This window comes from Spermophilus citellus, assembly GCF_964194105.1.
Source record: "Spermophilus citellus genome assembly, chromosome: 4".
Classification (NCBI taxonomy): Eukaryota; Metazoa; Chordata; class Mammalia; order Rodentia; family Sciuridae; genus Spermophilus; species Spermophilus citellus.
Window position 1 is genome coordinate 60896384 of NC_138185.1, and position 72089 is coordinate 60968472.

The following is a 72089-nucleotide window of genomic DNA, read 5'->3' on the forward strand; positions in this document are numbered from 1 at the left end:
AATGCAAATCAAAACCACCCTAAGATACCATCTCACTCCAGTAAGATTGGCAGCCATTATGAAGTCCAACAACAACAAGTGCTGGCGAGGATGTGGGGAAAAGGGTACACTTGTTCATTGTTGGTGGGACTGCAAATTGGTGCAGCCAATTTGGAAAGCAGTATGGAGATTTCTTGGAAAGCTGGGAATGGAACCACCATTTGACCCAGCTATTCCCCTTCTCGGTCTATTCCCTAAAGACCTAATAAGAGCATGCTACAGGGACACTGCTACATCGAAGTTCATAGCAGCACAATTCACGATAGCAAGATTGTGGAACCAACCTAGATGCCCTTCAATAGATGAATGGATAAAAAAAATGTGGCATTTATACACAATGGAGTATTACTCTGCTTTAAAAAATGACAAAATCATAGAATTTGGAGGGAAATGGATGGCATTAGAGCAGATTATGCTAAGTGAAGCTAGCCAATCCTTAAAAAACAAATGCCAAATTACTGCTTTGATATAAGGGGAGTAACCAAGGACAGGGTAGGGACGAAGAGCTTGAGAAGAAGATTAACATTATACAGGGATGAGAGGTGGGAGGGAAAGGGAGTGAGAAGGGAAATCGCATGGAAATGGAAGGTGATCCTCAGGGTTATACAAAATTACATATAAGAGGAAAGGAGGGGTAAGAGAAAAATAATACAAGTGGAAGAAATGATTTACAGTAGAGGGGGTAGAGAGAGAAAAGGGGAGGGGAGGGGAGGGGAAGGGGGATAGTAGAGAATAGGATAGACAGCAGAATACATCAGTCACTAGAATGGCAATATGTAAATCAATGGAAGTGTAACTGATGTGATACAGCAATCGGTATACGGGGTAATAATGGGAGTTCATAACTCACTTGAATCAAACTGTGAAATATGGTATATTAAGAACTATGTAATGTTTTGAACAACCAACAATAAAAAAAATTAAAAAAAATGTAATTATAGTGCTTGGCGTTTGATACAGACATAAGCATCATCGTTCTAATTAAGCAACTGTCTTAATTATCAGGTTCCCCAGGGAGGCTGCTCTGCCAAGTCCAGTATTTAATGCATATATCTAAAAGGAGGCATTATTTCTTCTCTCAGTGTGGAGAGAGTGATGAAAGCCCAAGACAAAAGGAAGCTGTGGGATGAAGCCACCAGGGACCACTCCGGAGGGCTTTCAGCAAAGAGCAGCCACGCCTGCTTCCATGGCCCTGGGAAGGATGGAAGAAGTTACCTGGAACTTTGGTGCAATGAAATCCATTGTGTTGAAGCTTGGCTGGCACTCCTCCCCAAACAGAGAAGCAACAGTGAGGTTTTGCTTTGTTTTGTTTGGTCCCCCTCATTTCATCAATGAGCCTATTTAAAAAGAAGAATTTACCACCTTTTCCAAAGGAGGTGGTCTTGGCTTTAATCCAAGTGTGTTTTCTCCTTCCTAAGGGATGAACATCCTTCAAACACAGGCACTCAAACTACCTGATAGGAAAAACAATAATTCAAGTATCTGCTGGCTCAACTGACTTCCAGCAGTGTTTTAAATTTTCAGTGTTCACATTTCTAAAGCAACCACAAATTATGTCTTTTACACCCTTCTCACCACCGTGATGGCCACTGCCCACTGCAACCATGCTAAGCAGCATGTAAGGAATCCTACTGTGATACTGAAGGCTATTCTGGCTTTTCTTTCTCTTAAACTGACCTGATGTGGGTCCTAGTGGTTGATACTGAAAATAGTTCAGTGATAAATAGGTTGCCAACTAGCCACAAAGTTGGGAATCTTTTGGTTAGATATTAACCAATACTACATAGCTTATGAAAACAACAAGCAAGATGAGCACTAAATATCTGCCAGGCACAGTTCCACTTTCCTAACTTCTCCTTTGATCATTACTGTGGTTCAGGATCAGCAAGCCAATCTCTCATAGCCTAGGAAGGCGAAAATGCAAGTTAGTCTGACTTCAAATGTTACAGTGTCAACCACTTTCCTACACCGCCTTCTCCAACTTATTAAAAACCAAATTCCTGGGTTTTTGTTTGTTTTGGTGCTGGAGACTTGAACCCAGGGCTTTGCACATGCTATGAATGCACTCTTCATGCTGAGCTATATCCCCAGTCCCTAAAAGAATTCCTTTGATTTATAACTTTTATTATTAATAAAAATTCAAAAGTATAGATCCCTTCAATCATACCTGTATGTAGAATATTTGGGACTTTGCTCTTTATTTTCCTGGATGAGTACACTTTTGGAACCTGTGTGTGTTGAAGCTGCTAATCATTCTGTCTCATACCACAAGGGAGTTTCCATCCTCCTACGTGCTGGGCTATCCTTTCGGGTATATTTTAAGAAAATTTTAAATCCATCGTCACCACTAATTGCTATTTACTAAAAATCACACAGTGCCGTGCACATCAGAGACACACTCGAAAGAGCTTAGCCTTCACTTGGAGGCAGGAGACAGAACATGAATTAGCTTCTTTTCATCCATGTAAAGATTCTTGTCTGTCCTTCCCTACCCCTTAGGAATACTGCCAAAGCAAGAAAGCCTCCAGAATCCTAATCTATTAACACTAAATAACACGATAAAGCTGACATGAATGCAAATGAAAGGGTGCAGTCGGCATCTCCTGGTATTAGTATCAAGAGTCTGAGTGGCACATGAGAGCAAAGGATTAGCTGCTGCTTCTTTGGGAATCTTGTTCCAGCACTCTCCTTGCTAACACTTGCCTATAGAAAAATGGGCAGACTTGGAACTAGGCTTTAGGAGTCACTGGAGGGTGATCAGTACAGAACAAAATGCCATCCCTTAAGAAAGCCTTAGGTGCTCACAGCTCAGCCACTGTTCCCGCAGGCACTTGTCACATTTGTTGTTTGGTTTCTTCCTCTGTGTGTGTGTGTCTGTGTGTGTGTAGGTTTGTGTGTATGCACATGCATACACAAATGGGACTGGGGATGGAACCCAAGGCATTATGCACGCTAGGCAAATGCTCTACCAGTAAGCAATCATACCCCTAATAATTTTGAGGAATCTCAGACTTTTTCAGATTCCACAGGTTTTTCCTGAAAAAAAAAAGCATATATATATGAATATGTATGTATATATAATATATATGTATATATAATAATTTATTTATTCATATGCATATATATGTGTGTGTATATATAGGCACATGTACACACACATATATATGCACACACATGCATATATGAATATACATATATTTATTTCTGAGTTTATAAAACACATTTGTTGAGAATTTGTCATCTATGTAGTAGAATAATTCTTTTTTTTTTTAAAGAGAGAGTGAGAGAGGAGAGAGAGAGAGAGAATTTTTAATATTTATTTTTTAGTTCTCGGTGGACACAACATCTTTGTTGGTATGTGGTGCTGAGGATCGAACCCGGGCCGCACGCATGCCAGGCGAGCGCGCTACCGCTTGAGCCACATCCCCAGCCCTAGAATAATTCTTAAATTTTCCAAACACCCAGACTGAATTCCTGTGAAGAGTAAAGGAAGAACATCAGTCTCAATATATGGGGAAAAAGACCCTTGGCCCAATGTTAAAGACATCTTTCTGCCTGCTCCTTAGGAATACTGTGGGTACTTTTCATGAGTTCATCATTCCACTCGTGATGAACAGAAGTGGGTGCATCTCCAGCAGCCAACCGTCATTCTGCTTTACCCTTCTATGACAATCATGAAGCAACCAAAACTTACTGAAGACTTGTTATGACCCTGCAGGTGTTAAGGTCTTAGCATGAATAACCATCAATGGGAAGATGGGTGGCCTCTGAGATACCTCAGTAACAAAACCAGCCTCCCATATGCAGTGATATCATAACTCATTTCTGTATGGTTATGCTGTATGTAACACAAGAAAAGTTGAAAATATATTTAGTTTATTTCAGTAATACAAAATGAAATAAAAAAGTAAAATTATGGTGTCCAGAGAAAGATTACTCAGATTAAATTTCAGCTGCAGCAATTAGCTGTGTGGCTTTGATTGAGTGACTTAAACACTCAGTGACTTCCTTTCCACACCTATAAAATAGGGAAATTAATGATCTTATGGACAAAATAAGAAACTATATGTAAGATTCTTAGAACCATATTTGACTTACTGTCATTACAGAATAAAATGTAGCTAATAACCACATGCCAAAAGATTTTGTAAGTTACATTCTGTTTACATTCCTAAAATAACCTCCACTTGATCAATATTATTTTTAAATGCACTACTAAAATCTGTTAATATTTATGTTAATAAAAATGATAATTTCACATACTTTATGATATTCCACGAAATAATATTTTGTAGATATAAGAAAGATTGAGTCTATAATTTATGTGCAACTTTTTCAGGCTTGGGTAAAAATAAAGTTAGCATTTCATAAATTTTTGGAAAATTTCTGTTCATCTGTGCTATATAATACTTTAAACAATTTCACAATTATCTTGTCTTAGGTTCCATTTCATCAAAATTTTCAAATGTACCTGCATGAAATTGAATAGTGCAATAGTTTATTCTTTTATTTCTCATTCTTTCATTGTTATTTCCTGTACGTTGGTTTTTTGTTGTTGTTGTTTTCCCTTTGGGTACTTTCTTTTTATCTTGATTGGTCAGTGGGTAATCTTGTTAAATCGGCTTGTAGATGACTAATTTCACTTCTTCTTAAGACTGATTTCAAATATTTTAATTTCTTTACTTATCTTTGTTGTTCTCTTTGGCTTTAAGTCCATTTTGTTGCTTTTTTCTAACTTATTGCATCAAACATTGTCTTAGTATTTATTAAAAAAAATAAAAGTGTGTGAATTTTCTATGAGTACCACTTGTATCCCACAAGTCATGATTTTTTATAATTTTCTAGATAAGCTGAGGTTATACAATGCATACTTTCTTAGTATCAAGAATATATGAAGAAATAATTTATAAATATCCAAGTTGGTGAAACATTTGTCTCCTGATTGTACTTACGACTACATTATTGAATTGCTATGACATAATGCTGTCAGCATATTTACTGCATAGAATTTATAGTAGTTTACTTGTTTACTTAAAATACAGCTAATTTTTGTGTCTGGTTTGTCAAGCAAGCTGTATTCTCTATTATTGTACTATATATTGTACTATATTGATCATATACATCAGGTCTACTTTTGCAATTAGGAAGTTTAGATATCATGAATTTTTGCTTAATTTTTATCTACTTTAAGATAGAATTCAGGCAACATCAATAATCTTACTAATATTTGGGGGGTTTTAGGCAATAATTATTAGTTCCTCTTTCTGAGCAATAATACATTTTTATCTGTACCATCACCAGTTTATAATCAACAATTTTCTCTTTCTTTGTGTTTCATATATATATATTTACTTTTTTCATATACATGCTACTAGTTTTAAATAAATGATTTCTGGCCCTGCCATAATTAGGGACGCAATTTGCAAACTTACTGTACATCTCACCCTCCTCTTCTCAATCTTTTTGCTGGATCATTTCCACAAATGGGACATGTCAGGGCACACCTCTCTTCTTTCATTCTTGATATGTGTTTTTTTTTTGTAGTCTTACTTTTCCAATAAAATATATTCAACATATAGGTGCTTTCAATTCTTTGCTCTCATCTCCCAAGTCACTTCTTGGTACCTTCAACTTTGTTTTCTATTAATTTCATCAAGAATAAATATTTTCTAAAATTTTTCCACATTCAAAATTCTCTGTGAGCTGGCACAGTGGTGCATACTTGTAATCCAAGTGATTGTAATCCATGAGATTGATGGAGAAGAATCACAGGTTCAACGCCAGCCTTAGCAGCTTAGTGATTCCCTAAGCAACTTAGTAAGAACTTGTCCCAAAATAAAACACAAAGAGCTGAAGATGTGGCTCAGTGGTAAAAGGCCCCAGTACCAAAAGAACAAAAAGTGAAATTAATTCTGTATGAACTTCCTGCATGGAAAACCTTAGCTGGTTTTGGGGATTGGCTTATTTCACTTAGCAGGATAATCTCTAGATCCATCTATTTACCTGCAAATATCATAATTTTATTCTTCTTTAAGACTGAGTAATATTCAATTGTGTTTATATACCATATTTTCTTTATCCATTCATCTGTTAAAGGTCAACTGGGGGGGAGGGGTTCCGTAGCTTAGATATTGTGAGTTGAGCTGTTATAAACATTGATATGGCTGTGTTACTGTAGTATGCTGACTGTAACTTCTTTGGATACATATCAAGAAGTGGTATAACCAGGTCAAATGGTAGTTCCCCTCTTTTAGGGTACTTGTATTGCCATTGTCAGAGACCAGCAAATGCCAAGGTCTCTTCCCACTGAGATTTTCCCTATTTCACTCCATATCTCTGCAATGGCCTCTGTCCCGCTCAACATCAGCTGCTCTCCACAGCCCTTAGAAATGTTTTGAAGTCCAGGAATTATCCTTATTTAATTCCACTGAACACACTTTGTAAGGATTTTTTCACTTTTCTTTCTTTATGGAGTCTTTCAGATGATTTCCAGGGGAAGAAGAGAAAGTTCTGGTTAAGCAGCCAAGTTCATGCTGAAATTCCTCACTTTCAGCTTCTTGCCTTTCAAGAATCTAAATGTTGACCAGCTAGCAGTAGGTATTCTATAAATATTGAGTACACAAATGTGACTGAACAGGTTAGCATCATAAACTAAAGAATCAATAATTAGTCCACATCTTTTGTTTATGTCTACAATTTACAACATTTCTCAATTATTCCAAATGTAAACATTTCATGAGTAAATTTGAATGCAAGTATTATTTAATTGTTGATTCTGCATTTTAAAAACTTCTGAATTTCTGAGAAGTATATATAAATAAGGTATTTTCAAGGTAGTGCCATGTTTATTTTTTTTCTTTCACATTCCAATTTTGCAGAGACAAAATGAAAGCTCTTAATTTCAACCAAAATAATTATAAATTTTATTAGTTTTGGGGATTGAAACATGAAGTTAGCAAAGCTAGGCTACTTTACAAGGTCCAATGATATCTAGTATTTTAATATTTATTTATTTGGTATCAGATTATTTTAAGAGAAAGTATTGGAAGAATAAGTACAAATATGTTATTGCTATACATGCTATACCTCGTCATGCTGCTAATTTCAACAAATATTCCAAGAAATTAGATCATTATTTTCTCTTGGTAGTGAGAGGTTCTTTGTGCTAGAGAAAAAGCCCAGGTGTTTGGTTTCAAATAGGAATTACCACCCAGGTGTCTATCCTAATCACAGAAAAATGCTTAGGCTAGAAATCCAAGAGGAAGGCAACGGCTTCATTACTCATACTTTGAATGACACACACACAAAAAAATTATTAGTAACAAATTAGTTATCTCTTGCAACATAAAAGTTGCCCTGAAAACATAGCTACTTAAAACAACAAACATTGTCTCTCATGGTTTGTGAGGGTCAGGAGTCTGGGAGCAGCTCAGTTGGGTGGATCTGGCTGTAGACCTCCTGTGAGGTTTCACCCAAGCTGTTGCCTGGGTAACAGAACCCAAAGGCATACCTGGGGCTGGAGGTTCTGGCTGCAAGGTTATTCCTATGGCTGTTGGCAGGGGTCTCAGACCCACACCATGTGGGCCTCACCAGAGAGCTGCTCACCATATGGCAGCTGGTTTGTATCATTCTGAATTATGAGAGAGGGAAAAAATATTGCAGTGTTTCTTATAATCTGTTATCAGAAATTTAATAGTGTCATTTTTATCATTTTCTATTGGTCACATAACCAAATGCTGTACAATGTGGGAAGAGGCTACTTAGGAGTGTGAGTAACCGGTGATGAAGATCATTGGGGTCCATCTTGGAATCAGCTAACCAGGAAATACTAAACTTGTTCAAGGAACAGAAGGCATTAATTACACAAGCATACACACACACATACACACACACACAACCAATTTAGCCATTTACTCAGTTAATCATTCCTTCAGTTAGTTTCATAGTCAATAAAACACACATTTAACATCTACTAGGTACCAGGCTCTGTGTTGTACATAAGGGATTTTAAAATAAATAATACATGACTTCAGCCTTATATTCTGGCAGGAGAGAGAAATTTGTCAGTAAATAGAAAATGAGGTTCCACTCTAGGATAAAAGAAGCTTGAACTATGTACCATAAGAGTATTGTAGGGAGATTGGTGGTTTTTCCTTAGAGAATCCAAAGTTGAGCAATTGTTCCTAAAGTTTGCCTCCGAAACCAAGTTGAATGGGACAGAGTGATTGGCATTTCAGAAAGAGGAAATAGCAAGAACATGAATTTGATTTTCTAAAGATGGACACAACAACATTTTCAATTCTATGAGCTTTTCTTCAGTGTGAGCTAGAAGTTTCCCCCTGAGGACGAAGAGCTTATTTCCTTATGTTTTTAAATCTGAGGGGGCTGAGCACAGTGGCACACACCTGTAAACCCAGTGGCTTGGGAGACTGAGGCAGGAGTATTGTAAGTTCAAAGCCAGCCTCAGCAACTTAGTGAGACCCTGTTTCTAAATAAGAAATAAAAAGGACTGGGGATGTAGCTTTGTAGTTAAGAACCCCTGGGTACCAAAAATACAAAATAAAAAAGTCTGAGGAGCCTCTGGGAGCACTTTACTATGGACTAGGGTAGAAGTGTGCCATTCCTTTTTCTGCCATAAGCCTTATGTAGCTGGATGGTTTCTACTGCCAGTCTCTAAGAACCCAGCCCTTTTGTAAAAAGATACCTATGCTACAAAAAGCTAAGCCAAGTGGAAAAAACACTGGGAATGAGATGAAGAGAGAGAAGTCAAGGAGCGAATGAGCCATTTGGAAGTAGGTTCTTCCACTCTAGCTGGTGAGATGTCAATCAGAAATGACCACCCACTCACACCATTCCTATAATCCCTGACCCACAAAATCATGGGCAAAATTAAAATTGTTGCTTCTAGCTACTGAATTTGGAAGTAGTCAATTGTGCTGCCAATGATAACTGAAATAATAAGCATATTGTCTTATATATTCAGTAAGCCATTAAATAGAGCAAGCTACTTCATTGCAGGCTCTGTGGGGCAAGATAGCATGCAACTGACCCAGAACCCAAAGAATAAAATGTCTAATGTGCTTATATTGAGAAGATAATTGTCTCTATTGAGGAAGAGATAAACATTCTCAACTCGTCTGGATGGTGGAGTAGCAGGATTACATTTGTGACTGGTAATGATAATACTATGGATGCTCCTGCATGGGAAAATTACAGGAGTTGAGCAACAGAGAGGAGTGGATAGAGGAAGGCAGAGCCATTCGCCTGTTCTCACGAAACTGACCATCCAGTAATGATGAAGGCAGAACTACAGAAGTGCCACAGCAAGAAGAGCAGCAACACACTCAGAAACAATAATTAGAATTATAACTCAGATTGGAGGGAAGGAGTTAGGTAACAGTGGTTCTTGGTGACTCTAGGATAACTCTCCATTATCTAAGACAGAAAATGCAAGACAAGGAGCAGTAGAATGGAACAGGAAGTGGCTAATGAGTTGGGTTTCAGAAGTTTTAAATTTGAGGTGCTTCTAGGATTTTTAATTATTTCCATCAGATCTTGGAAAAGCAACTGTACTGTATGTACTTTCATTGTACCACAATGTTCACCTCTCACACTTCCTGATTATTTTTAATACAGAACAACAATCCAAGAGATGTTGGTGGCTGCTGACTCCCCACTAACAGCACCATAAGATTTCATAATTTAATGGACTTAACATCTCACCAACCCACTGTTCCATTTTAGTATTTTTTTATTATTATTTCTAAATTGCAGGCATACGATCCAGGTAATGACTGGGTTACAATTTCTGCAAGACAAATTATGTACATAATTATAGGCACATGTTCACAGTGATATTGGAGCATCTGATGCTTCTATAGAGAAGATAATTGTCAACCTTTGCACTGTAATTAAGTCTAAATGGGAATCCTCATCATTTTCCAAATGAGCAAACAGTAAGCCAACCTTGATTGGCTGTGTCGTGGCGCAAATGAAATGGATTTGCTGCTCAGGTTAATTACTCTTCTATGAATGTCACAACCCTCTGAAAACCCCACATTAGATCCAGGTATTAGAGCTAATTAGCAGTATATTGTCGAAATTGTATGATTTTTACCTGGCTTATCTTTGGAATTCGAGCTTCTTACAATTATTTTTCTCCAAAATGTTTCTTCCCATCGTGATTTATAGCAAGTCATTTGAATTGTGTACACATTCATTCCCATACACACGAGGGAAGTGAAAGAGCAAGGACTTAGTGTGAGATAGAACTGGGTTCAAATCCCCCTATTTCAAATTTTAAGGGTGAAAATTTGAACAATTTAATGTAAACCTCTCAAAATTTCAGTATTTTGTCTGTAAATGTATATGTGACTCATCTTAATTTCTGTGCATCTCCAAGGAAACTTTAGACATTAATAAGACTTCCTTCTAAGTTATTTAGTATACATATTGTTATGGTTTGAATACGAGGTGTCCCCCAAAGCTCCTGCATTCATGGGGGATATTCAAAGGTGAAATGATTGAATGGGGGGAGCTGTAACCTAATCAGTTCATCCTGGTTTGAATGGACTGATTGGGTGGTTTCTATAGGCAGCTGGGGTATGGCTGGAGGAAATGGGTGCCCTGGAAGGGTCCCTGCGTCCCCTTTCCCTTCTTCTCACTCTTACTTCCTGACCCTGCCATGAGCTGAGCAGCTTTTCTCCTTTGGGCCCTTTGGCCATTATGCTCTGCTTTACTTTAGGCACAGAGAAATGAACTCAGTTCACCATAAACCAAACCTCTGAATTATGAGCCCAAATAAACGTTTCCTCCTGTAAGTTATTTTCAGCTGGGCATTTTGGTCACAGGGATGCTAAGCTGTCTAAAATGCATATGTATCATTAACCACAATTTAATATTGGTTTACAGTTTTCCTTTTGGAGTGAAGTACATATAGAAGTATTTGCATATATCTGAACTTTATATCTGCTAAATATTCACACACCTGTGGAAAACAAACCCATCAAGATATAGAAGATTAAGGTCTCTCCGGAAAGTTCTCCTGGATCCCTTAGTAAAATCTCATCTCACCCCACCCCACTCCTCCAGTGGCAGAAAGTTTTCTGATATTTTCCATTAGTTTTGACTGTTTTAGAACTTCATGTGAATGTAATAATAAAGACTATAATTTTGTATGTGAAACTGATTTTTTTCATTTGGCATGTTTTGACAAATTCGTGTTGACAAATCCATGTATATTGTTTTACCCGAACAAATATTATGTCCCAAATTTTCTGTTGCTTAATATAATGGAAATATATTTCTCATTCATTCCAGAGAACAATATGGGTATTTCTAGTTCAAAGGCAGCTTTCCTGCATATGGTAAATGTGGTCTCCTGCTTTTGGAATTTCACCATTTCCTAAGATCTTGACACATTTGCCCACATGCTATTAGTGAAGGTGGGTTACATGACCAGATGCATATAAATGTGAGAGGTGAAGGCTCAGGGTGGCAAGCCCCATTACTGCACACAATCCACTCCATGGGAATAGGAGCATGCCTTTTCAATGGAAAGTTGGTTATCTCAGCCATGATGTCTGACACAATCCTATGACCTTCCCCTCACACTAGCTCTTCACTAAATGCCTTTTAAGGATAAAAGGAGCACAAACCCCATAAACCAATGCAATAGTGTCCACAGAATGTGCATTTCTTAGATCTTGAGGTTCATTGATATCTACCTTATGACAGTTTCCTTCCAAATTTGTTCTGTCAGTGACTATGCTGTTGCTTTTGTGGGCTGCCAAGTAGACATGAGACTATTTTTTAATCTTATCTTTACTTCTTATTCAGATGCCTCTCACCTCTACTAATCTAATCTAATTTAATCTCATATCATTTTAGCAATGAGAAATCATTGAAACCTAGAAACCATTTTCAAACCAAATTATTGATAGTATAGAAATCTTTGACTGGAAAGTCCTCCAATCTTTCACTGAAGGTTTATAAAGATTATTATTAGCAATGACAATATATTGAGAGATTTACTATATGGTTGGCCCTTTGCTAGAGGTTTTCACAAATATTACCTCAATCTATTCTTTTAAAAAACGCTAAGTTATGCATTCTTGCTTTTTTCTAGGATGTAGGAAAAGGAGGTCCACAGGTAAAATAGGACTGCCCAGTATCAGAGAATGACCCAGGATTTGAATCTAGATGATTTGTAGTCATGACCAGAAGGAGCCTTAAGGATTACCTGTCTAATTCCATCATTTTACAAACAAGGATATGGAGGCCAACAGCTTCTATGAGTGATTTGTTCACATCAGAGACCTGGAAAATAGCAAAGCCAGATAGCATCTAAGGTTCACTAGGGTTATTATGTTTGTTTGCTTTTTTAACAATAACCTGTGTGATCCACAGAGCTGATCTTGCATTGTGCCTGACCTGAATGTTGATGTTGGTCAACCAGTTGTCTTCCTCAAATGATCAAACTATATTTTCCCTTTGATAACCATTTTTTTTTCCTTTTGAATCCTCCCCAAACCCTGTTCAATGGTTTGGATTCACTGCATAGGTGTAGTGAAAGTTTCTCTTTTTTTGCTACAAGAATTAGCCTCTTATATACCCTTACCTTGCTTTTATTGTCTAATCGAAAATCATCTTGGCTTAGCTCTGACATCTGTGTTACATTCAATTGCTATTACTAGGCTTTTTAATTTTTGTGCATTTTTTATTTACTATAATAGAGATGATAAACCAGTGCAATTTAGAGAAACCTATGCACTAAAAATAAAATGGAACCTGCAAAATAAGAAAATATATGCTTAGCAGCACATTATGTTGCTTTTGTGTGTTCCTAGTTGGAAACCCCTGTAAATACCCAACCAGAAGCTCTGAAGTACATACCCAGGATGATGTGTATCTAAGTGGTTGAGTATAAAAGAGGGAGAGAAATATATTTGCCCTCTAAGGTACAATGAAGTACAATCTCGTGAGCCAGTCAACAAAGCACTTTAAAGAGATCTAACTTACTAGAGTGATATGCAATTTGTGGGAAGCCACTAATTGCAACTTATATAACATGGTTTTAAATCCTTCCAGAAAAGTACACTGCTTATTCAAAAGGAGGCATTTAAAATCTGCAAAGCTGCCAAAAGCTCTTGCCTGAGGTGATTGGCATTCTCCTGTCCTTATGTATACAATGACAATTGGATTTAAGTGCCCTATGGGAGTAGTGAGAGGATGGCTAAGACTAAATGTAAAATACCAAAAAAAAAAAAGAAAGAAAGAAAGAAAGAAAGAAAGAAAGAAAGAAAGAAAGAAAGAAAGAAAGAAAAAGAAGCTACTGTGTGCCTGGGGACAATTTAATTTTAAGCTACAAATTTACATTTATGGATTGATTATAGCATAGTAGAAAGGCTCTGCTAGATGTCTTCTTGGAAAAAAAAATTTAAGTTAGTTTCAAACTATTTACTAACCAGAATGGTATCTACTCTCTAGAAGTCAATGAAAACATGACTTCTGAATTATAAATAGTTACCATTTATTGAAAATGTGACATAAATCTGTACTCTGCATTCAGTCCATGCCTGACTCCTGCATTTTTCCTGGACTTCCTATGTATTTTTCAGATTTTTATGTATGCTATATTCTCTGCCCAGTCCCTCTTTCCCCAAAGCTTCTTTGTCTAGCTGTTTGTCATTTTTAGCATTCAATCCAATTGTCTCATAACAGATAAAAGATTTGTGAACAAGGATATTTGACCTTGGTAGCCGAGCATTTCTACTAACCTCTAGGTTGTGAACAACATCCTTTGGTGATCCACAGGCCATGTAGATCTCACACCACACTTTCCTTTAACTTGCTTCATGCACTCTTTCACAACACTTCAAACAACTATGATCACCACTGAAGCCCTTGGAAGAAGCTTCAGGATAAGTTGTAGAATATGCTTGTCTTTCTCACTTCTACATTTCTTCCCTTGCTCCAGGTGCTTAAAAAATATCTGTAGAATGAATGGACCTTTAGGAATTCTCACATCAATCATTTAAGGTAGGAATTATTATCTTCAATTTTCTCATAACAATACCAAAGATGATTAGAGAAAACTTGTCTAAATTCATAATTCAATACAGAATAGGCTGGCTTTCAAATCCAGGTCTAACTTATTTCAGAATCTGTACGTTTAAGTCCTATGATACATCACCTCATTCTTTGAAAGTATCTCTTAACACAAGAACTTAAGATATAGCAGTCAAAAGAATACAAACAAGTGTAAATAAACCTAAGCAAGTTTTATAGGTGTAACATTGTTATGATTTAGAAATAAGGTATATCACAAAAGTTTATTAGTCACAGGGCAGGAATATTCAGAGGTGAAAAGATAAGATTATGAGAGCTGCAATCACATCAGTAGACTAATCCACTGATATGGATTAATGGGGCGGTAACTGTGATCATGTCAATGTGGCTGGAGGAATTATGTCACTGGGAACTTGCCTTTGGGGTTTTAATTTTGTCCCTGTTGAGCAGAGCTTCCTGGTTGCCATGGCCTGAGATGCTTTCCCCCACCATACCCTTCTGCCATGATGTTCTGCCTCACCTCAGATGCACAGCAATGGAGTGGGCCAACCATGGAATGAACCTCTGAAACTGTGACCCCAAATACATTTTTGTTCCTCTAAGTTGCTCTTTTCAAGCATTTTGGTCACAATAATGAAAAAGCTGACTAAAACAAACATATATCACAGGTCTGCAGTTCTGGTGTAAAACTTACATTTTCTGCTGTGTGTCTCTCTTGGGAATATGCTCAGAAACCAATAGTCTTGAAAGATAAAGAATTCAGGTGACTGTGTAGGAAGTGAGGCAAGCTGTGTTTTTTTCTACCCAGTTAAAGAGTTTCAAATCTATAGGATTGGGCTCACCAGTCACTTCAGGGCTGAAGCAGACCACAAGGGAATGGAGGGTCACTCTCAATCTCTCTGAGATTGAAAAGACCCCTAACCAATGTCTACTAATTTTTTGTTTGGACTGTGAGTACTTCAACCAAAAATTTAAAAAAAAATAATAATAATTTTGTGGAACTCTTCAAAAGGTGATAACATTTGAAAGACAGAACAGGTCATCTTACCAGAAAGTGATGTCCTTCTAACCTTTATGAATAAGTATAATGTCGGAGAAAGCTAAGACCTTGTTAATTGATGGGGAAAGAGCAGATATTGTGAATTTCCATATTATGGTGCTTGTCAGCAGAACATGTGGAAACAAACACCCAGAACCACATAAAATGCTACATGGACTTTGTGGGAGAAATTTCCAGTTTCAACTGGGTGATGATTCATTTGAGAATTGAAAGTGACAAAAAAAATCACTGACTTGTCCTTGTCAGATATCCCACCATGTAATCCACCTTATTAAAAACACCATTCTTTTTTTGAAGTTCAAGGATGAGCAAGTTCATGAATTAGAAATGAAGTGGCTCAAGAAGTCTGTTTCTCAGATTTCTAGATCAGAGCATAAGTCAAAAAAAAAAAAATCAAAGCCCCTTAATTTTAAACCAGGCCTATCATGCATTTGTCACATTTAAATGAGAACTCCTAAATTTGGTGTCACCCCAAGATATCTAAAGTATGACTCAGTGAAGGCCTGAGCAACCACATCAGCCAGGAGAGAACTCTTGAAGGATTCAAAAAGCTAAAGATGAGAGCAATAAAAGAAGAAATGTGCAGGGCTGATAGACTGGAATAAAGTTACGAGAAACATAAACTTCATGGCCAGCAATTAATTGTCTTCACTTATTAAACAAACACACATGACACATTTTTGTGAGTCAGTTTGGAAAGTACTGAATCCCAGGACTATGAAAAATAATTATGCAAGGTAATTCATCTTTTATTTTTCTCCATGATGACCTCTTGGTTTAGTGAAAAAGTCACACATGAGGACAGATAATTACTTTAGTATAGAAGTACTCACAAGATGCAAAGGGTTTAGAGCCCAGAAAGAGCTATTAACCCACAAACTGAAGAATTTCTAGAAGTTATGCAAGTAAAATGATCCCTGAAGAATATTATTCTGATGTTATGTGATAAATTGAAATAGGCCAATGTTGAAAAGGGGAAAATCTCAGGAATTCTATTGTTCAGGTTCCAGTAGGGTATGGTTTGAAGAAATAACACTTAGTATTAGAAACTTATTTATCAATATTTAATGAGAAATTTGCTTTTCCTTTCATTCCTTTGCAAGGTTCCTTTGATGATGTTCTGCAATCACATTAGTGCCCTAGATACCTAGAACTATATCTCTATCAAACCTTTAACATAAGCACTATATTTATATTTATATACCTCAATCAAACTATACTCATTTGACAATTGAGTCAATTATTAATACTTATTGATAATTTATTGTGTTTCAGAAACAGAGTTAAGAGCTACCATGATGAAAATGGATAATATAAGTCCCCTGTCCAATAGGTACCACTAGTTGAAAGGCTCTTTGTACTAACCTACAACTTTAGCCAAAATTGACTAAATTCTGATGCTATTTAGTCACTTTTATTCTGGCATAACTTTAGGAGAATAATATGATGAAGAAAAAGGAACATAGTTCAGGGTAAATAGTGGGTTAAAAAATTTGAGTGTGCATCATAATCATCTGGAAGTTTCTACTAAGAATTGATGAACCCTGCCCCAGAGTTTCTGATTCAGTGAAGTCTGAGAACTTCAATTTCAACATGTTTTCAGAGGATGGTGGTGTGGCTGATCCAGAGACCATATATAGAGAACCTCTGGAGATAGTTTCTCTATAGTTCCTCACTTCAACACCATCTCTCTAGCTCAGAGATCCTGGCCTTCCTGGTCAGCACTCCTAGCACCCAAGATGTACATGACCCACCTCTCTGCTTCACATGTCAACTTTTCTCTCCTAGAACTAAGTTGGAATCCATTAGATTTCTGTGCATTTCTTTCTCTCTGAGGACTAGATGTTCCTTAAGTAGTATCTGAAATATGATATCTGACCCAGAGGAAGAGAAGTGGCCTCTCAGATGAAAGTGGGTGAAGTTATGTATCAGACTGTGAGTGATTATGCAACAGATAACAGCTCTGCATTATGATCTGGACATAATGCACCCAGAAAAAGCAGACAGTATTTACCCAAGGGCTTATGCCTTACCATGTAGATGAAGCCCTCTGTGTTTAGAAAGTGAAAAGTTCAGTCATGGCAATGGAAACCATATTCATTATGGAGGAAATTGAAGTTTAATTCTTCATTTTACCTAAATATCAGGGGAAAAAAAGAAAGAACTGTCTTCAACCTCAGCATAATCACTAATGAACTATAAGAATTTCAATATGCCCTTAATCAGATTACCATCTAGCCAGGCAGTAAATTCAGATAACCGTAGAGAGTACAAGGAGAGACACACTGCATTAGTTGGCATGCATTTGCATATTGAGGTCAACACCCCAACATGTAAAATGAAAAGAAGATCATTAGTTATCACAATTTCCTGTAAGACTGTTTGGCTAAAAAACAAAACAAAACAAAACAAAACAGCATTTTAAGCTTGTTTCAAGTTTCATGGTGTGTTCTTCCTCAACACATCTGACCAGATATAATAAATCCTGGTCACAAATGGGGGGAATCACTCACTACTCCAATAATATGTCCATGGACCCTCTCGCTGAATGTGCACAGATCCAAGGTGCTGAGGGGAATAGGCTTATTGTATTTCACCAATTTTTGAAAAAGTGGAAAAGGAACTGGAAGGATTTTGCATAGGCAAAGAATGAGAATGAGAATATGCATGTTTCCATCTGAGTTAAACATCTTCACCCTAATCCATAAAAACTTTTGAGCATGAAATTTAGTACAGATTAAAAAGAACCAAGATATGTTGAGTTTTACTCACGAACCTGCAATTCATTTTGGTTTCAAAATATTCCCCAGTAAAAAGGCTATGGACTTGACTGTCTACATATATTTCTCTTAATTTTCTTTTTTTTTATTGGTTGTTCAAAACATTACAAAGCTCATGACATATCATCTTTCATACATTTGATTCACGTGGGTTATGAACTCCCATTTTTACCGCAAATACAAATTGCCGAATCACATCGGTTACACATCCACGTTTTTACATAATGCCATATTAGTGACTGTTGTATTCTGCTACCTTTCCTATCCCCTACTATCCCACCTCCCCTCCCTTCTCTCTCTACCCCATCTGCTGTTATTTGACTCTCTCCCTTGTTTTTTTTTCCACTTTCCCCTCACAACAACCTCTTATATGTAATTTTATGTAACAATGAGGGTCTCCTTCCATTTCCATGGAATTTCCCTTCTCTCTCCCGTTCCCTCCCACCACTCGTCTCTGTTTAATGTTAATCTTTTCCTCATGCTCTTCCTCCCTGCTCTGTTCTTAGTTGCTCTCCTTACATCAAAGAAGACATTTGGTATTTGTTTTTTAGGGATTGGCTAGCTTCACTTAGCATAATCTGCTCTAATGCCATCCATTTCCCTGCAAATTCCATGATTTTATCATTTTTTAGTGCTGCGTAATACTCCATTGTGTATAAATGCCACATTTTTTTTCTCCATTCATCTATTGAGGGGCATCTAGGTTGGTTCCACAGTCTAGCTATTGTGAATTGTGCTGCTATGAAGATTGACGTGGCAGTATCCCTATAGTACGCTCTTTTTTCTCTTAATTTTCCATGATAATTCTACAGTAAGTGTAAAGTTGTAATAGGGTGAAACCTGTGATATCCTGTGAAGGAAAAAAATAAGAGGTCATTTTCCAGAATGCTTAGTGACTCTAGACATGATCAGGCCTAACTACAAAACCTTGCTTTTCCAGATGGTGAATGGATGTGAAAAGTTTTACAAGCACTTCTTTTTCAAAATGTTAAACAATTTCAATTTTTTTTCTTGTTATAAAGTGTTGATGTCCTAGCCATTGAAAATAGTGCTACACGAAAACTTGCTGATCTGCTTTTTGTCGGGAGAAAGAAAACAACTTGTCTGGCACAAGTCATTGATTTTCCAGCAATATAAGCAAGAAAGAGACTAAATCCTTAGAAAAGTACCAAACACAACCCCACTTGCCTGATGGTTTCAGAAGATACTGCATACTCAGCTCCAAGTTCAGAAATATTTATAATTTTTAATTTTTTAGTGAATGAATGGAAGGTGAATATGTTAAAAATTTATACATTTTATAATCTAAAGGTAGGATCAACAAATTCTAAGTAATTATAAACAAAATATGTAAACTTCAGCCACAATATATCCAAAAATGATGTAGGTAACCCAAGATGCCTGCTTCTCAAAATATTTATTAAGGACTAATAATATGAATGATAACAATAAAACCACACTAATCATGAGCCCCAAATAAATGTTTCCTAATCTAAGTTGTTCTTGTCAAGTATTTTGGTCAAAGCGGTGAAAAGCTGACTAACAGTTCCAGAGGATAATAGTTTCTACATATCAGGAATTATGCTGAAGCCCTCAACTGAATTAGCTCATTTTGTTTTTACAATAACCTAAAATATGTCCTATAATTATATTTCACAGATAAAGAAAACAGAAAGTTTTAGAGAAAAAGCAAGTTTTTCAAGTGAATAAAAATAGACCTAGGATAAGTGGAAGTCTAACTATAAAATTGGTGTCTGCGACTATTTGTTAAAATAATAAATAGGCTCCCAAATTAAGCATTGATATTCCCTATTCCAAAGAACAAATGTCAAACCATGAAGACAGAAAGTAAAAAAGAAAGAGGAAAGAAAGGGAATACACACACACAGAGTTTTTCAGTCACAAAAGCCTGCTCTGTACATCTCATGACTCTGAAAAGATTCTTTCTGTGACTCTGGGTAGGTGGATAATTTTTATCTCAGGTTAAAAAAGTAAATACCATCATTTTTATACACAAATTGATTTATTTTGTAGTCATAACTCTAATACAATAAACCAAATGCAAGTTGTTTCTAAATTAAAATTTCTTCTTTTCTACATGTAGAAATGGATCCAGATTTTGAAGGTGTAAAGGTTATACATTTGGAGTATTACTTTTTTTGCAAAATAAGTAGGCATCATCTTAAACATAAAATTAGATGCAAAAGTGAATATTTATCATAATATCTGCAATTTGTTGGGTTCATAGTCTCCACGTCATAGAAAGCAGTGGCAGGTAATAAAATGTGTAAAAACTTCAAGGGGACTTCAGATTTTTGGATTTTGGGGGGCAATGAATTACAGAAAAGAAACATAATAGGACATGTAGGATTCTTAGAATCCAAGTTGAAATATTTTGGAAAATTAACATTCTTTTTTTAAAAATTTTTTAATTTGCTTTAATTAGTTATACATGACAGTATAATGCACTTATATACTTTGATATATCATACATACATGGGATATAATTTCTCATTTTTGTGAGAATACGTATTGAGAGTCATATTAGTTATACAGTCACATATATACATAAAGTAATAAAGTCTGTTTAATTCTACTATCTTTCTTATCCCCACATCCCCTGCCTTCCCCTCCTTTCACTTCCCTCTACCTAATCTAAGGTAACACTATCCATTTTTGTTTTTTGCCTTCATACATATACATATACTTTTTTTGCACTACAATTCTTAATACACATATATACCACAATTTTTGTATCTCTGTTTACATATAAAGTATGTTGACATCCAATTCAAGTCTTCATACATGTACTTTGTATAATGATGTCATCACATTCCATCATCCTTGCTAATCCCCTGCTCCCTTCCTTCCCCTCCCTTCCCTCTTCCCTACTAGAATTCATCTATTCCTCACATGTTCTCCCTCCCTACCCGACTATGATGATATGATTCTATACCTAGAAGACCCAAAAAACTCCACCAGAAAACTTTTAGAACTATTAAATGAATTAAGCAAGTAGCAGGATATAAAACCAACACCCATAAATCAAAGGCATTTCTGTATATCAGTGACAAATCCTCTGAGAAGGAAATGAGGAAAACTACCCAATTCACAATATCCTCAAAAAAATATAATAAGATATTTGGGAGTCAACTTAACAAAAGAGGTGAAAGATCTATACAATGAAAACTACAGAACCCTAAAGAAGGAAATCTAAGAAGACCTTAGAAGATGGAAAGATCTACCTTGCTCTTGGATAGGCAGAATTAATATTATCAAAATGACCATACTACCAAAAGCACTATACAGATTTAATGCAATTCCAATAAAATTCTTAAGTTAGGACACACAGAGATAGTACACATGCCCAGGAAAGACCTAAGACTTGAAGAATTTACTGTAGGCTAAAAGTTTGGTATACTCAGTAAATAGTGTTATTCATTCATGTGAGTTTGCAAAGACTGGGAGATGACTATTTTTCCAGATGATTGCAATAGATAACAAAGAAACAGGGAAATGTGGCCCAGGCCAAAAAAAAAAACAAATTCCAGAAATAGTCTCAGGAGAAACATACAGATAAGACTTACTACACAAACAATTTAAAACCATTATTTTAAATGAACTGAAAGAAAGAACTAAAAAGAATTAAATAATATATGAACAAGGTAAAAATATCAATAGAATATTTTGTAAAAGAAAACAAACATATGTATAAGATATAAAAAATATAGTAATTGATTTGAAAAAATTTACTAGAGGAGTTCAATAGCAGCTTGAAGAGACAGAAAAAATAATCAGTGAATCAAAGACAGGTCATTCCAAATTATCAAGTCTGAGAATAAAAAAGGAAAACAAGAAACGAAGTGAATAGAACCCAACTTGTGGGACACCATCAAATGCCTCAAAATATACATGGCAATATCAGAAGTAGTGGAGGGAGAGATTATTACAAGAATGACTGAGAAAATCTCAATTTTTAGGAAATACATGCATCTATGATGCTAAGGAGTTCAATGTACTCCAAGTAGGTAAACCCAAAGATTTCTATCAAGACACATTATAATCAAACTATCAGAAAACAAAGAGAGAATCTTGAAAGTAGAAAGAGGAAATGATTGTCACATACAAAGAATCCTTACTGAGACCCTAAGTAGATTTTTTTCATCAGAAACTTTGCTGGCCAGAAGTACTTAGATGGGGCAAATTCCCACTAACCAAGAAATATATATTTAGGAAAACTGTCTTAAAACATGAATGAGAAATTAATGCATTCTCAAGAAGACAAAAGCTAAAAGAGTTCATTATCAGTAGACTTACCTGACAAGAAATGATAAAGGAAGGCTTTCATGTTAAAATGAAAATATATTAAATAATTAACTTAAAGCTATACACAAAAGATAAAGTTCTCTTGTAAAGGTAAGGAAATGGATGCATATAAAAACCAGTGTGGTTACAATTTTGCTTAGTAACTTTATTTTTTATTTCTGTATGATTTTATAAAATGAAATAATAAAAAATTTCTGAATCTATGTTGTTACAAATATATAAAGAGGTAATTTGTGATATCAATAACATGAAATGGAAGGGAATAGCTGTAATGTAGACTTTTGTATATAACTGAAGCTAAGTTCATATTAACTTAAGATTAATTATCATAACCTTAGAATATTACATATTAGTACCATGAAGCAAAATAATATATGTACATATATGTGTACCTATATGTATATATACACATATGCGTATATATACCTGTATGTGTATACACATACACACACATACATATATTTGTGTATATATATATATATATGTATATATGTATTTGAATATATATACATAATATAAACAAAAGTAAATAAGCTTCTATAAAACATCAAACAACATACAGAAAGGAAGTAAGGAGAATGAGGGACAAAAATGTTGTAAGTAATGAAGAAAGGAAATAACAAAATGGCAAAAAATGTGTGCTATCCTACCAACAATTAATTTAAATGTACTATATTAAAGTCTTTCACATGGATTAACAGAATGAATTTAAAAACATACAGCACAACTTTAGATATGACACAGAGGAGGGGGTAGAAGGGAGTGGGCATTGGAGTAGGAAAGACGGTGGAATGAGATGGACATCATTACCCTAAATACATGTATGAAGACACGAATGGTGTGACTCTACTTTGTGTACAACCAGATATGAAAATTGTATTCTATATGTGTAGTGTGAATTTAAATGCATTCTGTGGTCATATATAACAAATTAGAATAAATAAATAAATCTAAAAAGTAAATACAACTTACAGCACTATATACTACTATACTTAAATGAGTTTTAGTATATTAGATCAAACAATTCACAGAGGTTGAGAAGATAAGAAATCAAAAACTGTGACATATAATGGTAGTGAAAGTGGCTATACTAATTTTAATCAAAACACACTTTAAGTAAAAAAACTGTTATAAGCAACAAAGGGACATGATACAATGAGAAGAGTCAATTCACGGAGAAAATACCACGATTATAAACATGTGTGTACCAAATATAAGATATACAAAATATATGAAGCAAATATTGACAGAATTTAAGGGCAAAATAGAAAGCTTTACAGACAAAGTTAGAGATTTCAATATTCTACTTTTAATAATGGATAGAAAGAAAGAAGGTCAATAAGGAAGTAGAGGACTTGAACAATAATCTGGATTGACTGGACCTTGCAGGCATATACAGAACACCATAATTAACAGTAACAGATAGCAATTTTTTTCTTGAGTACATATGGAACATTGTCCAAAATAGACCATATGTAGTCTATAAATCAAATCTTAATTGGTTTATGAAGATTAAAATCATGCAAAATAGTTTTTCTAGTCACAACAGAAAATAAAAGTAGAAATAAAATGGCAGAAAGAAATTGAAGAATTCACAAATATGTAGAAATAAAACCATACACTCTCAAACAACAAATGGGTCAAAAAGAAATCACAAGGAAAGTTAGAAAACAGCTCAAAATGAATGAAAACAAAAAAACATAATACACCAAATCTTATAGAATGTAATGAAAGCCATGCTAAGAAAGAAATTTATACCTATCATTGCTGGTATTAAAAAAGAGAAGGTCTCAAATTAGCAATTTAGCTCCACAATTTGAGAAATTATAAAAAGAACAGACTAAACCCAGCTAGCAGATGAAAAGAAATGAAAATCAAACAGTATGGCAATTCATCAAAAAAATTAAAAATAAATTACCATATGATCTAGCAATTTTACTCCTGGGTTACATATCCAAAAGAATTGTAAGCAAGCCCTCAAAGAGATATTTGCGCAGCCATGTCCACATCCAAATTATTCACAGAACCTAAAATGAGGTAACAAACCAAGGATCCACCAACAGATAAATGCAATGAAATAGCATTTAGCTTTAAAAAGAAAGGACATTTTGGCACATGTTATAATATGAAGACATTATGTTTGGTTAAGTAAGTCAGCCACAGGAAACAAAAACTTCATGAATCCAATTCTATAAAATATCTAGAGAAATCATAGTCACAGTTGCTAAATGTAGGATAGCAGCTGCCAAGGGCTATAAAGAATGGAATGGAAAGCTAATATTCAGTGGTGCAGAGTCTTGGTTTTAAAAGGAGAAAAGAGTTCTGGAGATGGATTGTGGTAATGAGTGCATAATGATATGAATGTACTTAATAGGTGAAGATCATATGTATGTTTTTCCAAAACAGAAATAAACTGTCAAAAAATAGAGCAGAGATAAGCAAAATACAGAATGGAAAAATTAAATATCAATGAATTAGAGCTTTTATTTCTTCAAAAAGATCTACCAGTTCACAAATCTTTAACTAGGTTGACTAAGAAAAAGAGAAAATTCAAACCACTAAAACTACAAATAAACCAGCAAAATTTATTACAATATGGCAGAAGTAAAATGGATTATAAGAGAATAATTTGAACAATGTCAAAACCTTGGACAACACAGATAAAATGAACAAATCTCTAGAAATATGCAACTTACCAAGACTGAATCATGAAGAAATAGAAAAATCTAAACAAATCTATACATGACTAGTAAATACACTGAATTACGAATCAAAAACGTCCCAATGAAGAAAACTACAGGACCTAAACCTTACTAGTGAACCCGACCAAATACTCAAAGGCAAATGAATACTAATTCTTCTCAAACTCTTCCAAAAGATTTAAGAAGTAACATTTTCTAATTCTTTCTATGAAGCCAACATTATCCTGATAGCAAACTAGAAAATGATGCTATTAAAAAAAAACCTGCAGAGCACCATCTCCGCCCCCCCCCCCAAATATTAATGCCAAAGTCTTAAAAGAAGACTGAATCCAACACCACACTAGAAGGATTATTTGGCATGACAAACAATGGTTTAACATACAAAAGTGCAAAATAATATATCATATAAACAGGATAAAGAAAAATAGTTTATGATTATCCATATTGGTACAGGAAAAAAATTTGCAAAATGAAATATCCTTTTCTTTTTTCATTAGTTGTTCATGACGATACAATGATCTTGACATACCGTACATTTGAATCAAATGGGGTATAATTTCTCATTTTTCCAAGTATACAAGTTGCAGAATCACATTGGCTATACGGCCACATATATACATACAGTAATACCAGTGTCTATTTTATTCTGCTGCCCTTCTCCTCCCCTCCCATCACCTCTCTCTACCCCATCTAATGTGGCACATTTCTCTCTTTTTTTTTCTTCCCCATCACATCATCATATATGTATTGTGTATAACAATGAGGGTATCCTTCCATCTTCCGTGCAATTTCCCTTCTCCCTCCCATTCTCTCCCACCTCTTTTCCATATTTAGTGGTAATATTCTTCTCATGTTCTTCCTCCCTACCCTATTTTGAGTCACTCCCCTTAATAGTTCATTCAACAAACCAGGAATTGTAGAAAATCATAACAATGCTCACATATAAAAAACCCACAGGTAACAACATAATCAATAGTGAAAGACTGAAAGCTTTTCCTCTAAGATCAGAATAACACAAGAATACACTTCAGCATTACTATTTGACATGAGTATTAGGAATTTAGCCAGAGCTATTAGGCAAAAGACAGAATTAAAAATAGGAAGAAAGAAGTAAAATTATCTGTGTTTACAGGTAGCATGATCTTCTGCATAGAAAACCCTAAAGCTCACACTCACATTTAGACACACATACACACACACACACACACACACACACACACACACACCTACTATAACTAATAGATACATTTAGTGAAGTTGCAGAACACAGAAGAATACAATTCCATTTATAAAAGCATGAAAAATATTAAAATACTTGGAAATAAACTTAACAAAGAAAAAAATCTTGTACACTAAAAACATCAAAATGTTTCTGAATTAAAGTAAAGAAGATATCAATAATTGGAAAAACATTCTATGGTGATGTATTGTAAATCTTAACATTGTTAAATTGTTAATAATTCTCAAAGTGACCCATTCATTCAATGCAATATCTATCAAAAATCCTAATGACATTATTTACAGAAATAGAAAATTTAATTATAAATTTTATATGGATTATGAAGGGACCCTAAATAGCTAAAATAATCTTGAAAGTGAAGGACAAATTTGGAGATCTTACACTTCATGATTTTAAAACATCAGAATTATACAATGCTGTGACACTGGCATGAAGACATAAAAATGACTGGGACAGGATAGAGAGCCCAGAAAAAACCCACACATATATGGTCAAATGATATTTGGTAAGGATGCTTAGACTATTCAAATTCAATGGGAAAAAATAGTTTTTTAATATAGCAATTCCTCAAAAAATTCAAAATAAATCATGTTGTAATCTAGCAACTTCACTTCTGGGTATATACCCAACAGAACTGAAAGCAGAGACTCATATAAATATTTGTACAGCTGCATCCATAGCAGCATTATTCACAATAGCCAAAAGGTAGAACCAACACAAGTATCCATCAGCTGAAGAGTCAATGAACAAAATGTGGTTTATATATGTTATAAAATATCTTCAGCCTTAGAAATAGGAAGAAAATTCTGACACATGCTACAACATGAATGTGCCTTGAAGATACACTATATTAAGTCAGTATGTCATGAAAGGACATATATTGCATCATTGCACTTACATGAAATACTTATAGAGTACTCAAGTTCACCGAGACAGAAATCAATATGGTGGTCACCAGTGGCTGGGAGGAATGGGATAGGAGGTTAGTATTAAAAGGATACAGGGTTTCATTTGGGAACATGGAAGAGTTCTGGGGTAGTGTTGATGACTTTAGAACAATGTGAATACCTTTAGTGACACAAAATTGTACTTAGCAATGGTTAGAGTGGTGTATTTTGTGTTATGCAGCATGATAAAAAGTATCCAAAATAGTGAATGTGTATTGAGAATATTAATTACAAATTACTGATTCTTTTCCCCCCAGAAGTCTCTTTAAGCAGTTCAATAGAAATGCTTATGCAGTGTGTCTGGATTGCACCCACAGCTTTCTCTCATTTGAACTATCTCCCTCTGCTTCTCTCAGGGGCTGCCTCATGAGACTAGAAACATATCTCATTCTACTCATTGTGGTTCTCACATTTACAGGATGGACAAGAGGTCCTCCAAGGGTTCTTTCAGCCTCTTGACTGGTGTAAATAAAGGAAATACCAAGTTTCCTTGTTTCTGTGCTGCTTCTCGGTTTCCCAGAGCTGTCATAACAAAATGACACAGACTAGATTCTTAAAGAACAGAAATTCATTTTCTCACACTTCCAGAATTTGTAAGTCCAAGGCCAGCCTGGCAGCATGACTGGGTTCTCATAATAGTGCTCTCTTCCACCTTCTTACTATGTCTTCATGTGGCAGTGAACTGGTCAGGTGTCACACAAATTCTCTGGTGTCTCTTCTTATAAAGGGCACTAATAGCATCTTGAGGGTCCCACCCTAATGAACTCCTCTACTTCTACTCCTAGTTACATTCTAAAGGTTCCTTCTTTAAATAGTATCACACTAAGGATTAGGGCTGCAACATGTGAATTTGGGAGATACAAATGTCTAGTCTCTAACAGGAAGGGTAGATGCTACATACTCTTCAAATATATTTTCTCTGCTATTTAATTCCAAACTGTTTTCACCCTAGAGATAAATGTTCAGCGAGGAACTGTTTCTAAATGTGAAGCAATAAGACTCTCTTGTGTGTTGTTGAACATACATAAGAGACATTTTGCCATTGGAATTCTTACTAAATATTTCTATTGCAAGTTTGCTGCGGAATGATCCTGACATGTCAAACTCCTGTGATAGGTAAGGAAGTACCACATAATAAAGAATCTTGCTTCTGAAATGCTCTTAGCCCTCCATTGAGAGACTCTTTTTGAGTACCATTAGTAGTTTAGCACATAGCTTTGGGGATAACTAAAAGCTATTGAGTTGTTTGGATCTTCAAAGCTTTAGCCAAAACTGAAACAAGAAAAAGCTCTTTTGTATCCTATTATAGCATGAAAAAAATATTAAAAAAGGAAGAAAAACATTATTGGGTCCCAAGTATTCATTTCAGACAATAGAAAATTAATAACCATAGTGCCAGAAGTGTCTGATTTTGATTTTTCTATCACCCAAATTTGGCCTTGTTTCAGGGTATAAGATTACATATAACCATCATCTTCTTAATCCCATATTTAATCATTTCCTTGACTTGGCAGAAAAAAGTTGTGAACACTCCTGGACCCAAAGCAGTGTTATGATCCCAATTCCTGAAAATGGTCAGAGACAAAGAATGGACAGGATCAACTGAGGGTGCTGAGGCTCAGGAGGAAGCTGGGACATGCAGATCACGTGACCCAGTTGTGCGCTCACAAGCCAAGACCACTCTAGCTGTCTTAACCAAACTGGGAAAGGGTAGAGGGTTCGTCATCTCCATCTTGCAACTCCTAACCTACCCTTCACAAGCCAAAGAGGAAAAATAAGCCACAGGGAGCAATCTCTTCTTAACAGAGATTCTGGTCACTTCAAGTGTTAAATATTAGGAAAAAACTAAGCACTTGACATAGTATTTTTACCTGAAAACTGACTCCTTCCTTCAAATGTTGAAAAAATTTAAAAATAAAAACATCAAAAACAAAAGAAATTCAAACTGACAGCAAGTATTCATGATGTTACGTGAAGGAACATCTCCAACCCAGCAAAAACAAATATTGATTGCCTTCAGATATGTGAATAAAGGGTCAAATCTGAAACAAGTAGTCTCCTGACAAATTTAAAGTGACAGAGCAATATGAGCTAAAATAGACTGAGCATGCTATGCAAACAGTCAAATTTAAGGCAGTTACTTCATAGCATCTCCTTGTGTTTATATGCACTGATCCCGAATCACTTTCATGTACCTTACAACAAATCAACAAGCTGGGCTTTATTTTGTCTGTTTTACAGATGAGGAATTTGAGAAAATAACAGTATGAAATATCCACTCGATGGATACTAGATTCAAATATTAATCATTTCTATTCTATTCAAAAGATATTTATGTTGGAGCTACTGCATCAGATGTAATGTTAGATGCTGAGGCACAGTGAACTAGACGAATCTTGTCACTGAATTCCAATTTGATGATTTGTTGCAAGAAGTAGAGTTAGTAGGTATTGATAGAGTGTTACAGTTGGGATCTTGAAATTTCCCAAAAGGCCCATATGTTAAGGCTTGGTCCATAGCCCAGGATGCAATTAGGAGGTGGTGGAACCTTGAGGAGGTAGGCCTCATAGAAGGTGTATCCTTGAAGGGGTTATTGAGACGCTGGGCCCTCCCTGATTTTCTTTTCACTTCCTGGTTGCCATAAGATGAAGAGGAACCCTCTGCCATCTGTTCCCCCACAACATACAATGTACTGTGTTACCATAGGCTGTAAGCAACAGAGTCAACTCCCCATGAGCTGAAACGTCTGAATTGTGAGCCAAAATATACATTTTCCCCTTAAAAGTTATTTATCTCAGGTATTTTGTCACAGTAATGTTAAGCTGACTAACACATTGTTGTGGATTATTATGGACGTTATACATAAAAAATGTGGGGGAAAGGTGGACTACATGGAAAAACACATGTTTTTTACTCTCTTAAATTTTATTTTGATTTTTAATTAACACACAATGAGTGTACATATTTATAGATATTTCAATACATGTATAGAAGGTATTCTTATCTTAATGGAATTCTTAGTATCTCCATCGCCTTATTATTTCTTTATATTGGGCCCCTTGAACTTCTCTCTTCTAGTTTTTTGTACAATATTAGCAGCTTGCTCTGCACAATAGTCAGTCAACTTTGCTGTAGAGCACTAGAAATTACCACTCCTAACTATGAAGACAGTTATTTTTTTTCAATTATAAATTGTTATGCATTATGATACAGTCAACTGTCTGAAGGAAATAATAGCAGATTATTTGATCAATACTTCTACTGAAAACAAGGACCGAAGAAAGACTGAGGAAATTGTGCTTACACTTTCAAATCAATGTTTTGCTCTCCAGTCCATTGCAAAGGAAATAAGTTTCATAGTAAATTCTAAAGCAGAAGTTTTTCATTTTCAAAAACTTAAAACTTCCTGCCTTTATTTTAGAGGCAGATAACTTATTATGATGATTTAGTCCCTGAAACTTTCCCCCTTATGTTCCACAAAATAATTTCCTTGTCAAGAAGTAGTTTCTATGTTGTTTTCTGGATATTTTTCAGAAAGTACTGTTTTCAGGAAGAAAACAAAAGCTGAATCCACTGAAGTCTGGATATGTGAGGTAAGGTCAACATTTTACATTTTGAGTAACTGGGGAACCAGTAATATCAGCACCACCTAGGAACTTGTTGGAATTTCAGTTCTAAGGTTCCACTCCTCTTAAACAAAGAGGAATGTTGAGTGTGTAAGTTCTCCCTCCAAAATTCCAATACTAATTTCTGCCATATTTAGATTTGTATTTTATTATGAGACCTATGTCACAACAATCAAGGTACTATTAAAAATTCATCAGAAGGTGTACTTCTACATTACTAATACAGCTTTGCTAACATGTTAACAAACCAAGGATCTAAATTCTTCTTTAGGGTACTTTCTTTAAAACTGACATGGCCCTCATCACTATACAAAATACATGTATGAAGATGTGATAAATTATGATATAATGGTGTATTAAGAATTGTATTGCAAAAATAATAAGTAAATAAATTTTTTTAAAAAACTGACATGGGAACTTGGCTCAGATCAATGATAGTCATTAATAAAAAGGAAGAAGATAGGAAAGTAGAATTCAGTATTTGTCAGAATTTGGTATTTAACTTGTTTATTGTATGAGTCAACCTTCCCTACAAACTCTGTAGCAGGTATTATTGTTTTCATCATACAGATGAAGAAGTGTAGGTCACAAAAGAATGATTGGCAGAGCTAAAATGAGAACCTAAGCTTGTGGAACAAAGCATCATTATTTCTTGTTGCATCAATAAGATCAACAAATGAGGATTTTGAGGGAGAAATCATTCCAGCTATGGAAACTTGAACTCCAGTTGGAAAACTGAGTGTTATATTCATTTTTTTGTTGTTGTTGTTTTTACTATCCCTTCACCAGGCTTAATTCTGCGGGGTACAAAGAGATTTTCAGTGTGGTTTCCATTGTCAAGGAATAAATGTTGGTTTCAAAAGATGAGAGGAAAATATAAGAAGATAATTAAAACAAGTTCTGAAATGTGTGGCACAGATGCAAAGGACTTTGGAAGCTTAGAAAGGAGAAAGAGGTCAGTGTGGGCTAAAAGCTTTGAGACACAATTTGTTGGAGGAAATAGAAATGAAACAGGTTTTGGAGTTATGTGATATTTTGTCAGCTGGAGGAAAGAAGACTGTGAGAGCTGCTCCTCAGCTAAGCAGATTTGCAATATAGCAGATCTTGTTTAATCTGGAGAGAAGGTTATGATTTCTTTCCTTCTAGGGGCAATTTCTTGAAAGATTGCCCCTTATAACTTCTCAGAATGCTAGATATTGCACTAGTCCTGCGTGGACCATTGACAACTCAGAAGTTAATACACAAGAAAAAAATAGAGTAACTGGCTCTTTGATGAACATCTCCCAACACAAGTCAGAAATATATCCTTCTTGACTTATATTTTTTGTAACAATATAACAATGTAAAATCAGTCAAGATAACAAACACCGTTTTTCTATGTAAGATGGATTTCTTGTAGCTGGATGGATTTTTTAAATTTTTTTTCTGCAAGCCCAAGTTATGTTCAGAATTACAGGTATAGTAAATCAGCAAGGGCATTGAAGTCAGACAGAATTAATAATAGTCCATTGAATTTGAGTTCCCAGTCAGCAGGCAACTGTGCTGAGTAGTAAGGAAGTCTCTGAATAGTCACTTGTCCTGGCAGATCCTGGATTGAAACATTGAGACTCTTCCTTCACCACTATGTTAACTTCTCAAAAGTATAGACATCAATTGTGGTTGAGCTCAACTGCCTAAGTGAACCCAGGAGCACTTTTCCCTGGAGCTACATCCCCAGTCTTTTTTAAATTTTAAGTCAGGGTCTATCTAATTTGGTCAAGCTGACCTCAAATTGGTGATCCTTCTGCCTTAGCCTCCCAGTTGCTAGGATAACAGGCGTGTGCCACTGAATGTAACTTAAACTTTGTTGTTGTTGTTGTTGTTCTTTTTGTTTTTAATCCTCACAATGCAGACAGTGAGAGGATCACATGACTAATATCTGCAAAGCTGTTCATCCGGTTCGACAAATATGTATAGAAGAGGCATATGAGGTTGATCCCATCGACTCCTTCTGAAGTGACCAAACAACCTGCTTGCCCAGCTGAGGCCATTGAAAACATGAAACTTTCTTTCACTTTAAACCCAATAGCTAGTTAAGAGGGAGGGTTGCCTTGAGTTGTTATTGCTTTGATTTTATTTTACTTCAGGGAGAAAAAGTAATGACTATCAATTATAGCAACATCAAGTGCAAAGTTTGGTATAAATCTCCCATGTGCTTATACTTCAGTCATATTCCATGCTTTTAAGATTAATTCCTATAATGTCAGCTTGGAAACTTCATCAACCCTTAGACCCTGCCTCATCAGGAGACTCACCGGGAGTTAAACATTTATTTTGAAGTGACATTACTAATTTGCCTACTATGGAATATAGAAAATAAAAAAGCCTACTTCTTTTTTCTGTTTGGAACAGCTGGGTCTCTAAACCACCAGCAGCTGCTTTACAAATACCCATTCATTAAGTCATTATTTCCTCATCATAGGAACAGCTGGTGGAGAAGAGAGAGCTACTTTCCCTCCCCAACATTACCCTTACTTCCTCCACGCTCCTTCTCCTCCAGCTTGTGGGAGTATTGGTATTCTTCTTGGAATTGAAGATTGTGATTGAGCATAGGGATACCTAATTATTTTTCAACATTCCTTAAAGGTAGCAAAGAAATGACTGAGAGCTAGGAGAGGCCACATCTCTATGTCACAGGAAATATTATCTAGGACAGACACCTTCCTCATTTTTTTTGGTAAAGAACTTAAGTACATAGACTTGGTCTATTCAAGATTTTGTTCAGCCAACCTCAAAGCAAAGTCTTGGATTCAGATCTTAAAACCACTCCTAGCCCAATGGGGGATTTCCTCCAACACTCTAGGGAAATGGATCTGGACCCTAATCTTGACTCAGCTTTCTCAGAGTAATCCACTGTGCGACATCCAAAGAAACAAATGCAAATGGATGACATTTCTCTTTTTTTTTTTTTTGTACAAAGGAGGGTAACATTGAAATTTTTAGCAATTTGCATAGAATTTTCAAAAGTGTATGGAAATACCAAAATACTTCATAAAATCACAAACCACAAACATGTAACTACTGATTAATCCCATCGATCTACCTCAGTTAAGGTTAAGCAAAATTCACATTTTACAGGTAAATAGACTTCAGGTGAAGATTAAATCTTCTAACCACTATGCTTTGGCCCATATTTGGAGTTTTATAAAATTTAAATTCTTTCTCTACCCTTATCTCTTTTCTATTTTTTTTCACATTTTTACTTCAGAGTCCATCAGAACAGTGATTTCTTCTCTGGTAGCATTTCACCTTTCTCTAATCCCATCCCTCATAATGTGTAGTCCATGGTCACTTTGCTTGCATTCTAAGGATCTAAATGGTAGTCCAGCTGAAGAGATGAAGACACTTATTAAAATAGGCTTTGTTCAAAGCATACTGCAACCTCATTTCTGGAGGATGAAGGAGGGGTAGAAGTTAGAGTAGGAATCAGTATAATTTTTTCTTTCTTATAATTTTTTCCCTAACTTCAGTGTATAGATACAAATGGGGTTAACATTTGTGTTAAAAGAAAAAATCACTCCTGGTTCCTGAAGTATCTTTGCACCTTTCATTAATTCCCCACTTACTAAGAATCCCCATTTTCTTCAGCATCTTTGGGAGCTAACAACCACTCCCAACAAGGGCTTCTTTTCTGGATTCTATATGTATGTACATTCCTACAGGCCACCAGAGAAGGTATTTGACCTTATCCTCCATGGGAACATTTCTGCTTTGCTTGAAGTCCTCCTCCTTCTGGTTCTGTCAGAGGAATGAGTACCTCTAGTTGTCCCCATGGCACTAGACTCGTTTTGCCATCGCTGCACTGCAGAGCTCAGGCTGGGAACTGTTCCAAGTGGGGGAAAGATCCTGTCTCCAGCATGGGGTTGCATGTTGTCACATGACCTTCAGGTTTTGCACTTCTTGACTGTAGTCTCACAGAGTCTCTAGCAAAAATGACTTTTTGGGCTCTCACACCTAGTTGCCGCAGTCTGGCTGGGCACAATTCAGGAGCCACTTGTCAAAAGAAATGAACTTTATTTTCAGAACCACACACGCCAAACAAACAGCTCCTCAGGAAAACCTCCAGAGCCCAACTGCCACCACCGGCTTCCCACAAGCCTCTCCACCTCCCCCACTCCTCCTGCTCTTGAGGCCGATTGGCTGGGTCGCATGGGCAGAGCCAAAAAAGTCCTGCAGTGAGCAGCTCCGTGGTCTGAAAGGGCAGGGAAACAGCCCAATGAGCATCACCGCAGAGGAGCCAATCAGCTAGAAGTTGCTGGGGCCGCTGTGAGCCAATCATCAGCTGGCAGTCTGAAAGTTTGCTGGGGCCCCTTCGGCTGTGGCTCTCAACATCTCCCCCTCTCTGTTTAAACAACAAGCATGTGGCTTAGGGACCATGCCTGTCTTAGGTTGTCCAATAGTACATATGGTTCTTACCCGTTATCGGATGAGCTGACCTCAAGGCGTCAGCCTCCTGTCTTAGGTTGGTACCATTGCAGTTGGATCTTACCCGTCACTGACTACCAGTCCAGTATACAGCCACACCTGTGAATAGGTCTTTGTACCAGCGGGGGGTTGATGTTCTTTGCCTCAGCTCTGTTGGCCCCCAAATTTTAGCTGAACGATCATGACAAGCAGAAGGGAGGAAGATACACCAAGCCAATTGATGGCTCCTTTTGGAAAAATTGTACCAACGATGACATCATCAGCAAAAATACCCCAACACTACCACAAGTCACTGCACCAACAGATAGTTCACAATGCATACAGGTGAGTTCACAATGCATACAAGTGATACATAGTCCAGGCAAGTTCTGCAAGCAGTTCACTGATGGCTATTGCAGAAGCTGTAGATTGGTTTTATCTTTGTCTTCACCGGCACTGGGATGAAGATAGGAATTCTGGCAATATGGCTAAAGAAAAAATTATGTAACATTCTAGAAGGCACTAAAAGAAAACAATTTTCTTAACAATTTACATTATCTTGAAGAGAATTATTAAATATAATGAAAAGGAAAGGTGAAAGTAAACAAACAGATCTGTTAACCTCCTTTTTTGTTCGCATATTAAAACAATCCTCAACAGTTGTTTACCCAATTTAAATTAAAACATTTAAATCACGTGAATAAAAAAAAATATTTGGATCCATTTTTTCATGAGCGCTCATCATATATGATATATGGACATATGTACATTCAAACATATAACACAAAACACAAGTGTGTACACATAATATAATACATACAACACATAACATAATAGTAAAGGCCTTATAACTTTTTACAGGTGAAATCTCCATTGCAATGTTTAAAAACTCTATAGTCAAAAAATAGAACTGATCAGCAAAACATTAACCTAGGTCTGTATGAGCTCAAAAAACAAAATAGAACTTCATGATGTGGGAAAGGGCAATAATAAAATAGATATTGAAAAAAAGCATCCTGGTTCTTTCACAGATGTAAGGGTAGCCAAACTGGAGTTCTGGATATCAGCTGTTATGGAGAAATCGCTTTAGTTAATCTTTCTGGAATCCAAATCGGCTGCTATTCTCCCTGTGGAAACACATAAACAGACCCCCGACTCCAGGCAATCACTGGGTCAGGACCTTAGTTAATCTCTCTGGAATCCAAATCGGCTGCTGTTCTCCCTGTGGAAACACACAAACAGACCCCTGACTCCAGACAATTACTGGGTCAGGACCTTTCCATTGTCCTGTTAGAATATCCTTCCAAAGTACCTTAGGCTTATGTACATTTTTTGGACACATATGCCTTTCTGCAGCACTAAGCCCTGATGAATCCAAATTTTAAAAGTTTAGAGTAAAAAGGGTTATTTTAAGTTTACCTTTGGGGAATATATACTCCTTCCCAATTCCTTCTTTTTGCTTTAATAAGTATATTTTAATAGTTTGATGAGCTCTTTCAACTATGCCTTGTCCCTGTGGATTGTATGGGATTCCTGTTATATGAGTAATGCCAAATGTTGAGCAAAATTGTTTAAAAGAGGTAGAAGTATAACCAGGGGCATTATCTGTTTTTAACTGTTTTGGAACGCCCATAGTGGAAAAATTTTGTAAGCAATGAGCTATAACATCTTTAATTTTTTCTCCGGCATGAAGGGAGCCCATCAAAAATCCAGAAGTATCAACTGTAACATGCAAATATTTTAATTTTCCAAATTCTGGCAAGTGTGTGACATCCATCTAAATATGGTTAGGTATCAATCCTCTAGGATTGACTCCAAGATTAACTTGTGGTAAAAAGTTCACACAATTTTGACATTGTTTTATTATTTGTCTAGCTTGTTCCTTAGTTATTTTAAAACACTTTTGTAAAGTATTAGCATTGACATGGAACTTTTTATGAAAATTTGTAGCTTCTTCTAGTGTAGAGAAAATATGTATGTCATGTGTATTTTTATCTGCTAAATCATTGCCCAAACTAAGGGCTCCAGGCAATCCTGTATGTGCCCTGATATGTCCTATAAAGAATGGATCTTTTCTGTCCCAGATTAGACTTTGTATAGTGGAAAGCAAAGAGAAAACAGTAGAGAAAGGAGAAATCCTACCAGCATCTTCATGGGATACTATAGCATTAACTATATACAGACTATCGGAAAATAAATTAAATACAGAATCTTTAAACATCACAAAAGCTTGTAATACTGCATTAAGCTCTACCTTTTGAGCTGATTGTTTGGGTACTAAAAATGTAAAAGTTTGATCAGGTGTAACTATTGCTGCTATACCATTATTTGACCCATCAGTGAATATATTTGGAGCATTCATGATAGGTGTTTTTCTTGTCATTTTTGGAAAAAATACAGGATGCGGTGACCAAAAAGACAATAAAGGATTAGATGGTAAGTGGTTATCAAATGAAACATTAGATTTACACATGATTATTGCCCAAGTATTTAACTCATTAGCTAACTCATCAATTTGATTCATAGTATATGGAGTAATAATTTTATTGGGAGAAATTCCAAAAACTCCCTTTGCTGCTTTTATTCCTTTGAGTATAAATTGTCCTACAGCCTCAGGATACCTAGTAAGAATAGTGTTAGGAGAATAAGATAAATGTATCCATAATAATGGACTTTCTTGCCAAAATACTCTTGTAGGAATATTTTTTGTTGGTAGTACAATAAATAATAAAGGCAAACTTATATCAATTCTATCCAAATGCATATTTTCCATATATGTTTCAATGATTTTTAATGCCTTTCTTGCTTCAGGCGTTAACATTCGGGGTGAATTTGGATCTGATGGACCTTTTAGGATATCAAATAAAGGTCACAACTCTCCTATTGGTATACCTAGATAAGGCCTTATCCAATTTATGACTCCTAATAACTTTTGAAAATCATTAAGTGATTTGAGTTCATCTACTCGTATTGGAATTTTTGGTGGACGGACCATGGTTGAGGATAATAGAACTCCTAAATAATTAATTGGAAAATTTAATTGTACTTTATCTATTGCTATCTCTAGATTATAATTTTTTAATAAGTTTGTAAGTGTGGCATAACATTCTAGCAATGTGTTTTTAGCTTTGTGTGCTAATAATACATCATCCATATAGTGAAATATTTGTAGTTCAGGATTTTGATTTCTAAGTGGCTGGATTACTTTGTTAACATAAATTTGATACATAGTTGGGCTGTTAGCCATCCCTTGAGGGAGTACTTTTCATTCATATCTCTCATCAGGACCTTCATGATTCAGTGCAGGGATAGTAAATGCAAAATGTGGACTATCCTCAGGATGAATTGGAATTGAAAAAAAAAACAATCTTTAATATCTATAACTAAAACATATCAGGTTTTTGGCAAAGCAGACAATTGAGGAAGCCCCGATTGAGCAGGTCCCATAATAACCGTTTCATTATTAATGGCTCTTAAATCTTGCAGTAATCTCCATTTACCAGATTTCTTTTTGATGACAAAAATGGGAGTATTATGGGGAGATACAAAAGGTTGTATATGTCTTTCCGCTAATTGTTGTTTGACCAGGTCATGGGCTGCTTGTATCTTTTCTTTAGTCAGGGGCCACTGAGTAAACCATACTGGTCTTTCTGATTTCCAAGTAATTTTTATTGTCTCAGTGGCCCTTTCTGAAAATCCAACCCATGTCTGTTTATTCCTTGATCTATTTGTATTAGTGCTGCTATACCTTGTTCTTGTTTTTCTAAACTTTTTCCTTTCCTAAAACCTTGTCTAGTCATAATAGTGGGTGCATTTTGGTTGATGTTATTTGTTAATGTCAAACCTAATTGATCTAGGACATCTCGTCCCCATAAGTTTATGGGAAGATGATCCAATACATATGGCTGTATAGTTCCTTCACATTCTTCAGGATCCTTCCAATCTAATACCATTGCACTTCTATGGGGATTAGTTGCCACTCCTAGGCCTCGAAGCGTTTGAGTGGCTTGTTGTAATGGCCAATGTTTTGGCCATTCTTGACGAGAGATGATGCTAAGATCTGCACCTGTATCCAGTAGCAGATCTTAAATTAAATTAAATTCATGTCCTTGAATATTTAGTTTTACCATGGGGCAAGAATCTAAATTTAAAGAAAGCATAGCCCAATCTACACTTGTGGAGCCTAATCCCTTGGAACCTCTTTCTACAGAACAACTGGAAAATTTATCATGTAGGCTGGGTATTATTAGTAACTGTGCTATTCTATCTCCTGGTGAAATTACTGATATACCCTTTGGAGAACTGGCTATAATTTTTATTTCACCTTTATAATTGGGATCAATTACCCCAGGACTTATCATAAGTCCTTTTAGAGTAGAAGAGCTGCGTCCCAATAATAAGCCTACTGTTCCTTTGGGAAGAGGTCCTTTTACCCCTGTGGGAATGATTTGAACTCCAATCTCTGGAGTTAGTACTGATCTGGCGGAGGCACAGATGTCCAACCCTGCGATCCCTCTGGTTTGTCTGATGAGGGATCTGATGGACAATGTGTCCTGGGCACTACCCTGATGGGGTTGCTGGGTTCCTCCAGTGCTCCGTATATTTTTGGTTTTGGGCCCTGGAGCATTGGGCCCCCCTGTCCATTTTTTGGCAATGGAGCCCAATGCCTTTCTCCATGATATCATGGATAAACACCTGGTCCTTGTTCATTTTTTGATAATGGAGTACCCTCTATGGTGGTTTGAGAACGGCATTCATTAGCCCAATGTCTCCCTCTACAGCATCATGGACAAATACCCGGTATTCTACTCCTTTGATACCTAGTTTTGTTAAACCCTCCTCCTATGGGGCAATTCCTTTTAAAATGTCCTATTTGTTCACGATTGTAGCATGTTCTTGGCCTGGCATCTAAAGCCTGTTTTACTGCAGCTGCCACGACTTGCCCTTGTTCATTAATGTCTCTGGCATCTAAAGCCTGTTTTACTGCAGCTGCCATGACTTGCTCTTGTTCATTAATGTCTCTACATAATTTACTATATGTGTTTAAATCTTCATGTTTCCATGGTCTAATGACTTCTCTGCACCAACGATTCACTTGCTCATGACAGTTGTTTTATTAATGGCATTGCTTGTTCCGTATTCCCAAAAACTCTAGTAGCTGTTTGAATAAAATCTACAAATTCAGCATAAGATTCATTAGCTCCTTGTATTACCTTAGATAATTGACCTTGTAAACCTCCATGTCCTTGTAAAGTCTTCCATGCCCTAACCGCCTCTGCAGCAATTTGTGCGTATACGCCAGGATCATATGCAATTTGTTGCTGCTGATCCTCATAAGGTCCCTTTCCTAACAACATATCTAGATTTCTCTGAGAATAACCAGCTGCTGCATTTCGCCTAGCCATCTCCTTGCAAAATTCCTCATTGGCAACCTTCCATAACAGGTATTTTCCTCCATTTAGCACAGCTTTACACATATTAGCCCAATCTGCTGGTGTCATGTTCAAGTTGTTAATGGATTCGACCAAGCTTACAGTGAAGGGTGCTTGAGGACCATAGGCTGTTACAGCCTCTTTTAGCTGCTTCACTGTTTTGAAATTTAAAGCATGGTGAATTCACTGCCCTCCTGCCTCAAATACAGGGCATGTTAATATTTGAGATCCTGTCTCAGGATCCCAACTATCAACTGCGGGGGTTGGGAGCCTCCCAGCATATGGAGGTGGCGCTGTTTGCTGAGGGCCATTGCCAAGTAGGAATGACGCATCAAAATTTCCTTGCTAGCGTACCCCATGTTAAATGGATTTCGCTGTTGACATTGCATGTAAGGTGACCTTGCTCAAGGACCAAGGCGGATCCGGGTTTAGAGCTGATCAGGTTTGAGGAAGTATCCCGGTCCTTGGGTTTAGGGCGTTCCTGGTTTAAGACAATAGGGGTTTTAGGGAAGTTGGAGGTTGAAGATTATTGCTGCTGGGATTAGGGTGTTCCTGCTGCTTGTTCCCGATGAGTTCTCGTGAGATTCAAAGGGGATTTGAAAAAAAGCCTTGTGGAGTAGGTGAATTGGGCGGCAGAACTGGGATTGCCCCAGAGCGTGTGTGGAGGCCGGTGTGAGTTTGGGAATAAAGAATTGCTGTTTGAATCTACAAAGCTGTGTGGTGGCTCATGATCTTGTACCCAGCCAAGACATTGGCAGCTGTTGGTTGGACACTTATGCCCTCTGGTGATAGAAAGGTGTTAGTAGCAGTCTCCTGTAGATGTGGCACTGTTGGTTGGACCCTTACACCCTCTGGTGATAGAAAGGTGTTAGTAGCAGTCTCCTGTAGACGTGGCACTGTTAGTTGGACCCTTACACCCTCTGGTGATAGAAAGGTGTTAGTAGCCGTCTCCTGTTGTAACTTTTCCCCTGATGGCTTTTTCTGCTCTAAACTTTCTTCCTCTGTCTGACTAGTTCGAGAGAGCTTCTCTTTTACTTGAATCTTTTCCTCTGTCTGACTAACTTGAGAGACCTTCTCTTTTACTTGAATCAATATGTCTTCTCCTTCCTCTACCATTGTCTGAACTAAAGGCTTTGGACTAAGCAAACAAGATATGAATGTCCACAATGGTAATGTGCCAACTGGCAGAGTCTCTGGGCTTTTCTTTTCTATTCTTTTTAAATTTTCACCATGATGGTTCCATTGTGATATATTTAATAACTCCTCCTTAAAAAGCCATGGGCTACCTTTTTGTATTGTATCAACATATGCCCTGACTGCTCTTGATTTTACTGGGATGCCTCTAAGAATTTACTTAACACTCTTTCGGTTTGTTTTTTACTAATTTCTGATCCCATATTTCTACTATAATACAACCCAACAAGATAACACCAAACAAAACCGAGACAGAATGAAATAAAAATGGAACAACAAAAAATCATTATAGCCTTTCTATCCTCCTGAAATGTCCATCCGTCCTTTCTCCCTATCTGTTCCTCAGAGCTTGGTGCTGATAATGCCAAGGTTGTGGGTTCATTCCCCGTATGGGCCACCAAATGCCGCAGTCTGGCTGGGCACAATTCAGGGGCCACTTGTCAAAAGAAATGAACTTTATTTTTAGAACCACACACGCCAAACAAAACAGCTCCTCAGGAAAACCTTCAAAGCCCAACTGCCACCACCGGCTTCCCACAAGCCTCTCCACCTCCCCCACTCCTCCTGCTCTTGAGGCCGATTGGCTGGGTCGTGTGGGCAGAGCCAAAAAAGTCCCCCAATGAGCATCTCCGTGGTCTGAAAGGGCAGGGAAACAGCCCAATGAGCATCACCGCAGAGGAGCCAATCAGCTAGAAGTTTCTGGGGCTGCTGTGAGCCAACCATCAGCTGGCAGTCTGAAAGTTTGCTGGGGCCCCTTCGGCTGTGGCTCTCAACACCCAGTTCTTCTTCTCTGTTGGTATCTGACTATGCTATTTGCCCATAACTCGGTATCTAATCCTGATGCAATGCTCCAAATATCTTCTTTTGAGATCTGTCCCCTCTGGAGTCAACCAACTGGGCATAGAAAATATATTTTTTAAATGCTATGGTATTGAACATATACACACTTTTAGTCTTGTTATTATTTCTTAAACAATAGCATAAGAATTATTTATATAGAATTTATATTACATTAGCCTTTGTAAGTAGAGACGATTTAAAGAATGCAGGACCATGTACATAGATTATGTACTAATACTATGCCATTTTATATAAGGAACTTGACTATCCACAGATTTTGGTATCTATTTTGGGGGTGGTCCTGGAACCACTTACCCAAGAATACAAAGGGAAAATTGTACTGGCAGAAATAAAGGTCAAATAGAATATGCTGTTCAAAATTATTGAAGTGTTGAGCTGAACCTTTTTAAAGAAAAATGTTTCAAAGTGATCATTTGATGAATGGTTTAAATATTAAAAAGTCAGGCAGTGTCAAGCAGGAACTTGTAAATGAGCAGTGACCAGATACCCTCTCATTCTGGTGAATGAGAAAACAAATTCCACAGTCTTCCTAGTCATCTTAATAGTCAAGCTTCACATCTCTGTTCTTTACAGCCCTGGGAGGATTCTGAAATGTATACTGCCTTGATAGCCCATGACAGAGATCATGATAAGAACATATTAGCAAAAAAAAAGGAATTGGAAAAAAAGGAAATGCCACAGAAGACTTGCTTAAATTAGGAAATCAACAATAAAAATTCAAGGTAGAATGTTAAGTCTTAGTTACTGCACCAAACAATTTACATACTTTGTACCAACCCACAAATCTGGGTCATTAAATGTAAGTAAAGCATTATGCAGACTTGATAATGAAAATCTATATTCCATAATTTGCAACCTGCTGGCTGTGTTATGCCAAGTGCATGTTAAGCAAGGCATTCTTCAACCTAATTGCATGCAGTATCTCCCTGTTCTAATTGTGTTATGAAAATGCCTCTTTCTATCTCACTAATGCACACTCAGATCACTTTGATTTTCCCCTAAAGCACATTAGTAAAACAAAACAAAACCGATGACTTTTTCTTTTGCTGTATACCCAGGAATCTGCAATGAGAGTATAATGGGGCCTGGCAAGTACTTCTTTTTCTATGAAACTTCAGGTCAGGTGTTGGGATTTCTTACTTGTTTCCAAGGTTAGAATTGTATATAACAACAACCTGGTCCACAGGGATAAATGTTGAAGGCAGGTTCCCCAACCAAGGAGGATTTTCCCTCCTTCCTCTCTTCTTAGGGGATATTTAGCAATGTCTTATGACATTTTTGGTCATCTCAACAGGGAGGAGGGTACTTGCATATAGTAGGTAGAAGCCAGAAATGCTAATATATATCATACAATGCTCATCACAACTCCTCCACAAAGAAAGAAATGTTCTGCCCTAAATACTAATATTGATAAGGCTCAGAAACCCTGAGCTAGGATATTAATGAAGGGTAATTGGTTAAATTCACTCATTATAATACATCCATTGTGTCCTTGTTCATGACAGTCAGAGTTCTATTTGAAAAGACCATTGGTTTTTGTGCTCTAAGTATATGCTGTATACTCTTGGCTACGGGAACTAGAACTGATGCCACAGCCCCAAACACTGTCTTCCATTAGGAAGGATGGCCTGATGAGTGCCCAAACATGAGACTGGAGGCCATGCTGAGTGGAGGGTAGCTTTCTCATCTACCAACAACAGAAAGGGTCAAAAAGTAAGAGTAGCTCAGAAACAACCAAGAAAAACAAGGTTGAGATTTCAAAACTAAAAGAGCAGGAAGCCCAAAGATGGGGGCAAGGCTGATAGTTCTGAATATGATTGAATCAGTGTAGAACGAGCAATAAGATGATATGGGACTGCTAGGATATATGATTTGTGTGTGTGTGTGTGTGTGTGTGTGTGTGTGAGAGAGTGTGTGTGTGTGTGTGTGCATACACATATATACACAGTCATGTGTGAGATAACAATGCTTGGTCAATGACATACAGTATGTATGAGGATGGTCCCATAATATTACATCACTTATTGATGTCATGGCTATCTTATCTTGTATAAGCACATCCTATGATGTTTTCCTAACACAAGAATGAAATAGCCAGCAATACATTTCTCAGAACATGTCCTTATCAGTTGTTAAACAACATGACAGTGTATATATGTATTCACAAACATACATACAAGAACCTCTGTGTGTGTGTGTGTGTGTGTGTGTGTGTGTGTGTTAAATATCCTGTTACCTTTATCTCAAGTTTGTTTTCAAAGACACAGTGGTGATTGTGCCTTTATTTAATAAAATAAAAATAATTTTTATGTTTAATATCTTTTCATATTTCCATTTTCTGCATGAACCTTGAACTTCTGATCTCAGCCAGGCACTAGAAACACAAAAGCACTGTAGTTAAGAGTTGGCTGATATCATTGTTCTGTATCACCATGTCTTAAATTTTAATGGGAGTACAAATCACCCAAGGGTGTCATTAAAATGAAAATTGTGGGCTGGGGATGTGGCTCAAGTAGTAGCGTGCTTGCCTGGCATGCATGCGGCCCAGGTTCAATCCTCAGCACCACATACAAAGATGTTGTGTTCCCCAAAAACTAGAAAATAAATATTAAATTCTCTCTCTCTCTCTCTCTCTCTCTCTCTCTCTCTCTCTCTTTCTTTAAAAAAATGAAAATTGTGATAAAGTAGGTCTGAATGAATCCTGAGATTTTGCATTTCTAGCAAGTGCCTAGTACATGTGAAGGGTGCCCTGTAAATCACAATTTATATGTAAACCTATATGCAAATAAATGTAGTTATCAAAGTTCTTGTGTGAAAAATAAATTCATAATTGTAACATTATTATTATTATTATTATTGAATCCATAAGGTATAAGGTATTTAAAAGGTCCATATCTGATTAATACTTATCAAAACTTATAATCCAATGACTCTCAGCAATATGTCACCAAATGTCCATTATTACTTCCAAGTGAACACACTGACAATGTAAACAGTTGTCTTTTTTCTCCCCCTTAACTTATTAAACTTTTTGTTGCTTGTGTCATCTGCTTTGAAGAGCGATACCTTCAGCCACATAATGGGAGCCACCCCACTGTTCTTGCTCTCTCCAGCACCCTCTGTATCTCATCAGTTGTTTTCTGCAGCCCCTCGAGTCTGTAAGACATTTATTCTCATCCTTCCTTTGCCATCAGCCTGGCCATTTATTCTTTCATGAATGAAATCTGTTGAATGTATATACTGCATTCAAATATTCCCTAAGGTACTTGTAACTCAGCAGAGAACCAAACAAAAATACCTTCTCTGGTGGTATTTACATCTTAACAGGGAGAATTAGATAGAACCATTAGTAATTTAATGAATTATTTATTACAGTAGAAGGTGGGGTATGCCATGGGAGAGGCAATGTAGAACTGGTGTGGAGAAATAAGAGCACTGGAATAGGTTGCAATTTAAATGTGGCAGCCGATGTGACATTTCTACCAAGACTTGAAACAAGTACCAGAAGTTGCTATGCAGATATGCAGGGGAAGAATATACTGGAGCAAAGCAACGGCTATCAAAGGCCCTAGGCAAGAATGTCCTTGCATGTTGGAAGATCAGCGTGAATGTACCCTGTCTGAATCCAAAGGATAGATGAAGAGAGTTTTGGAAGGTAAAACCGAGACGTCAAGGAGTCAGTCCATATAAGGATTGTTAGAACATTACATGGACCACACCTTTTACGATAAGTAAAATGGCCTCACTGGAAGGTTTTGAGAAGAGCAACAACATGATCAGATTTTGACTTAGATTTTAAAGGGATGACTGGTACTGACACCCCAACAATAACCTGAAGGGAACAAGAATACCTGTAAAATAACAGGAATGCAAAGTAGAAGATTGAAACAACAATGCACGCAAGAGTCAAGACAAGGAGTTGATAAGAAGTGTTTGGATTCCATTTAAATATAAGACTTCAGCCTTCACTGTTGCAAAATGTCCTCCAATCAATTCCCGTCTCCTTCCACATAGACTTTCTGCCTCTCTTTGGGTGACCCATCAAAACCACAGTTCTGATCCCACTGCACTTTGGCTTTAGCAGTCCTAGTGGTCTCTAAGATTCAGACTAAGCTCTTTATCTTGGCACAGAGTCCTGCAATGTGGTGCCAACTGCACTTGGCCCCTAGTTTGGCCACTTTGCTCCTCTCAGTATCTTCCAACCATAAAGCATGATTCATTCCTCAAGTAGTGGATGCCTCATGGGGCTCCCTTGGTTCTATGATGTCCTTTCTGCACCGTGTGCACACAACCTCCCACTCCTTTTAGATAATTCCTTCTTCTCTTCGAGATACTGCTCAAATGTCTGCTCTTACTTACCCTGATCATCCAGAGATGGTAAGAGAATCTCTCTCTTTGTTCACAGAACTATTTATGCATGTGGTAACTTCTAAATTTATATGCAAATACTCTTATTTTATCATAATTAGATGTAATTTTTTCCCACTGAGTTGTTCTCACTTTAGTATCACAAAATATGTATTGCTCACTTTCCTGTATAGAGTTTGCTCCATGACTACACACTCAATAAAAGCAAATGAACCATCACAGCACAGTATTTCCTGGTATCAAGCTCTGTGCTCTAGAGGCCAAACTGCAAATAGAGAGGGAACTGACTAAACTTCAGTGATTCTTAATCTAATAAAGAAGAGGCCAAAAATTGTGGTCTTGAAACACTAAAGTCCAGGATTGGAAATTATTTCAGGAGAGCTGAAAGGAAGAATTTAATAAACTCTTTGGGATATTGAATCCCCCATGTGATATAATAAAGTTGTAGACAAATCAAAATACAATTGATAAAAGATAAATTATTCCAAAAATACTTTTGCTTCCAAGGATTAATAGTGATATTAGTATATTGTTTTGAAGTGTGCATATGTACCTTGCTCTTGTCATTACTATAGGAAACTATTAATTTTTAGATCATTTTCTCTTTTATTTTCCTTTCTGGAGACAATAAAATGTCAAAAGTGTACTATTTTATGTCTTCTTGAGATTGATGAGTTTTTTAAAGTTCTATGATCATGCCTTCCCATTTCTCATTGGTTTGCTGTTCATGAGCCTGAGAAAGAAAAAGACAATTTTAAACCATTAATTACAAGAATACTAAAGGAGGAGTGGCAGTGTAGGCAGCTCACTTCAAACTGGTAAGGAAGAAATTCAGTATATTTCCAAAATATCTATGTGACAATCTAAAGCAACAGTTAAATCCTTACTTGTATTTACATCAAAATTAACTACTGATGAATTAAATACTAATGTAAGATATAAAGGCATAAAATTAAAATATTGGCAAAATTATTATAAATTTGGGTTATAAAAGGTCTGTCTATGTAGGAATCCAGTATAATAGAGATAAAAATTAAAATTCTTATAAATTTAGATGCATAAACGAAAATGTTTTTTTATATAAAACACCACAATAGTGTAAAATGCAAAGAGTGTAACTATAAGTAGGAGCAGTGTGTATGAGGAGTGATGGGGATGCCACAGGGTTGAGTGAGTGGAAGAGTCAATGGGAAGAAGGAACTGCAGGGAAATGGAGTGGCCTATGGGGGATGTGTCATATGGGAGTCTTCTTCTAAAAGAGTCTTAATGTTTAAAAGTCAATTGAGAGAGTCCAGTGGAGAGGATGAGGATCACCCCACACTTAACACATTTAGCTCTCATCTTATCTGCCCAAATGCATTTAACCCTTCCCACTCTCATGGAGACACACACGTTCCTTGGCTTACAGAATGCTATAGCCTCCTTACTTCCTCTGGCTTCTCTTTCTCAGAAATGTCACAAACTCCTTCTCTTCTCACACCCACCTGAAGGAAATCCTGTCTTTCCTCACTATGACTCTCCCAAGAAATCTTACCTTCCTCTATAGCATCAGCTACCATCTAAATGATAATAACTCTCAAATGTCCATCCAGAGCCCCCTCTCTGAACCACAGACCCATGTAGCCAAATAGTCATTCAAAAATCTCCATTTGGAAGCCTGCATGCTGTACTGATGTTATCACAGCCAAGACCAGAATCAAATTTTGAATCTCTCCACATCCCAACCCGGTTCTTTTTTGGTGTTTATTCTTTCTGTGAATGACAGTTAAGTCTATTCAAGAGGACATGCCACAAAGTCAAGAATCATCCTTGTTATTTTCATTGTCTTCAACTCCAATCCTAATTTATCACCAAGTGTTGTTGATTTTATCTACTAAACAAACTTGAAATCTATTCATATTTTTTTAGCAGATCTGTGCTGCCAATGACCTAGCTAAACTCTGAGTGACTCTTGGTTGAAACACTGATATTATTGTCCATCTAGTTGTCAAGAGATATTTACAGAAGTATCCCATTTTACTGGGAACCATGCCAAAAATTTAATACTGGCCCTGAATCATCTGCAACTTGTTTATTTCTCCATTCTCCTCTTGATTTGCTTTCTAGCTGGTCTCTGACCTCAGTCATAGTTGCCTTGATTCAGTTTTCTTAAGAAGCTGTAACGAATCCAGCCACAGGGCTTTTACATGTGCTGGACCTTCAATCTGGGATAATCTTTCTCTGCACAATCCTCCTGACCTGGCTGACTCTTAACACCATTTGTATCTCAGACTATTATTTCTTCAAAGAGCCAATAATTCCGAGTTTGCCCGATGTGTAATGTTTTGCAAAAATAGCCTTAGTCTACTTCACAACATTTCCCGGGTTATCATTCAGTTTTTGGTGTGATTATTTATATATCCAATTAATACCACTATTCTCCACCAATGTATGAATTCTATCAGAAGATTCATGCTTGTTTTTCTTTTTTATTTTATTTATTCTAATTTGTTATATATTACAGCAGAATGCAATTCAATTTATATTACACAAATAAAGAACAAATTTTCATTTCTCTGGTTGAACACAAAGTAGAGTCACACCATTCATGTTTTTATACATGTACTTAGGGTAGTGATGTCCGTCTCATTTTACCACGGCCCCTCCCTTCCCCTTCCTCCTCTTTGCCCTATCTAAAGTTGGTCTATTCCTCCCACGCTCCCTGCCCCATCCCCATTATGAATCAGCATCCTTATATTAAAGAAGATATTCGGCATTTGTTTTTTTTGGGATTGACTTACTTCACTTAACATTATATTCTCCAACCCCATTCATTTACCTGCAAATGCCATGATTTTATTCTCTTTTATTGCTGAATAATATTCCATTGTGTTTATATGCCACATTTTCTTTATCCGTTCATCTACTGAAGGGCATCTATGTTGGCTCCACAGTTTAGCTATTGTGAATTGTGCTGCAATAAACATTGATGTGGCTGTGTCCCTGTAGTATGCTGTTTTTAAGTCCTTTAGGTATAAACCAAGGAGTGGGATAGCTGGGTCAAATGGTGATTCCATCCCAAGTTTTCCAAAGAATCCCCATACTGTTTTCCAGATTGGTTGCACCAATTTGCAGTCCCACCATCAATGTACTAATGTGCCCTTCTCCCCACACCCTCACCAACACTTACTGTTGCTGGTATTCTTAATAGGTGCCATTCTGACTGTAGAGAGAGGGAATCTTAGAGTAGTTTTGATTTGCATTTCTCTAATTTCTAGAGATGTTGAACATTTTTTCATATATTTGTTGATTGTATATCATTTTCTGAGAACTGTCTATTCAGTTCCTTGGCCCATTTATTGGTTGGATTATTTGTTTCTTTGGTGTTAAGATTTTTGAGTTCTTTATATATCCTAGAAATTAGTGCTGTATCTGATGTGCGTGTGGTAAAAATTTACTCCCATTATGTAGGCTTTCTATTCACCTCACTGATTGTTTCTTTTGCTGAGAAGAAGCTTCTGAGTTTGAATCCATCTCATTTATTGATTCTTGATTTTAATTCTTGCACTATAAGAGTCTTATTAAGGAAGTTAGGGCTTAATTGTTTTACTAACTAATACATCCCAAGAATGTAGTACAGGGACTAGCACAAAATAAGAGAATAGCCAAAGATGAATGCATTAACAAGTGAATAAATGAATGAACCCATGAAATAACTACCCAACCTTGGACAAACTGCCTAATGCCCTGTGGCTTATTCATCTATATACAGAATTATTGCAAAGATAAAAGGAGAAAACACATGTACAAGCACTTTATAAGCACCATTTAACTTAAATTGACATGCTGCTGATTGCATTTTTCCTTTCCCTCCCCTCCATGAAATACAATTGACAGATCTCTAATCAGACACTGTCAATAATTCACAATTGCACGCTGTAGCCTCTACAGGCTGGCCTCCATGACCCCAGCTTCTACAGTGTTCCCATTTTAGATTTTAAGATTTATGTGATACTGAGAATGATGAATAACTGATTGATTGGGCTGTTCCTGGTTTCAGTGTAAGCAGAGTACACAAGCTGAAACCTTCTTCAATGAGAAGTCTCGGGAATTGAATCTTATTTCAAATGACAATTTATTTAACATAGGGTATGCAGCAGAAATAGCACAATGTGTGTGCCAAGGCCATGTGTGTGTTTTGGCATTCAAGTACATGTGTTCAATACTTACACCCCGAAACACACATATACTCCCCAAACAAGGATAAAGTAATAAACTCCGAGTAACCTCAGTGTCAAGGGAATGAATACTCTGAGTCCTTTTGAATACTGAGCTTGGGAAGCACCAGGTGACCCTACATTTTGGAAGGTTCTGATAATTATTTAAGGAAAATAATTAGCATTTTAGCAAAAATTGGTAATGCTTCCTTGATTGTCATCCTGACTATTCTCTTTAGGTTAGAACCCACCTGCAACAAACTCTTGGATCTCAAAATAGCCAAGAAAACCTAAGGACATAAGAAACATATTAGAGAAGAACAGAGAGGCCAGGAAAAATAAAAACAACAACGTAAGGGTGGAGGTTTTTCACAAATGTCTGCTTTATGGCAAGGACTAAGACACCAGGCCTGAAGTTAGGGACTTGTACCCGACCCATCCCCACCACTGCCCAGAGCTGTCCAACTGGCCAACCATATGAATTATGTGGGGGCCTGCCAGCTTTCATCCAGGGGGATTCTGAATCTGCAATTATTTGGGACTATAAAATCTCTCCCCTTCTCATTTCCACAGCCAACAAATATTTAATTAGTAAGAAAGGACAAGGATATTGAGCAATTCCCTGCTGTACTGGTCTAGTTTGTCAAGTTCATGCAAATGAGCTTTAAAAAAAGGTAAATTAGATTTTGTGACCAAGAGATTAGATTTGGTGGTTTATTATGCTTAAAAAAATAAAAAAGATATATAAAAACCAAACTTTTTAAATTCTGTAATTTAAGAAACCAATCATTTATAAAGAAAAGAAAGTAAAATACTACACTTGATTCTGAAATTCCAGGGCAATCTTTGTTATGAATTTCTCATATTTCTTTTAATTAAAAACATTGCAAGCAACTCAAAACATTGTATTCATCGACAAGAAATTTTATCCACCTATTCATCTTTTTTTTTCAATCTTATTTTGTGAGTAAGGTTTAGAACCAACTTTAAAAAGTGTTTCACTATTGGAATTTTAATTATGGCCCCAAAGTAGAGAAAATAGAGCAATAAATCATGTGCACCCTTCACAATTATCAGTATTTTGCCAATCTTGTCTCGTATAAACTGATGACATTTTTTTTCTGGAGCATTTCTTTAAATACCAGTCATTTTATTATTTCATTCTTTCTATAAGCAGTTAAAAAATAACTATGTTTGATATGTACAACTGTCAGAAATCCTTAATATCTTATTCTCTGTATTCAAATTATCCTGATTATCCTCAAAGATACTTCTTTACAATTGGTTTACTTAGATTTAAATTAAAGTGAGGTCTACATATTGCCTTTCGTCTTTATGCTTCTTTCATACAGATGAGGCAACTTTTGAAACCACTTGCTAAACTCTGTCTTTTGATTGGTGCATTTATACCATGTACACTAAAGGTAATTAATATGTTAGCATTTAAGTCTGTCATTTTATAACTTATTTTCTGTTTGTTTCCTCCTATTTCTCTTTCTTGTCTTTCTGTGGCTACTTAAATATTTTAAAAGACTCTATCTGGATTTACTTGTAGTGATATGAATGTGTGTCTTTCTATAGTTTCTGTAACAGTTGCTGCAGATACTACAACGTCTACCTACTGGTGACCATGTTTTACCACTGCAAGTACAGTGTGGAATCTTAAAAAAAAAGAAAAAAAAGAATGAGAACCTCAACTTTTGTTGAAATCCCTTTACTTTTCCCATTTTAAATGTCACTATTTTGAGTACAGGATGGTGTTAAGTTTTGAAATAATAATGCAAATATTATTAATAATATAACACTGAAAAAGTCTAAGAATTATTTTTTGTACTTTTCTCTGAAATATATCCTTCTGTGTAGCAGAGCTAAAATATTTTATTCATATTCATTTAAAATTGTTAATTTTGCTGTGTGGTCATGTCATTTGATAGAGTGTTTGGTTATTTATTTAATGTTGGCTTCAAATCTACAGATCTTCCCCCTTCTTTTTGTTAACTTAAATATTTTAATTTTGTAAAATACCCAATATCAAACCGCATAATAAAAATATTCATAATAATTTCACTTCCACCTGTCCCTTGCACTTTTTTTTCTCTGCCATACCAGGTATTAGTGCTTTCATGGATTGTCAAGTTGGGTACCCCCTGGTGTGGTGGCTCATGGAACTATATTCTGGGAATCCTGGCTTCTTTTCCAATGACCACGGAACCAACTCATACTTTCCTTGAGCCCTACCAGTATAGTTTTGCTATATTTTAAAATGTGTCAAAAGCACTAAATTTTAAAACCTAGAGGAAATAAATTTTTGTGATTGAGCTTTTTTTCTGGCCTCCTAACCCATTAGTTTATGAACTCTGTTAACATTATAAAATCACATCTTTTCTTTGTGAATAATATATAAGAGCCATGGTCATTGAATCTGAGAGAGACAGATGGTAAAGAAAAGTAATATTTACTGAGCATGTGCTAGGTTTTAGAAATTGTGGTTACTTTATATCATTATTTTATTTGAACTTCACACAAATGCATTGGGTACGAATTCTGACCACTATTTTAGAGACAAGAAAATAAAGGGAAAAAAAAGAGACTAATAAAGATATCCAACATTTCCTGAGGCAATGAACAAGGAATCAAACCCAGGACAAGTTGACTTAATGGAATTGCAGTTTCGACCTGCTAGAATCCTGTTGGTGACAAAGTTGCCTTGGCTTCTGACTGACAAGAGGCAGGAAATCAGGTCATATCTACTGAAACATTGCCAACTCTGTCCATGAGGAAATATATTTCATCTGTTCCACTCACTAAAGATCATTCAATGTCAAAAAAAAAGTTGTTTTCTGGGAGGATAATCTAAAGTGAAAAGAAGTGAGGAAGGCAATTCTAATCATACTGTGGATGACAACTGAAGGATGAGGGAGGAAAGGGCAATCTTTCAGGGAGTCTCCAGCAGCAGGAGCTGCCTGCCTCCACCTTCTGGCCATATATTCAGTGCAGTAGTTGTAGAGAGAGATGTTTGTCAGGCCAAGCACCATGACATTGTCTTCCTCCCTTGCTGGGAGGTGATGCTGGAAAAGATGATAGGCAACCACAGTTTGCAAAGTTGAAAGTCCGTGTGACCATCCAAATGTTCAACTCACATTGGGTAATTTTTCAGCCTGGCACCACAGATGTCACTTCTATAGCTCATGGATCCTGGATCATTTGCTCCAAAGAAGGTTGGTCTTTGCCAAAAGGGGTGTTATTAGCCAAAAGAATGAAGTTTGCTGACATCAGAGTTTCCATGGCTACACTTATGGAGGGGACACTCTTCTAGACCCACCCTTCACTGTCTGGGGGTTTCAGGAGGAAAGGTTCTACATTAGTCACCAAGGCCAGCCAGTGCCTGTGAGTTCTGGTTGTTCTCCCAATTTAAGACTTCAGATTTGAAATAAAGCCAGAGACTGTGGAACGAACACTAATCCCTCAGAGTTTGGATGACTATTCATGCAGAATTAGTGCTGATTCATCAGATAGGTACAAACATGTTCCTCAAGGCAGGGAGTCGGGAGAGGCAAAGTCAAACCAAGCATATACAAACAGCTCTGAAGCCCTTCTCTATTTCTGCAAGAATGTATAGAAAACTAGTATAAGTCAAACAGTTCTCCAAGGATTGTAAAGGATTTCCAAAATTTTAATTCCATTGCATTGTGAAATATGTCTTTCATATTATGAGATTATGGACATTTGCCAACATTTTTCAAGTGACAAGGAAGAAGGAATGGGGGAAAAATGAGGGAACTTCAAATCTCTTTTCTCAGTACTTCTCAGTTCCATCAGGAATAAAGATGGACATCTGTTGGTGCGTTTTCCAAGCACCTTTGGTTGTCAAGACCCAAATTAAAATGTAAACATACGCTGTAAGGGAATTCATTCCTCAATTTTATTGGCAAAAAGAAAAACAAGAACTTCAGCTAATGGAAAAGCATAGATACCAGGAAAGAATGGAAGAAGCATCCTCAGGGAGGATGTGAAGGAAATAGTGTTTACCTCACCAGCACCCACACCAACCTGTACATCCAAACTGATCATGGCAGTTCTGTTCCTTTCCTGTGACCAGTTCAGAAATGGGCCTTCAATCCAATTCTGATCTATAAGAATGTAGTCTACCAGCCTGAAAGTGAGGATAACTCCCAGCCTGGTTTAGAAACCTCTAAAGAGTTTGGTGGTGTGAGGCAAGTCACCACTAACCACCAGGTTGTCTCCTTGCTAGGATGTATATGGTGCTTGGCATCATTGTGAGAGCCATTTGAGGTGAGGTTCCCTGCTCAAAGAGCCTTATGTGTATGTATGCCAAAGCAAATCTTCCCTTCTTCACAATTTCACCTGAGGTACGAACTTTCTTTGCAAATCTGTCACACTAGTATTTTTTTTCCTTTGTAAAAAGTGGGTTATAAATTGCTGGATCTTGACAATTTGTTCCCCAGTTTTTTTTATTATTTGTTATTATTCTTCTGGCTTGCATTATAAAATTCCACTTCTTAACTTTCTTATGATGGTGCATTGTGCATTATGAAAACATAGCAATGTGATTTATTGCCTGTAGCTGAAGAATTATGTACAGAAAGTACGCATTAGCATGTTAACTTATTTTGGATAATTGAATTAATTGAAAGGGAAGTTTTCATTTATTTGAAGGATTATCGGTCTATCTTACACTGGAAAAAATATCATCATGCAATCTAGAAATTAGGAAATATATAAACACACACAAGTGACAAGAACTTGGTTAATATACTTTCACTGATTTCTTTCAAAATATGTCCCCATGAACACATTATAGTAGTGTTTTGTTACTCATTTTCATATTCATGGAAAATTATTTATATAATGTGGATACTAATTTTTAATGTTGCATCTGTGTTGTAAATACATTTTTACCTTGTAGCTCTTTTTAAATTTTGAGTGTTCCTTTTCTCCCTTTGCCTCTCACTCTCTTTTTGTCTTTCCCTTCACTTTCTTTCCTTATTTCTTGGGGAGTATAAATGGATTTCATCTGACTTAAATCTAACTTATCTTTTAATTTATGGCTTGAGTATTTTTTGTCTTATCTAAGAAAACTTCTGTCTCATATAGTCTTTCATATTTTCTTACAAATTTTTAGAATATTGCCTTTGAATCTGTATATATGGGTGTTTTTATTCCAGATTTTTTTTAATTGATGGACACAAGACCTTTATTTTATTTATTTATATGTGGTGCTAAGAATTGAACCCAGGGGCTGGGGATGTGGCTCAAGCGGTAGCGCGCTCGCCTGGCATGCGTGCGGCCCGGGTTCGATCCTCAGCACCACATACCAACAAAGATGTTGTGTCCGCCGAGAACTAAAAAATAAATAAATAAATATTAAAAATTCTCTCTCTCTCTCTCTCTCTCTCTCTCTCTCTCTCTCTCCTCTCTCACTCTCTCTCAAAAAAAAAAAAGAATTGAACCCAGTGCCTCACATATGCTAGGCATGTACTCTACCACTGAGCTACAACTGCAACCCCTCCAGATGCTTTTAAAAATACCATTTAACTATGATTTAATTGTTCGTTTGCTAATTTAACTTAATTTTTGTCAGAATATAGAATACATATATTATTGGTACTTTACTTTTATTGAAATTTTCTTTGTGGCTTAATGGAATGTGTTTTCTATATATTGGTCAAGACATATATTTATCTATGTAAATTATATGTATATAACATTTATGTGTAAATATGTATAACTATATATTTGTATATTAATATATATGCATCATGTTATTCATACATGTTACATATATACATGTGTATATATTATATACTTACATGTGTATAAACACATGTGATTATTTAAATTTTTAAATTTTTATTGTCCTACTAATTTTCATTGAATTTATGTATATTTCTGAGACATGTCAATTAAAATGTTCTTTGGGGTCTATGGATCTGTCTGTATGATCTAATAATTCTGGAAGATTTTTAATTACCTTTTTCCAAATAGTATGTTTAGATGCATGCAGTTTTATATTTTCTCTATCTCTAGGATTATCATTATTATTATCTTATGAAGTCTCCCTATTTATACTTACTAATGCCCTTTATCTCATATCATTTTCTCTATTATTATTGCTATCTCTATTATTATTGCTTTCTTTTTATTAATTTAATATATACTTTCCTACTACTATATTTTCAACTATCCATTATTTTGTACTGTGTCTCTTGTCAGCAACATATGTATTTGGCTTAGGTCTTACCCAATTTCTAAGTTATTGCTCACAATAATTTGAGTCCCACCTTATTTAAACTCTCTCAAAATCCAACTATTAGTTTCGAGAGTCAAGCAAAGGATATTTTGTATTTTTTAAAAAAAGCTTATTTTTTGTATGCTACTCTTCTGTGCTAAAAGCCCTTCTTACATTGCTTGCATGTCATTATATAAAAATGTTATTTTCCTCACCCTGCTGCAGACTTTGTGATTCCAAGTTGATAGCTATCAATCATTAACTCTTTCTTGTCATATTAACCCATTGAACCTGAGTTATGTCAGCATCCTTGCAGGGAGTGTTGGATCTGCCTGAGACTGGCACACTATGGATTTCATTCAATTGGAGCTTTTAATTTTTTTATTTTATTTTATTTTTTTGCTGAGGTTCTTGCATCATATTAGTAGCCTGAATTCAGGGATGCAAGCAAGAACAGATGTCCTTTCTTTGGGCAGCAGTGAGACCTACCCTTTTTTATCCACCCTTGGGGCCTGTGACATTCCCTGGTTCCCCAAAGAACATAGTGACTTCAGTTCCTGTGAAGCATTGGCTTTGAGTCACCTCTCTAATCTTTGATCCTGGGCATTACCCTTTTAGGGAAGTTTCAATGTATATATAGACAATTTTTCCTCCTCCTCCTCCTTCTACCTTTTTTTAAGGTTTTCCACATATTTGAAATGTAAAACAGGATTTCTCCTGGTAGCTCAGTCTGTATAATTGGCCATAGTCCATAGGCATCCTCTTTACTAGGCTATATATATTCTACAATGTGCTTCCTTTTGGGATGAATCTAAATAGCCAAAGAATGGGAGGGGAGAAATACTATAACCTTGCCTAGCTTGCCTAGCATAGAAGTGATTTTGACTTTCCCAAACACTGATGATTGGGGACTTAAAATATTCACCTCTATCATACTTAGCATTGCTACAAAAGAAGACCTGTGGGCACCATGCTCATTAGGAGAAGACACCAGGCTACTACCTTGGAGTTCAAGGAATGAAACAGACATTAGCCATGCCCTCTAGTATTTCCAACCTGAGTGTGTTGACACCTGTGGAATACCACGACCTCATTTCTTCCTTGTTTAGGTATGTGCAATAAATTCCAGACTTCTCTGCATAGCATTCAATGATGCTGATTAGTCCCTTTGGGCTATATTTAGTTTATAGTACTATAAAGAAGGAGGAGGAGGAGGACGAGGAGGAGGAGGAGGAGGAGAAAGACTTAATGCTTGTGTCCCCTCAAAATTCTTATAATGAAACTCTCATCCAAATGTTAATAGCATCTGGAGTTGAGACCTTTGGGAAGTAAGTAGGTCAGATGAGTGGAACTCTCATAAATGGGATTAATGCCCTTATAAGAAGAGATAATCTTTCTTTGTCATGGGAGATGATAGCTGTCTGAGAGCCAGTAAGAGGACTGTCATCAGAAACCAACCATGCTGGTCTCAGACTTCCAGTCTCTAGAACTGTGAAAAACAAATGTTTATTTTTTAAGCCACCTAGTCTATGACACTCTGTTAGAGCAGTATGAACTAGGACATAGTTTCCCAAAAGCAACATCCTTTCCTTCACCACTGTGACTTACCATGTGCTAGTCCCTCTGCCCAGCTGGATTCCCTGTTCCTGCTTTCTTGGAAGACTTGAGACTGGCTTTTGAGACTGACCTCAGGAGTCCCTGCATGTATTAAGTTTTCCTGTTCTTGTATACTTCAATCCAGATACTGGATTCCCTCCTGTGCAGGGAATCTTTTACTTCTACTACAGAGCTCATTGCAAAGCTTGTTGATACTTTCCCTGTATCCTAACAGCAATGTGAGCAATTGAAGCAAGAGAATGTGTTTTACATGGCTTTATGTCTCAGGCACCTGTCATGATGTCTAGTGCAAGGCCCATGTTCATTAGAGGAATATTGAATGAGCGAAGGTGTTTGTATGAAGGAATATGCCTATTTCCTTTGTGATCTCACCCAACCATCCTTTAAGGTGCAGGTCCCTGGATCTCTGCTTCCACCTTAGGGCTGAAACCAAGCCCTGAACCTCAGCTCAGTCAATTAATAGCCCTACACTTGACTTATTCTGCACAGGTAATCCATGACATGCTTCATTGTTCCTGTGTATTTCAGCTTGAGCCTGGGCTGCATCTGCTCCTAGAACTCAGATTTATCTTCATACATCAGTTAGTCTGAGGATTAGGAATGGCCCAAGGTAAATTTATGTTAAGACAGTGAACAAATTCTTCTGAGTGGAAGAAGAAAACAGGTACAAAAAGCTTTATTCATTTTTTTCCCAAAACAGATATGGAAGGATGGGCCTGACTCACCCAAACTATATTTTTTTTCAGTGCCCATCATGTGCTGGAACTATGCCCAGGAATGGGGTGTAGCAGTGAGAAAGGCAGGTGTGATCCCTGTCCTCCTCGATTCTATATTCTGGCTGGGAAGACTTTAGATAAATATAACTTCAATCTCCAGATCTCACCAACTGTGACTGCCTGTATGTCATGTAACCTTTAGAGCTTTCAAAATAAATCAGTCTGTAACCATCCACTTGAACAGATTTCCTGGAATCTGGTCTTGCCCTCTGGGCTTATTATTTTCCATGTGCCTTCACGATCTGTCCTTTATCCTTCTCTGCCCTGCTCTGTGCCCCAGGAGGGCTCCTGCCCTATGGATTCCCACTAATAGCAGCCACTAGGAGTTACCTGTGGGCTATTAGAAGATAAGAGGAAACAGAAACAAATGTTCTTAACCCCTTAGGACCTTCTTGATCCACTTTTTCTCTGTTCTGCTAAGTAGGCTCACTGATTCCATTAAGTTCAGGGCTGGCTACACCTTCCCCTTGACCTTCAGCCCTAATTTGGTAAAAACTCTTATCCTTATTATTCCTTGCTGACAGACTACAGTAACTGGGATATCCAGGCCTCTCAATTTGGCCTCACTGATTCAGTGTGTTCTACTCTTGCCAAACTTTTGACCCTCAAACCAGGTGAGATCAGGAAGTCTGAAACTGTGGCTCATTCATTGTAAGTCTACATTCAAAACCTCTGCTGGCATGGTATTTCTTCCCGTTACAGTTTGGATATGAGGAATGTCCTAAAGCTCCTGTGTTAAGGCAGGAACATTCAGAGGTGAAACGATTAGACTGTGAGAGCTGTAACCTGTTTAGTTCATCCTAGTTTAAATGGACCAACTGGGTGATAACTTGAGGAATGTGGAATGTGGCTGGAAGAAATGGATCATTGGGGGCATATCCTCAAATGGTTGTCTTCCTTAAAGATCCTTAAAGATCCCCCAACTCCCTTCCTGGCCAAGATGAAGTCAGCAACTTTCTTCCTCCAAGCCCTTCCATCATGATGTTCTGCCTCACCTTGGGCACAGAGCAAAGAAGTCAGCTGACTATGGACTGAACCTCTAAAATTGTGAGTCCAAATAAACTTTTCCTCCTCTAAGTTGTGTTTTTTCAGGTATTTTGGTTATAGCAATAAAAAGCTGACTAATATACTGCCTTATCCTCTGCAAAAATATCTGCTTATTAGATAGACTCTCCCCAGCTATCCTGATGGTTAATATACATTGACATAGAAGTCTCCATGGGTCAAATAGGAGCAAGATAAAGGAAAGTGGAGAATTCTGTGGGAGGATGAAATTACTTCATGCATTCTCCACAGGGGTCAAAATTTGTTCTTGGGGACCAGCAAAAAAAAAAAAAAAAACTTAGCTATTACAAGGCTTATGGATTTCCAGAAGAGCTTCATTACATAAACAGATAGAAAGCACATCTGTGCTATTAAAATTTCATGGGATGGCAATTAGGAAAAATGTTTTAAAAAGTCTTTGGGGGATGCAAGAATGTGTAAAAGTGACTGGGAAATCATCAAAGAGGAGGGATTTTCCTCCAGATGATGGAAGAAGGAGGAAGAAGGAACCACATAGCGTGGTTCACGTCTCAAAGAGGGAATAGGGTGGTTCTGCTGGAACTAGAAGTAGGTAGGGTCCTCCATGCAGGAAAGTCTGACTAGAGAACTTGGTTCAAGGAGAGTGCAGTAAACAATAAAATGGTAGAGGCAAAAGGGCCCGATTCTAGAATGGTACCTCTCAGTACAGCTAGTACTGCTATGTTGAATCCAAGGCCATGGCACGTGCTGACCAGAACTGGCATTGTCAGCAAGTCCCGCTACCAATGCTTTCTACTTGGCTTGACAGGTGTGTGATACTGCTATTGGCTGGTCCAGACTAAGTTAGCTTTGAGACTCTCCCAGATAAGGGCTATCTATTTTGTACTCAGTAGCTTGTACTCTCCTGTTCTTCTGGACTAGGGTGTCTCCCTCATTCTTCCTTTGCAGGCCAGCTGTTCCAGTTCTTTCCAGGATATAGGAGTTTCAGTGTTAAAAGCAGTATATCCTGGGTCACCCCATGTAGGACCCAGATTGTGTTCTTTTGATCTTCAATAATAGGTATAGCAAACTGGCAGCCAAGCATCTTCCCTTGTGTCCCATATCCTACCATCTAAACACTAGTTCTGTTTAGAGCAGTGATTCCCAGCCTGGGTTGCATATTATAATCACCTGGAGAACTTTTCACAACTACTGATGCTTAGATGACACAGTAGAATAATTAACTCAGAACCTCTTGGAGTAGAACCAGGCATGCATATATTTTAAAACTCCCTGAATGATTCCTGAATATAGCCAAGTTGAAACTCACTGGCTCGGAGAAACAGAGTGTTTAACTATTATTGTAAGGTGACTATCTTTGAGTTCACTCTAATTTGGAACAACTATTGCTATTTAATCTCAATGGTTCAACACATTTGTCTCAACAGTCAGGTCATGAGTACCTTCTTCTGTCCAAATTTTGGAAATTAAACCAGTAAATAAAAAAGTTAAAATTAAGTGGAAACCAGATATAAAAACACTCATTTCCACTATCCATATGCCTTTTTTTTGTCATCTGTTCATTGGGGCAGGATAGAACCAAAATGGCAGGGAAGCCTGAGTTTGCATGAGTTAGCATCATATGAACAGGAACTCAGATTTAAAATCAACCAGTAACTCTCAAAATGAATGGTGCATTAGTGTTGGCAGCTGGTAAACGTCTCCAAAGCTAGTTTGGGTCATCCTTAATAATTTCCATCAATGCCCTTCCTTGTGGTGTGCCTCATTTTGTGCTTGATAATGCTATCCCCCTTTAGAAAGATTGCCCATTTGTATGCATGATTAGCGTACATGGAGCTCCTTGATAACATATTAAGGAAAATTTTAGAGGAATTAATTTGCAGCTGAAGTGCAGGTGCACAGAAAAAATTTAGCTTTGAGAGTATCTATCAAGTCATGACATAGGCATTGCCCATGAACATCAAGTTAAGTGCAATGAATATTCCTGGGACCTTCCAGAAAATCAAACTTGTTATTCATCACTAGATAATAAAAATAAAAGCAAACAAATAAAGATGAAGAAACTTCAGCCCCTTATAACAGCAAATGCACCTGAAGTGAGCTTGAACCTGAAGCAAGGTGTATTAAAAATGTTTTCTATTTTTATGAAAGAAGTACCATGACCAAATTCCTTACCTAGTGTGCCTTAAATGGAAAGAGAGAGACAAGTTATTCCTGTCTTCTTCTGAGAAAAGGAAAAGCATGACCCTCCTGTAATGAGGATAATACTCTGAAGTTATTCAACCACTGCATCTAATCTTAGAACATCCCCAGTTCCTTAGTTTCATGTGAGCCAGTCTAGAGGATTCAAATCATCACACCTATAAAGAAGTGACCATGAGTCTTCTGACCTAAGGAACAAGGATGAGGAGCACTTCTAAATATACTGGAAGAAAGGTGTAGAAAATCCACCCTGTGATCACTGGCCATGTGAAAAGAGAGACAGAGGCGAGGTGATCAAAGCCCCTCTGAGCTCTTCTCTGGACCAAAATCCTGGAGGGTGTGGGAACTAGTAGGGTCTGAATATAGTCATGGTACTTTTTTCATAATCCCATGGCCATTCTCCATCCCAGGCCCAATTAGCTCTCTGAATTGTGGATGATAGAGAGTGGGAGAACGCCAACTGACTATTAAAAATCTTGGCCTGTGTATTTTTTGGCTCATTGGAGAGGCTAGTTCTTGTAATAGAAGCCACATTGCTCATTATGGTTCATCAGTGCTGTATCCTGTGTGATTCCCCACAGCCATTAGGGTATATTAAATGTAAAGCAGGGGGCAGAGCCAATATAATATAATGCACTGCTGACCCCGGTTCCACCCAGGATGTGCACAGCAGCAACAGAAGGATCCCCTGGTTAGGCAGCTGAAGGTTGGCACATGGGAGGCCAGCAGGCCCAGAGACAGCACGAGGGCCAACACTCTGGAGCAGACACATCCCCCCTCTAATCCCAGGAGGTCAACTGTGCCTCTCCATGCACCATAAGTTCTGCTTTGGTGGAATAGAAGAAACAAGCATATCTGAAAGGTTGAGTCATTATCTCAAGGAAGACTGGGTTATCCGATAGAAACTGTAACTGAGAGAGGTTAAGATTCAGTTAAGCTCACCCCAATCAGGTCTCAGGGATATGAGAAAGCTTGGGTCCCTTACAAGAAATAAAAACTATATCTTGAACATAATTGGCAGAGAATAAATTCTCTATCTCCAACTATTTGTGTATCTTTGAGCAAGTCATTCATGTAGTTATTCATAAATATCATCTACTAGGAACCATAGTGGGTATTAGGAATACAATGAAAAATGCAGAATGTCTTCAGACAGGGGATTTGCGGTCTTGTCTTACCTCAGTTTCCATCTTCCCTTTCAAATATATGTTCTGTAGTTAACAAATGTTATTTTTCTCTCTCTCTTCTGCCTAAAAAGTTTTTTAACCTACAGAAAATATATAAAAATTTTAACTAAAAAATAGATATAGCTAAATTTACTTAATGATTGCATGAAAGAATACACATAAATATAAGTTAGACTCTATATCAGTGTGGTGAGTTCATTTTTCACATGGAGTGGGGGTAGGAACAAAGATATTGTTTTGAACATAAATATGTAATCCAAATATCAGCATTTCCACCCTCCAAGGGGCACTTTTCTTAAGTATTTCTGGAAAAGCAGCCATCTCATTCTTTTTCTTCTCTGCTTGGCTGCTCCTACCCCATACCTTGGGCTTTCTAGATCTTCACCTTCACCTCCCCTTACTTTTTCTCTGGTAAGCACTTGGGTTTTTTCCCTTGGATTTTTTTCTCACAAGTGCCCCTAACCCAAAACTCATGCAGTTTATATTATCTACTGTCAGACCTCAGTAATTAATAAGATCAAGGAGGGAAGACACCTAAACCTTTACTAGAATGTTGTTGGTGTTTTTTCCATCCAATGTGACCTCTGCTTCTCTGTCTTGTAATCTACGCTTCCTCTTCCTCTAACAGAGAACTATGATATTCAAGTTCTAACTGTAAGATTCCTTACCCTTTTCAGAGAACTCCCAGTCTCTGTCCAGAGAGATTTTTTTCTTCTTCTTCAGGATCCATTTTACTCTGCCAGTTAAGGAATATGTGGTCCTAAAATTTCCTCAAGTACTTTCCCCAAATTACGAGTGTTTCCGAGTGTTTTAATAAAATGTGCAGAGGGCTGACAGTGCATCAGAATTCTAAGTTTAGCAGCACCCACCAGAAAAAAAAAATCATGTTCAGAGGTTAAATTTTCTCCACTAATATGATGTGGACATATTTCATTTTTATTACTTCTTCAAGAACTCCTTCATTTTCCTATCTTTAATTTTTAGAAAATATACACCTACATATGCAACCATGTACACACATGAATAGGTTCTTCTTACTAATTCTGGAAAACAAATACACACACACACACACACACACACACACACACACTGAGGAATACTTACCTTCTGAGGAAACACAATACTCTAGAGAGGAGTTCCATTTACAGACAAGACATGAAGGGTGCAAAAGACTTTCACTAACCATAGTTGCAAAAAAAAAAACCAGAATCATAAAAACAAAATCAGTTTTCTATAGCACTGTTAAAGAATAGGGACTAAACGACGTCTTAATGAATTCCAGAGGATACTCCCATCTTAGGAAGGAGAGACACAGAGACACATAGAAGTTTAAATAACTGGGAGCCAGTAGTCTGATGTCCTAATCAACAACTAAACACATCCCAAGGACCCAGTAGGAAGACAATGTGTAAACATGTCATTATAAAGCTATCGTGTGGGATATCATTCAGTAATGAAAATGAAATGCTGATACATGTAATGATATGAATGAATCCCAAAATCATTATGGCAAGTTAAACCAAGGACGACATAAAGGAGTGTCTACTTCACTATGTTAGCATTTGTCACTGTGATAAATAACTGAGGGAAACAAATTTTATTTTGACTTATAATATCAGATGTTTCAGTTCATGTTCAACAGGCATGGCAGTGGAAAGTTGCTCAGCTTACAGCAGCCAGGAATCAGAGAAAGAAAAAGGACAAGACATAGTTCCAAAGGGCATGCCCCCTTGGCCTACTTTCTCCAACCATGCTCCACTTGCCTGTGGTTATCACTGGGTAGCACATCCAAATTATTATTTCATCAAATTTATAAATCCAAAGCCCTCATGATCCAATCATTACCTAAAAGTGCTACCTCTGAACATTGTTGCATTGCCTTTAACACATGAGGTTTTATTTGGGGTGGGGGGGCATTCCATATCCAAACCATACATGTATGATTCCATTTTTCAGAAATTTAGGAAGAGACATATCTCCTATATACTGATAGAAATCAGAAGAGTAGTTGCCCGTACATATTAGTCAGCTTTCTTTTACTATATCAAAAATACCTGAGATAATCAACTTAAGATAGGAAAAGGTTTATTTTGGTTCACAATTTTGGAGGTTTCAGTCCATAGTTAGCTGGGCCCATTGCTTTTGGGCCTGTGGCTAGGCAGTACAACCATGGTGGGAGCACGTGGCAGAGGTAAGTGTGTGGCTACCTCATGGTAACTAGGAAGCAAGGGGCTAGGGGGAAGCGAGAGAGAAGGAGGGAGGGAGGGGAGGAAGAAATAAGCTCAGATGAACCAATGGCCCTGGAACATCTCTTAATATATAAAAACCCTGTGCTACACATGTATGTGCACTGTTAAGTTTGGATATTGCTGGAGCTTTCTGAGGGTGAGACCTAGGAATACCAGGCAGAAGAAAAGGGAAAGAATTATTCTGAGGTCTTGCATGTCTGACTACAAAGTCAGCTGAACTTACTGTGATTGACAGTTACACTATTTGGTCTGTGAAAGGTAGCCATAAATGTAATAAATCTCTTCTTAATCCAGTGACATGGGGTTGAAAATAAACTTTGGCTTTGGGTCTCTGAAACAAAAGAAAGATTCATGGAATTCCACATGGTCTAGGGGGAAAGAACAGCAGTCGGGAAAAGGCTGAGGTGACATTGTCAGGAATGGCTTTTCTCACTTGTCTGAGAGGTTTTCCAGAAGGAACTCCTTATTTCATGCTCTGAACATCCAAATGCATAAATATGAGCTAGAGATTCTGCCCCCTTCCCACTAATTTTCAGGCTGACATCAATACATGGAGGAGGGCACAGGCAAGTAAAGAACAAAGAAACAGGGAAAAAAATCACTAGACTAGGGTCTCTCAATAAGCTGTAATCATGAGAGCCAAAAAAAAAAAAAAAAAAAAAACCCTTATTATTTATGCTTCTGAGACAGATTTCTGCTTGCTAGGGGCCAAAGAATTCCAACTGATATTAAGAAAAATATATGTATTTGTTGAAATCATGCATAACATTTTCCTGAAAATGCACAATTACCTTTTTGAGAAAGATTGACCCTAATTGTCACATAATGCTTGGAAGATGCTCTCATGTATATTTTGCAGAAAGGTATTTTTAAGCCAACATGTTGAATGATAACCTTGTGTACAGAGTAAGCACAAGAATGTGAGAATTGTTTCCTAAGTAGGCTCCTGTTGACTAAGACTTTGCCAATGAGGTTGTCAGAATTATCTAAAACAACATCAGTGGCATCTAATCTTTAATCACAGTGTTCTTGGAAAGTCCTTATGTGTTATATAAACTGGCCACTCACTGACTGGAGTCATATGTGCTCTCTTTGAGTAACAGTTGTTCTTACAAATCCTGCAGGGATGAAGATGAGTGGCGATCAGGAAAACCCATCACCTCAGTGCATATGGAACCTATCCCAGACACCCCAACTGCAGGGCCTGTTTTTCACAGCATGAGTTCACTTCCCTTAATCATACTTTATGCTCTCCAAAAATAATGTGGAGGAAGCATACATTATGTACTTAAAGATAGACCATCTGTTTTACCTCTCTGCCAAGAAAGGAATTCCATATTAAAATGAATGCCTCAGGTCGTCATAGGAAGCAGAAAGCTAAGATAAATGTCTTTCCTTTTTTTTTTTTAATCCTCCCCCAACCAAAAAAAAAAAAAAAAACACAAAAAAACATATGTACAAAACGTTTCCCATGGCTACTCAATAAAACAGGTGGATACACTTAACTTTCACACACAGGCTATTAACTGAATGCAAACCCACAGCTGGAGATTCCTTAACATAAAGGTAGTGTGTGTGATGGAACAATTGTACCAAAAGCTGGGATTTTGGAATCTCTATCAATAGAGTATTGAATCCTTTGGGGCAAAGAGTAGGTTGTTTACATCTTTTTATCTCCCAACCCTATCTGTTTTAGGAGTGGAACAAATATAAAAAATACATATAAAATATATAAAAATAAAAGAACTATTTCTGTGTCACAAAATAATATCTTAAGCCGGGGTCTCAACCACTGTACATTAAATGAACCTTAGTCATTGCTAAGACATAAAGATGGTTAAAACATAAAGAAAGCTACCTTGTCAGACTCACTGGGCATTGCTTTCTGCTTTAATTATTCTTGGGAGAATCTTAGTCACCTCTATTTTTGTAGTCCATTTATGTCTCAGTTCATTTGTTGCACTGCTATAAAAATTTCAGAGTAGATAATTTACAAATAATAGAAATTTGTTTCTTACAATAGGCATTTATTTTTAGTTCTGAAGGAAGGCAAATTTCCCTGTTTGATGAGGGTGTGTCTGCTTCCAAGATGGTGCCTGTTGCTGAAACCAGTGTTTTCCCCACATAGCAGAAGGTGTAAGAGGAAGAAGTACAGGGGAACAACTCTGCCACACCTTTTTATGTGTGTTAATCTCAGCCTTATTGATTTAATCACCTCTTGAAGGCCCTGTCTCTTAATAAGTCCACACTGGTGATTAAGTTTTAGCATGACTTTTGGAGACATATCTTGGTATTCCCCTTCTTGTGTCCATATGAAGGGAAATTCTTGGTTACATCATAAAATCAGATCTGAATTTAAATCAATCATGAATATTAGTGATTGATGTTTGAGAAATGAAGTTGAAGTTTAAAAAAAATCTTCTATTAATCAATTTTAGCAAAGGTTTCAACTAAGTAATGCTGTGAAAATAAAGTCACAGATTGATTAGTCTTCTCAGATTAGACCAAATCTCAAGCAGAGGATGTTTAATAAAGTAATTGGTTTTATAGGATTTCCAGACCAGATATCCTAACTCTCAGAAACCGTGTAGGACTTCAAATTGTTGAATATCATTCATCCTGAAAATTACTCTTTTTATTAAGACCACTGAGGACAAATGCTAATTTGTTTCAAGATCTTCAACATGCACATCTCAGAGCATTTTGTCCTTTTTCCTTAAAATAAAATTTAAGTTCTGGTAGTTGGTGGTCTGTTCTGAGCCACACCTACCCAAAAAGAACCTACATTTAACAAGATCCTTGGTAATGTGTGTGCACATGAAAGGCTGAGAAGTGCTAGTCTAGACTAAGTAAATCCAGACTGCTCACCATCTTAAGACTTCAGCAGCCATCCCATGCTCAAGCAGTATCTGCAGCCTTGCAAATTGCTTGGAACTCAGCAAAGCTGCACTTGAGGCTCTAGAATAAGAAATATTTGCCTTTACATTATCTACTTTAAGAGCAAGCTTTTGGGAGGAGGTATATAATCCCCAAATATTTTATATCTTTTCTCCATTGGCCTTTGGCTCAAGAGCAACTGCCCTGACTACGCTGTTAGTATGACAGGGGAACAAACATGAGCACTAGCCATTGTCCTATAGCTAGACCACTGCTGAGTTCTCTGGTTTTGAAATGAGTAAACAGAGATCCCCAGTGTGTGAACCCTCAGAAGAAAGGCCAAGGAGGATGGGGGTGGAATTCACAAGTCTTAGTGTGAAAACATTTCCCTCTATTCTTCAAACTATGGACTTGACTCTTCATCTTCTCTCAGCACAGACAGACACAACTTACAAGGTTAAGCATATTAATGAACCAGTGTGTTTTGCTCTTTCCACTCTTCAAAACCATTCTATATGCAAAATCAAAATGATTTCTTTTTCATCCAGTATTTCCTAACGTACTCCAAATCCCTCTACAATTTTTGAACCGTTCTCCAATATGCTTCGAAAGCATACTCTTTGTTCAACTGTAGGGTTATCTGCCACAATCATATTATCTCTTTGGATTTAATAACAATGAATAGCTTTGAGCTAGCAATATACATATTAGGGAATTTCTACAATCCAAAACAAAAAATACATTTTTCCCTGTTATAAACACAGCTGTGCTCAATTTTTTCCCAGATTATCTACTTTACCAGATATTTGTGAGGCCATACCCTCATCATTGCAACATGGAACAAAGAAAATTAATCAATATGCTTAAATCTATTACATATAGATGTCTCACCACCTATAAAAAGAATACATCTTTATGTTAGTGAGTTAGAACACTTGTAATTAGAATATTCTTAGTTCTGAACATTAGTTAAAATGTTCCTCTTTTGGGGCTGGAGATACAGCTCAGTTGATAGAGTGCTTGCCTCACATGTACAAGTTCCTGGGTTCAATCCCCAGCACCAAAACAAACAAACAAACTCCTCTCTTTTCCGTCTGTGCTTATGATATCTTAGTATTTTAAGAAAATTAAATGAGTTGACACATGCCATGTTCCTGGTATATTCCCTGGTATCCAGTTGGAGATCAATAAATGTTTTCATTCTTTCTCCCCCATCTTCTACATTGAAGACTGATGAGAACTTTATTGAGTAAGGGGCATTTCAGTTGGTCATAAAAGAAAGAAAGATTTGCATAATGGAAGTTTGGGATGGAAGCATTCCATGCTGAGATAAAAATAAGACACTTCAAGTAAGTGTGAAAATAAGCAGAGACCAGTGGGAAGTGTTGAGGGAATAAGGCAGACAGGAAAAGGGCCACAGAGAAGAGAAATGGAAAGACCAGGCCATTTTGGAAGCAGATATTGGGACTAGGGAATATCCTGACATTGCTCCTGACAGCTTCAATCACAACAGCTCCTCCTTGGCTAGAAAACCCTGTCACAGCTGCTGACAGCTTTAACCACAATAGCTCTTCCTTAGCTACCTCTACCTCTGTGCTTACCTATAGCCCACCACAAAGTAGACCCCTACCTGAAGCGCTTCCCAACAGACATGTCAAAGTTGGGTCCCAACCTCTTCCTTCTGTAAATGAAGGATTGAAATTGTGCACTTCTGATTGGTTTATTAAGCTAGGAGTTTGAAGAGCTAGCTAGCATCCTCACCCCACCTGTGCTGAGCCATCAGATAGATCTTTTAAAACCTCTAGACAACAAACATCTGTAGGCATTCTCTTGGGAGCCCTCCATCTTCAGGAGCTCTGCTTTCTTTCTGTTACTCTAATAAATCCTGTTGCTTTGCTTTCAGCCTTGGGTCCCTGGATTTCATTATTTGAATTTGTGAAACAAGGAAGCCAGCCATCCATGCTCTGTATTGCAATATCACATGGCCAAATGCATTTAAAAGTATACTGAGAAATGGCTCTAATTATACAGGCTGGAGGTCATTGCACAGAGAATGTCTCTTGCAAGAAATCAATCATGAAACAAATTATTTATTAGGATGATAAGTAAGTTTTACATTCAAACAATGTAAGGATTATCTCAAGTTTTTTTTATATACTATAAAAGTTTGTATTTTCAGACTTCAATTTAACCAGGGAAATAAAGAACAATTTTTGAGGATTGAGCAAGTCTTTTCTGCAATGAGGTAAGTAACAGCTTTTTCAAGGCATCTTCCCATGGGTTTAGGGTCTGAAAAACTCCAGCAGTGATTATTTCCACCCACAGCTGTTATTTTTCACAAAGCTTGCCACGGCCAGGGGATCTGATAGAACAACATGGAAGAGAACAAATGTTGAAGTAACACAGAGCAGGACCAAGCACATAGGAAACATTTTGTAATTTGTTTTCTTTGTCTTAGACTGGTTTGAGTACTGCTCCAGCAGTCCTGGCTCATCCCTATGACTAATTGACCCAGAGCCTTTGAACAGGTAAAAAGAAGAAAAAAAAATGTGAGCTTAAATTTCCTCATGAAGAGCAAAACAAAACAATATTTAAAAAAAAACTGAGTTTGTAATCTCCACTTC